General features: G+C 35.9%; 2 protein-coding genes and 1 long non-coding RNA gene across 3 annotated transcripts; 1 reads left to right on the top strand and 2 right to left on the bottom strand.

The window, feature by feature from the left end:
* Positions 1-3,049: 3,049 nt before the first annotated feature.
* Positions 3,050-7,531, bottom strand: LOC113780491. Its single transcript, XM_027326289.1, has 2 exons — positions 6,062-7,531; positions 3,050-5,995 (listed from the first exon to the last, which is right to left on the bottom strand). Exons 1-2 carry the CDS (start codon positions 7,529-7,531, stop codon positions 3,050-3,052), a joined length of 4,416 nt encoding a protein of 1,471 aa, XP_027182090.1.
* A 22,096-nt stretch (positions 7,532-29,627) lies between these two features.
* On the top strand, positions 29,628-31,254 carry LOC113779014 (beta-D-glucosyl crocetin beta-1,6-glucosyltransferase-like). The gene has a single exon (XM_027324413.1). The coding sequence runs from the start codon at positions 29,733-29,735 to the stop codon at positions 31,104-31,106; it is 1,374 nt and encodes a 457-aa protein (XP_027180214.1). The 5' UTR covers positions 29,628-29,732; the 3' UTR covers positions 31,107-31,254.
* Positions 31,255-45,599: 14,345 nt separating this feature from the next.
* LOC113780926 lies at positions 45,600-54,569 on the bottom strand. The gene is made up of 3 exons (XR_003469540.1): positions 54,272-54,569; positions 54,079-54,189; positions 45,600-46,097 (listed from the first exon to the last, which is right to left on the bottom strand). It is a non-coding gene; the product is annotated as an uncharacterized LOC113780926 (long non-coding RNA).
* Between the last annotated feature and the right edge of the window lie 17,520 nt (positions 54,570-72,089).

Genomic DNA, 72,089 nt, shown 5'->3' with positions numbered 1-72,089 from the left:
CCAATACAAACTATCCCATGTATTAGGTAGAATGGGTTGGCTTATATAGCCCTTCCCGAGCGCCTTATAATATTACAAAGGCGCTCGGGGGCGACACATGGACGGTGAATAGGGTGTCCACGTGTCCTCCATCCGAAGGATGGATGGCCCGGATTTTATTTGGGGAGGAGAGAGAAATGGCAACCCAGGACCTGGGTTATATGGCCCGCCACGCGGGCCCCACTTGTGTCCCCCATGTTCTGATAGGAACGTGGGCTGCTGTACCCTTTTGCCACGTGGCCGAAGGCCACTGGCCGCCCGAGAGAGCTCGGGCCCACCAAGATGAACAGTCTATTGGGTCGAGTAGCTAACAGTGCCTCCGGGGCACTGTTGGAATTTGAATTTAAATTGAAATTCGAAAATTCATTTTCGAATTCCCCCCCCCCACGTCGAATTTCGAATTTTGAATATTCCCGCTCGGGTCGGGATGGCTGACACATGTCCCCCGCCCGGTGGTCGCGATGCGCGACACATGGCAGAGGGAGAGGACGATAAATAGGGAGGATTCCTTGCTGGACATGCCATGTTCCAGTATATTACTCGATACGGTGCGTTTTGAAGGGCAGAAGAAATGGCAAACATTAGGGACATGGCAGGATTCTTCAGGGTCGTGAGGGACTGCGGCATGGAGCACGTAGTGCTCCTCGGCATGTACTTCGCACTTCGCATAGGGAGCTTTCGATTCATCCGCGAATTGGATCGGCTGTTCAAGGCGGTTGAGGAGCTGAAGGATACCTTGTCGGATTCAGATGATGGTGCGGATGATTCCAGCTCCACCGGGAGCAATTGAACCCCATACCGTAGAAGAAGTGAACTGAAGAGGAGGAATTGAACCCCCGGACTCGGGAACAAGCTTCCATTGGATGATGAAGTGGACCCCACATGCACAGAGAAATACGTAGAAATGTAACGTAGTAAACGATGTAGTATTTGAGTATTCATACATACGTAATAGGGTGGGGGGTGGGGGGGTCCCTGCCGGGGGCTTTCTCCCTCCAACCTTCCTTAGCCCAATTAGATCCTCTTAGTATAGGCTGAATAGTAAAGATTGGCACAAAAAAAAAGGAAAGAAAAAACTACTTAGCAATTATAGCTAACTGCCAATGAACATAACTCCATCACTTAATTTTCAGGAGGTCCTTTAAAGTGTACTTCTGTCTTGATATTTGAATGTCGGCATTAAGAGTGATTTATAAATTGGTGTGATGCTTGATTTGAATCCCTTGGCGGCCAGAAGCAACCACAAATATCAATTGATCATTACTCGTTTGGCACCCGGTGGTTGACTCTTTCTAGAATTATGAAATGCATGTTCACTTCTTTGGTTCTGAGATCAAACCAATGTATATATCTTTTATTTATTTATTTATTTTCTTTGATTTAGCTCTATATAATAATTGCAAGAAAAATTTAAAAAAAAAAGATTCTTTAGAGTGGAATTAAGACAAAATTTCTACAAAAACAAAGACATTTTTTATTATTAGGAGATAATTTAACATGAAGGGGAGAATTTGTGGACTGTTTACGAATATTTTCAAAATTATCATCTGACCAAAGTTGAATTCATACGTGAACTACTGAGCAAACTTGGAAAAATCTTTTAGGCAGTGCCCTCTAAATTTGAGGGTATAAAATATCATTTTTTTCTCTTTTATTATTTAATCGGTGTCCTTAAAACGCACAATTTTTCCATTTTAAGGCACATACTCAAAACTTATCCTCCTTAATAAATGCACCAAGACAATCCTATGAAAAACAATTACAACTTTGGCTTGGCTTTCAGTTTTTCTAAGCATCAACTTGAAAGCCAAGTCATTTGTTCAAGGCGTTGAGTCAAATTCACTTCGATCTTCGGTATGTAGCAAGTGAATTGTTGACATCTTTTCAGCTTATATTAACCGAATGATCATCCCAAATTTAAAATATCTATGTACAGGACCATACCCAAAACAACTTGCCTCGAACCAATTTGATGAAAAAGAATGGTAAAAAAAATAGAGAGATGGCTGATAAGCCTTTGGATGTTATTGTGACAAAAAGAAGTATGGAGTTAAAGATAGCCAGAATCTTTATTGGAAATATACAAAATAAATTACTAATATTTTGAGTGATCTACTATCACCAATTCCACAAGATGAGAGGCTAGAGCTATAGTCAAAACAGAATTCGCAGAAGAGGACAGTGGCTAGAAAGAGTTATTGTCTTCTGCCTGTAAATAGAAACATCTTAATTGGCCATGCATGCCATTTTTAGGTATAACAACTTCTTCAAAACTTCCAATATTAGAACTAAAATTTGGCAATGCTTTCAGTTTTTGTCATTCTGCTTTCCTTTTATCAGATTTATGCCATTGATCCATACTAAAAATTTAGCCAAACCAAGCATCCTTTTGGAAATGCAAATTCTCCTTAGTTAGGCAGCAGGGAGATAGAATTAGCTTTAAGCTTGCAAAATTTGCAACCAAACTGATACATGATGTTAAGTGGGAAAGAACCTTCCCCCTGTGGTTCAAAGGAGCATCACAGTCCTGATGGAGCAGTTGCACCCTATTGTATACTCGTTGTAATGTTGTCTAGTATGAATATATAAGAAAACGACATTTTGACAAAAAAAAAAAGAAAAGAAAATCTCCCTCCTAGAGGACCTATAGGCCCCGAATCAGTTGCTTTGTGTCAGTGATGGCAGAATTTTGAAATACCAAGGCCCAACTGTTGGTTTCGTTGATTTTGTATTTGTTGCACCAAAAAGGGACCATTATTTTCATAGTACATATTTGTGGTTATGCCTCCCAAATATTTTGAGTATGCATTTTTTTAAAAAAAAAAAAACTTTTTTATTTCAATTGATGGAAATAAGACAGTACATATGTCGATCAGACTCCCTTTCCGTGTCACAGGTAACACGAAGCATATGACCATCATGCAGGCATCCTTTTAATTAGCCGGAAAGACGGGAAACCTGATCTATCCAACCTAAGTGCCCCTCTCGCAAGCTGAGGGAGCATACATGGTTAGTTATAACTCTTCATCCGGACAAGAGGGTGCAGGAGGCCTTCATTGGCGAGGATGTCTGCCACCGTATTTGTCTCGCGAAAGCAATGAGAGAAATGCCCTGAATCCTCCTCTAGCTGCCATATATGGAATACCTCTCTTCGAATCTGCCACGGACACTGTAACCGGCGTTGCAATATACCAACCAATACCAACGAATCGGATTGTACTCGAACCTGTGTGAATCCTCTCTGATGACAAAGACGAAGACCCGCTAACAAGGCCAATACCTCCGCACGTAAACTCGTACTAACCCCCAGGCAAACTGAATAGCCAATCAAAAAGCGACCCTCTGAATCCCGGAGAACACCACCCCCGCCACTTACTCCCGGGTTACCCTTAGACCATCCGTCTGTATTAAGTGTCGCTATCCCCGTGCCTGCTGCCTGCCACCGAACAATTCTGCACTGAAGCGGCACTGGGGGTGTGGATAGCCTATCAAAAAATTGGTCAAAAGGCAGGCAGAGATTCCACCTGTTTACCTCGCTGGAGACTGCCAACACAACATCCTGGATAATACCATGACAGATGTCTCCTGATGACAAGCTAACCCCCTCCCTGACTGCTTTGTTTCTTGCCTTCCAAATATGCCAGCAGATAAAGGATGGGAGAATGGAGACCACCACCCGTCTTTGACCCTTTGACTGGCTGGACAGCCACCACATCACCATTCTATCGCACACCCGACCCTGAGGCGAACCTATTCCACAGACGGCTCCAAAGTAACTCCATTCCTCCCTTGCTAGTTGGTCTGATGAAAAAATATGCTCACTCGACTCCCCTGTCGCCGAGCGGCAACAAAAACACTTTGATGGTAATTGAACCCCAAACCTACCCAAGGCGTCATTGAGCGGCAGCCTCTGTAACAATAATCGGAGCATAAAAAAGGATACCTTCAAGGGGAGCTGCCGATGCCAAATGTGGGAAAAAATCCAGGATGCGCTCCGCACTTGCCTGACCTCTTGGAAAGCGGATGATAACGAAAACTGCCCGGAGGCCGACGGCATCCATACCAACTCATCCGGCCGCTCACCAACTGGGGGAGGCTGCTGTAATATCAAATCCATGATGTCCGTGGGAAAATGGCGAGCAAGGAGCAGTGAGCTCCATCGTCCATCTACCAAAAAATCCTTGAATGTCAGGGTGTCCCGAACTGGGACTCTGTGGAAGAGAGCCCCGCTACCCAACCAGTTGTCATACCAAAAATCACATGTTCCCGAATTCACCAACCACCGCATGGACAGTTCCGCGTGACGGCTCACATTAGTTAGCCGTTTCCAAATAGCCGACGCCCCTGCAGTATACTCCACCTGACACGGATGAGAATGGCGACAATATTTTGCTAGCAAGAACTTAGCCCATAAAGAATCCCCCCTACGGAATTTCCACCATAACTTCAATGAGAATGCCGTATACACGTCTCGGAGTTGTCGGAAACCCACTCCCCCCTCCTCCGTTGGAAAGCACAACTGATCCCATCGAATCCAATGATACCTAGGTCCCCCCTCGCTTGATCCCCACAAGAAGTTAGAACAAACCTTCTCAATCATGCTAAACACTGAAGCCGGTAATACTGCGGCCGATAATAAGTGCAAGGGAATAGAAGAAAGGACATGTTTGATAAGCACGAGCTTGCCCCCCTGGAACAACAGCTTGGACTTCCATGAAAGAATTCTCCCAAGTACAGCGTGACTCACTTCCCCAAAATCCGATGCCTTACTCCTTCCGAGGTATAGCGGGAACCCTAAGTACCGGATAGGAGATTGCAGCTGAGGGAACCCTGTAATACGCTCGATAGTCCTCCACCGTGCTATGGGGGTGGACGGTTGCACCACATAACCACTCTTTTGCCCATTTACCTGTTGACCGGACGAACTTTGATATAATTCCAACACCCGAATAATATTCCGTAAAGCACGAGCAGATCTATTAGTAAAAATCAACACATCATCCGCGAAGGCCAAGTGCGTAACTGGGGAACACCCCAACGGTACTTTGAACCCCATAAAACCAGCCTGTGCTACAACGTTGTTTAATGCCCTAGATAGAACCTCTGCCCCTAGCACAAACAGCGCGGGAGATAAAGGATCCCCCTGTCTTAGCCCCCTCCTCGATTGAAAGAAACCATAGGAGGCCCCATTGATAATAACCGAAAACCGCACATTTGAGATCAGTCTCCACACCATATCAATAAATCTTTCCCCAAACCCGAAACGCCGCAAAACATTGATCAGGAATAGCCAAGATACCCTATCATAAGCTTTGGACATATCCAATTTTAAAGCAGCATTTCCTCCCCTCGAAGCCTTGCGTATCCCTGACACTAGCTCTTGTGTGAGCAGATAGTTCTCAGTAATGTTCCGTCTCTTAACAAAGCCAGTTTGCTGATGCGACACCAGGCACGGCAAGAGGGAGGCCAATCTATCCGCCAAGATCTTGGATAGCACTTTATTGAAAAAAGTGCACAGGCTAATCGGTCTAAATTTCGAGAAGTCCTGAAGGTTGGGCCCTTTTGGGATCAATATAATGGAAGTGGAGGTAAAGAACCGAGGAATCACAGCCCCACAAAAAAAACTCAGAATAGCATTAAATACCTCCGGCCCAATCACCTCCCAAGCGAAAGAAAAAAACCTACTCGTGAAACCATCCGGGCCCGCTGCACTCTCCCCATCGATTGCGAAAATGACCCTCTTCACCTCCTCCATAGTCGGGTCGGCCTCCAAGCGAGCACTCTCCTCAGCTGTAACACATGTTGGGATCACCTGCAGCAAGTCCTCCGCATTACCCGCTGGCTCAGAGAAAAGATCCGAAAAATAGCTCACCGCTTCATTTGCTATCTCCTCGTCAGATTCCAACCACACTCCGTTTGCGTCTTTAATCCGGTGAATAATCCCTTGCGTTCTCCTCTGCCTCAAGCTAGCATGAAAATATTTGGAATTGCAATCACCGTGGTGCAGCTATTTCACCCTTGCCTTCTGCTTCCAGTAGTGTTCTTCCACAGACAACGCATTATTGAGCCATGCTTGAGCCCGATGAAGCTCCACCTGAGCGTCATCAGAGCCCTCAGTCTCCAGTCTTGCCTCTGTCCGGCGCACAGCAGCCTCTGCCTCCCGGGACGCGTCAAAAATGTTCCCGAAAGTATGCTTGTTCCACTCCTGGATGGCCCTTCTAGTACTCAGCAATTTCGTCCATAGGATCTTCATGGGTGAACCCTGGCACTCCCACTGCCAGGCAGTACGAATGACATCAAGTAACGAACCATTGGAAGTCCAGACATTAAGGAATCGGAATGGGTGTGGCTTGCTATCCAAACGGGACGCAAAAGATATTTTTAACGGAGCGTGATCAGAAGGATGCCTAGCTAAATGAGAAACTGCAACAGATGCAGGGAGGTCAGAGCATTCCTCATTAATCAGCAATCTATCCAATCTCTTCCAAATTCTCGCCCTGCCCTGACGGTTGTTACACCAGGTGAATGACGACCCCGAAAAACCTACATCAAACACCTCCGCCTCCTCCATGAACGACATTAGCTCCAAACCCTCCGAACTACCAAAGGGACGTCCCCCTTTCTTTTCCTCAGGAGCAATAATAGCATTAAAATCCCCACAAATACACCACGGTTGGGAACTTGGTTTCTCAAGGACCAAGGCTTGCCATAGCTCCTTACGCTCCTCTAATGTACATTTGGCGTGAACAAAAGAGAAGTGCAGTGCACATGGTAGCCACGAATGTGACAATAAAAGGGAAATGTGCTGATCCGAATTACCAATGACAGAGCAAGTAAAAGGCAAATTATAAAACACCCAAATATCCGTCGATAAGTTAACCACTACAGCATCAAAAGATAGCCTTAATCGGATTGACTCCACATTCTTAACATTGAGTTTAGGCTCGCAAATAGCTACCAATTGGAAGTTATTCAAACGAATTAATTTTTTAAGTCGTCTCAAATTAGGAGGCTTAGCAACCCCCCTGATGTTCCAGAAAAGAGCATTAATCATGGAAAAGAACCTGGAAGGAGTTGCTGGAAGCGGTCGACGTGGACCGTAGCTGCCTATCTGAAGGAAGAATCCCCCGTCGACCCTTAGTTTGACTTGTTTAGGGTCCCTCTCCAAAGCTGCCGACTGATCTATATTGAGCTGCATCACAGCGGGTGCTGTCAAATCCCCATGGCTTATAATGGGTCTTGGAGACAAATTTTCTTCTGCCACCAACCGATCTCCCTCTCCACAGCCAAGCTCCACGACCAGCCTTCCTTCACATGGGATTTCAACTGGTCCATGAGCAGCTAACACCCCAACCTGCATATCCTCCTCCACCCGCACCAGACTGTCTTCTGCTACCATCGCACCCAGATTCACTTCCCCGTCCTCTGTGCAAACGATGTCTGCCAGATGCTCGATATGACGCTCCACCGCCCACTGGATTGCCTCCTCCATCAACTGGCCATGCTCCCCACAGCCGTCCTGTACTACCTCATTCCCCCGACATTGCACTGGTGAAGGTTCACTCCCCCCCACTGCCTTAGTGATCTTGTGCCTACAGTTTGGTTCTCCATGGTAATTTCCATGGCTTGCGACACCTGCCCTTCTGCCCCTGATGTGTCTACTCCCTCCACTCTGCCCAAATCATCAGCCCTGCCCTGTGGAATACGGTTGGTTTTCTCGCCAACCATACCCATCGCTTCCCCCTCCGCCACCAAGCCATCCTTCAGCTTGTCCACCTTCGTCTGCGTGGTTGCTGCTGTTACTGCCCCAGGCGGAGCATTACTCGTTCCAGCATTTGCATGCGATGGCTGCGATACCCCATCTCCCCTTGATGGCTTAATCTTCAGGCCCGGGTTCTTAATCCTGCACTCAGCCACAACGTGCCCCTGGTGGAAGCAATGTTCACAGTATTTCGGTAAATTTTCTGGGATGAGCGGCTGCAAAAAACCCATCCTCTCCCCAAACGCAATCCACACCCTACTTGGCAGTGTCTTCACTAAATCTACTTCTACACAAACTCTAGCCACATTTGGTCTTGATCCCTTCGCCGTCGCCGCATCCACACAGAGGGGACGCCCCAAGCAGCCAACAATAGAAAATAAACATTCCTTATGGAAGAGATGTACTGGCAACTTGGGAAGAGCAAACTAGACTGGAACAACCGAATCTTCCCTATCCACATGGAAATCAATTGACCATTTGAATACTCTCATGGGAGCCTTGTTAATACTCCAGACTCCCCTCGACCACACCCGGTAGTAATCTGCCTCGTTTGACAAGCGAATCAGTATGTGTCTTCGATCCAACAGCCCAAGAGAAAACTCGGCTTTCAAGTCAAGAGCATGAAAAAATTTTCGCAAATCATCCATAATCGGGCGGTCCCTAGAAAACTTACCCACCAAAGCATATTGAAACGGAGCGGCAATGCGCTCAATATCTTCCATAGAGAAACTGACGGCTGGTTCTCCACGATGGGAAGAAAGAACCCCCTGCACCCTTGGGCCTGAGGATGAGGAAGACAAAGACGCAAAAGATTTCGACTGGAATTCCACGGCTGCTCTAGACGAAACAACGTCTGCAAAGGACGGTACTCCAATCTTCTGGGCGGCAATAGGAGGGATCCCCTCCCCCGTGGAGGAAGGACCGGTGGCCATGATGGCCAGTGACAACCTACCTTGCCAAAAAAGGAAATGAGCCTAGGGTTTTTTCTATAAAAGAAATGTTATTTGCCTCCTCGAACAATATTTCTTTCCAGTATGCATTAATCGATGTATAAACATATTTTAAGTCTATATTTAACTCTTTACTTTTTCCACTAGTGTTCATAAAATGGATAAATGAGGTTACTCTGGTTAGTTCTACACATGAAATGGCAGGCGTGTTTGTAATTAAACCACATTGAACCAAAGTTGTTTTTGGCAACTTCTCCTCCTAGTGATCTTATACCAAATTGCTTGATTTGAAAATAAAATCTATAAGAATAATTAGTAATTGGATCACAACCAGCAAAAGCTTGTTCAAACACTTAATTCTTCGTTGGAATGATGAAAAACCAAAATAGACACAGATTAAACTATATAAACGTTAAATTTAAAAGTAAATCTTGTATATATTGATCATGTATATACTATCATTGCATGTGTAGTCCATTAACATCCCTGATTAGTCATTTGTAGCTTTATCAAATGCTTTCCTCTGGAAAATAATAAAGTTGTCAATTTCTTTCATTTTTTGTAATCATCAATTTGTTTCTAGCTAAGTATGCCTATTGAAGCCTATGTAGTACATGTTCGATATGATAACATATATGAGGAATTTAATTCGTCATGTTTCTCTAATGTAGGAACAAGCAGTTTTGTGATGGTGTAACAGATCCAAATTTTGGGCCAACATGTGGAAGGATTCTAGGAATTAGTTTCGACCCTATTAGTGGATCTTTGAATCTGGCGGACACATTCTTTGGTTTTGCAGTCGTAAGTCCAAATTGGGGGGGGGGGGAGCTACAATAATTGCTACCAGTGCAAAATGGTGTTCGATTCAATTTTCTCACTGGCAGTGGTGTTAAAATTATATAGTTTAGGAATTAAAACGTCCATTTTATAGTTTAGAGACCAAAATAAATATTTGGATATAATTGAAAGATGCAAAATAGAATTAATCTGAAGAGAAAAGATACAACTATTTAATAAGATTTGAATACACAACAGAAGATTAATAAGAATTCGAAAATGATATTCGCACACCTTGACATCCACATTGTCTCATTACTGTAAATTAGCTTAATATGCAATAAAAAAAAATAAGGTACCAAAGTTCTGCAGATATTAATAAGAGGTGTTTGTGTACCACTAGAAATGAAAGTAAAGTTAAAAAGAATAGAACAGTGCAAAAGGAACGGTTAGATTGACCTCCAAATTCATCAAATATGTCCTAGCCAGCAGCCCAAATGAGCTTTTGGCAAGTTTTAGGCCCAAGAAGTGTCACGATTAGTGGCCCGAAGGATTTACTTAGTCATGGGAGTAATAAACAATTCTCGTGAGTTGTGAGGATAGATTAAAACATCAAAAGAGAAGAAAATGAAACCCAAATCCCTCAATCCAAACGTATCTTTAAAGATTCCTAATTTAGCTCCAATATGCCAAAACGGGTTCACACGAGTAGGGCTGCAAGCGAGCCGAGCCGAGTCGAACTTTGAGCTAATCGAGCCGAGCCTCGACTAAATTTTACCAAGTTCGAGTTCGAGCTCGAGCTCGACGAGCCGGCAATTTTCAAGCTCGAGCTCGACTCGAATCAAGTCGAGCCGAGCTCGAGTCGAGCTCGAAAAAAATAAAAAATAATTATTTTATTTTTTAAAAATAAATAAAATAATATTTTTTTCTTAATAAATAATAAAATATTAAGGATATATACGTAATTTTACTATGAAAATAAAAAATAAAAAAATAAATATATAATATACGTAATTTTATTATTAAATAAAAATAATAAATAAATATATATATATACGCTTAATATTCTGAACTCGAGTTCGAGCTCGAGCTCGATTAATATCGAGCTCGACTCGAGCCGCTCGCGAGTGGTTCGATTCGTTTGCAGCCCTACACACGAGATACTTTGCCCCCACCTTACGACTTCCTAATTTGGCAGTAGGACAATTTCCTAATTTAGTTTTACTTTTCTTAAAAAACTAACTCTCCTCGCCGCTTTAGATAGACTTCCCTATTGATGAAAATATCATTAATGCAGATGTGTATATAATATAACTAATTAGAGGTAATATAACTAATTAGAGGTTTTTAATTCAAACAATGACTTCTAAACAATTGCGTGAGATGTTTAGTTATGGACCCAAATTGATAATCAATCATAAACCCACAGAAAATATTCAAGAAAAACAATCAAAGAGGCAAAGGAATTTTTCTATTGATGAAAATCAAGACAAGAAAACCCAATGGACAGAGGCTTCGCTCTGTATTGTGTCTTATGCGGCTCTTTTGTCTACATACGAAGAAAAGAAACAAAACAACTCGAGGCTACGGCACACTAAGGCCCTATTGCCCCTATTGGCTTTTTCTAGTACGCTATGACTCCTGTTACTAATAGTAAAGGGAATAATCCCATACAACTCCAGCTCCACTAACCAAATTACATAATATCAACTAGCCAATTAATTAATGACACATGGCTATACTAATAAAATAATACTTGATTTAATTTTTTTTCTACATTCAGGATAGTACATATAAAATGCAAATAAAAAAATCTTAAAAGAGTCAGACCTAAAAGTCAAGGCAAAAGCTAAGTAAGGGGGTAACTGAACTTTATCAAAGTTTTAGGGGAGGCATGAAGACTGCTTTTTACAAAAAATTTCAAAAAAGAAAAGTCATCGGCCCTAGTTGAATTGAAATTGGAACTAATGGAAAAAAATTAAATGTTGGATTTTTTGTAAACCAATAGCCCTCTAAATTTTGGGGGATAAAAAGATTTGTTTTTTTTTTTTCAATTAAGTGTCCTAATTCCAAGTACACATACGCCGAAGACTCAAATTCACTTGTAGAACTTTGGTTCCTTCGCAAAGCCCACGACGCAGTCTTTACCTTTTTCATATGTTCAAATCCTTGAGCCAATTTAACTTGGAGCTTCGGTACGCAATGAATAATTTTTTTGACCTTTTGCAACTACATTAAATGGATGTTTAAAAGAAAATTAACATACCTATAAAGAGGGCCACAATAGAAGCGACTTGCTGGGATCCAATTTGAAATAAAAAGGAATTAAAAAAAAAAAAAAAAAAAGAGCTGAAGCAAAAGGAGGCGAGGTCCATGTTTATAACTAGATAGGAGTGTGAGAAAAAATGTACAAATTAAAATAAGAATATTTTGAGTATTGATTGGTGGCTGCAAAATACAAGAGGCTAGAACTACAGCCACCCAACCCAATTTTTCTAGGAGTTTGGCGGAAGAGGACAGGTTTCTTGTTACCGTTATGGGCTTCTGTCTATATATAGCAACACAACAATTAGATTGGCAATGACACTTCAGGTATAACAATTTTTTTTTAGTAATAGAACTATAACATTGGCATTGCCCCTTTGAGCAGCAGTAGTTTCCAATAGTAGAACATTGGAAATGCTTTCCATTATTATCATTTTGCTTTTCATTCGTCATATACATGCCATCGATCCATACCAAAAATTTACCCAAATCAACCTCCCTCCTGGAGGACCCATAGGCCCTGAATCAGTTGCTTTGAATCGATTCAATCAAGGACCCTATGTCGGAGTTAGTGATGGCAGAATTCTGAAATACCAAGGCCGAACTACTGGTTTTGTCGATTTTGCTTTTGTTGCACCAAATAGGTACGAACTTTTTCATTGTACATCTTCATGTATATGCCTCGAAAACATTGCACGTCTAAGTGCTGATGACAAAAAATGTATTCATGAATAATTAAATCTTCTTCAGTTAAAGGCTAATTCGATTTGTTCCTCTTAGCTCTGCATTTGATAATTTGGCGGAATACTGAATTTTGGTTGTTTGGATAAATGTTCTCACAGCAGCTGTCTGTCAAAAATGCTCCCGTGAACTTCTTGAACCCCAACTCACAAAATTTATCAGGTTTATCAAATCAGACTTTGCACTTGGTTGATGAGCAAGCTGTTACGCGACGGGTGAAGCATGATACTCCATTTGCTCCTAAATTAAGAGGAACTTTGTCCCTAAAAATGATACTCCTCTTCGACAGTCAAATTGGACAAAAAGCCAGAAAGGCTAATTTGTTTCACTGAAGGGAATGGCAGTACAAATACATTCCAGTCACTGAAGTGCATAATATCTGCTTAATGTTTCCAACTATTTGACAAGTTAATAGGCCAGAAAATAACCATTTTTGTGCCTTTAATTATTCTTAGCCAACACATATAGTTGTCAACTTCTGTTTAATTTGCTTCCATTGATAACTAATGATGTCTGCGTAGTTCGAGTTCGCTGTGACAACTTACATGCGGGATTCTAATTCTCCAGTTCTCTTTTCTTCAGGAACAAGCAGCTTTGTGATGGTGCAACGGACCCAGATTTGGGGCCAACTTGTGGACGAATTTTGGGAACTAGTTTCGATCCTTTCTCTGGACAACTCTACATGGTGGACACATTCTTTGGTCTTGCTGTGATTGGTCCAAATGGTGGGAAAGCTGCAATAATTGCTAACAGTGCAAATGGTGTCAAATTCAATTTCCTCACTGGCTGTGATGTTAATCCAATTTACAAGGGAACTCATCATTACAAATGGAAGTCAAACATTTGACATAAGGTACGTCTTTTAAACAATAATGGTAAACTGCAGTAGAAGTTCCTAAATTGCAGAGTACGACATTTTGGTCACAATTCTGGCTTTGTTTTCCCAAATTTTTAATTATTCGATTAATTTTAGTTTTGCTATATAGGACTTGGACAAGGTTGAGTAGTCTTTGGTCAAAAGAAAAGATTAGGAACCACTCGGGGGGTGCAATCACCACTTCTAAAAGATTAGGTTCTCCCTTAGCATATTGAAAGTTTTAATATTGTCCTTAAATGCATAAAATTTGCCCTGTCAAAGGACATTTTCTGATTCTATCCATGTTGCTGGACGATTTTTTTTTTTTTTTTAGCTTAAACTCAGATAAAATTTATTCAAGGTCAAGGACCAGGTATGTTATATGGGTTCTCTTGCTGTCTTCCCTCTTGTGGTTTTAATCAGCAAGTTGACTCATGAGGTGGAAAAACTCTAAAATCATTGGTAATACGAATTAAAACTGTGACATATATTCCTAAGAATATCGTAAATTTTTGTCGCCATTTTTGCGATATTATGTCAAAAGTAAAGCTAATTGATCCTTGAAAGTTCTGCTAGAATGAATTACTTTTTAGATTCCAAAGCATTGCTTATTCAGAATTTTTTCAACTTTGTTCATTACATTGGGAATTCCTTAGTCATGACACAAAGTTCAGTTTGGTAACTCGACTTTCCAAAATCCTGATGCGTGTTTCGTTTACGTTTTCTGTTTTCTACTTGTTTATCTATTTTGATACAGAGTAACATTTTGGCTAATACTTTCTATTATTTACTTATTTCGTTTGTTAATGGAGAGTTCAGGTATTAGCTTTTTTTAAAAAGGTGTAGCTAATTCAAGAAATCATATAAATCAATTGGTGCAATAATTGTGATTGTCATTATTAATATACGAAGTTAAATGCAATTTAGGTGTGCTAACAAATGCTCCTATGATATTGTGAATCGACCACTCATCCTTATTGGCCTTAATTGACTATCACTAACCGAGAATATATAAGCACTCAAGAAATATTAAAACTGACGAGCACGGGATTAGTTTATCTATAGTCAAGTTTTACATTTATAACATCCTAAATATCCCACACGCGATTTTTTACAAGTATACGAGTCGAGAGCGAGTATAGGGTATTAAGGGTCGATCCCACAGAGAAGATTTTCAATTACCAGTGATTTTCGAACTCCTTTATTATTTAGACTACCATAAATATAAAAGTAATGATAATAACACTAAAAAACTTATGGAATCTCTTACTACTCTTGTAAGTGAGATTATCAGTTAAGTGAATACTATTATCTTGACTAATTATGGGGTAATTTCCTAATATATGTGAAAGCTACTCTCGTAGTGAATCAACTATACTTGTAGCTAAACCATACCTACTCTCGTGATTATGAAATTAAATACAAACTCATTTCTTCTATGAAATTACATGAAACAAGTCACTAAAGCCACAAAGATGCTCATCTACTCTCGTGAGTGAACTCCCTAGATTTATCACTTCCTTGAACTAGTGTTAAACTCCAATTCTCATTGCAAACTTAACATCTTTAGATAATCACAACTAATGGCCGGTTAATCATGATTAGAAAAGCAAAAGTGATAAACAACTTGCTCAAAATAATATCATCAAATAACCAAGTAAACATCACTAACAAGATATAGAAAGTTCATCCATAACTCTAGGCATAAACTTTAACTAAACATGAAGAAAAACAAATCCAAACTTGTATTATAATTAAACATGAACTTAAATACAAAAGAGAAAGTGATAGGAGAGATGTAACCCTTATCACATGAGTTTCAAATTCTCCATCTTTGCTCCTCAATCTTCATCCAAATCTAACTACAAATACAAGAAAGAAAAACTACACTAACTATTCTATACTATCCAAACTAATGAACTAAGGAAATTCTAGTAAAAGCTACATTTTTAGTGAGTTTCTCCAGCCTTCCAAAGCTTTTAAAATATCCTCCAAAGATTGCTATTTTTAGAGAACTCAAGAGCCAAATGAGTTGTTTCTAGTTATCATTTTTTACTCTTGAAACTCCCATGAGTTGTCTTTCCAAGTTTCCACATTTTTCTTGATCAGATACAATTGGAATTGATAGCTGGAATTTAGCTAGAAAAGTTGTGTGAAAGTAAGGCAAGTTGATAAGTAAGTTGCAAAAAACAAAAGAGAATACAGGACCTCAGGAATACGCAACTTGAAGTCACGTATTGATAGCTCGCGTTTTCGCTTCTGTGCATTTGGCACCACTTCAACTGCTATTTTCTCAATGATGGAAGCCGAACTAACTCTTGTGCAAAACATGAAAGTTGCAACCCTTTGAACTAGCTTTCCAATGCCTCAAGAATCATCCAATTTGGAGTCTGTGGACCAAGAAATAACCAAAATACCCTCGACTGGTCAGAGCTCTATTTCAGCTTTCGACAACAGAGTTATACTTCTGTATTTTGACTTTTTGAAGAGGAACATGACTGAACTGGACTTCGATATCTTCATACCAAATGTAGATCTATCTCTTAGTTTCAAAATGGTTCAAGAATCATCTCAATATAATGCTTGTAACTTATGATATAGCCGAAATACCGCAAGGTATCAAAGTTAGAAAGCTTCCTTTTATTCTTGATTGCATTTCCTCTTATGCACTTCATATTTTATTTTTAACACTTCAAACTATCATCAATCAGCCAATTATCTTATCAATTCATGCCATTTGATGATTGAATCATTAAACTGACAAAAACATGAAGTTTTCACCATTAAAATCCATAAAAATGTAATTTTTATCACTTTAAACCACAAAATGCATATTTTCACTGGAATCCTAGTTAATTAGCTATAAAAGTACTTATGTGAGGACCCGTACATTTCCCTTATTTTTATATTATTTTATTTTACTTTCCCACATGCATTTTCTTCATTATACCTTCTTATATTGATTTTTTCAGACATTTTATAAGTGAGTAGAGTTTTTACATCATTTTTCTAGTTTAAGTTAGTTCATATTAAGTTTGAAGCGTATTATGGATGTGGAGCCCGCTAGTGTGCTAAGTGCGATAAATTTTTGCCGATTAATTGAAGTTTTGTATAAAGGAATATTACTGTACAAGGTGTTGGGAGACAATTAGAGGTTAGTTAGATAAATTACCATTGGTAGACAAAAGGATAAGATTAAAACCCTAAAAAGGAGCCAAGTGTCACTATGCTATTAGAAGTTGGACTTTTGACCAAGGTTAGTAACTTTACTAAAATCAGATTTTTGACCAAAATTCATTCATTTTCTTGTCTCCTTTGGCCGAAATTAGTGAGAGAGAAACTAAGAGAGTTTCTTCAACTTCAACTTCAATTCTTGCTCCAATCTTGAGTTTCAACCGTTGAATTATCAAATTACTCCATCAAAGTTGCTTACTAAGGAGGATTAAAGCTTCTAGTGGAGGGATTTGTGAAAGAAAAACCCTAAGCTATCATCTTTCTTGAAGTGTCAAGGTACCTTGTTTGGAAACTTCCTCTTTGTTCTTGCTAATGTCAAATTAGTGGGTTTTAGTGGCTAAATATGCTATTGTATGGAAGGTTTTGTGGTTTGAAGTAGAGTTAGCCAAATTTCAGATTTTAGTGGGGATTTTTCTGATTTTATATGATAATTAGTGGTTGACCATGAATGATAGCTTGATATGGTATGAAATGAAGTCTTTGTGCGTTAAATACGATTGTTTGCGGAAAAATTTCGATTTTCTGCGGAAATTCCAGTTGTAGAGTTTCAATCTGCCCTGTCCTGACCAGCTTTATTCGTGCATGTTAGAGGCCGAATCAGACTTAGGTTAAAACATGAAAGTTGTAGCAAATGATGTTACTAGATGCCTGCAAAATTTCAGCTCAATCGGAGCACTGTAGCCCATGAAATGACCGAAATACCCTTGACTGCCCATAAGCTCTGTTTCGCGGATAGTTTTCTATCTTCGTGGAGATTTCAATTTTTGACTCTGAAAATGCATGATTTAACTTTGGAGGCCTTCATAAGAAATGTAGGTATAGGTCTTGGCTTCGAAACGCCATAAGATACACCTCAATCGGACTTCGGTATCATGAGTTATTGTCGTTTAATCATAGTGCGGTTAACTAGTCTGATTGTGAGATGCTGGTTCTGTAATTTGAAATTTTGACCTAGATAAACTATGAATTGGACTAAGTGGTCTTCATCAAAGTTGTAGGCCTTTATCTTAGCTTCGAAACGGTATACATTTCACCCCAATCCGATAAGCGTAGCTTCAGTTGTGTCTGTTCCGCTAAGCGACGTCAAATCTGTCTTTTATTTTCTGACTTAAACTTCATTTCCGAACATTTTCCTAACTTGAATTTGTACTTGTACGACTTTGAGCCTATTGAATGCCTATTGAAATGAGATTATTTTGTGTGTGACTTTGGGATTGATTGAGGAAAACAGTGAAGCCATAAATGGCTGGAAAATAGGTAAATACAGAGGGCATGCTGCCCAAAATTTTAGGACTACGCGATTCCTTCAAGTTGAGTTGATCTTGGTAAAAATGAAGGGTTTTGGGAGTTGTTTGTAACCCTAGGACCAACTGTTATCTTTTTGTTCAAAAGTCATAATTTATTCTTTTATTCTAGTACTTAACCTAGGAAGGCATACGACTTGTAGTCGAGTCTCATTGATGAATTCCATTTACTGGGTTTGTGGATATACGAACTATAATTATTTTATCTTGGTTATTTTAGGGTTTCTTGGTGATTAAAGCCACTTTGGGTAAAACCTTTTGAAGTATCTGTACTGGAACCGGTGAGTGTACCACTCCCCTCATTTGTTGCTTAACTTGGTTTCTGCACCTGCAATCTGTGATTTGAATGACTGTACCATCTGTTTATTCTGTTTGAGACGAGAGTGTACTTTATCACACTCGTTCTCTTGTCTGTCTGTATGCCTATTTACTATGTGTAATCTGTTATCTGTATTTGAGTCTGTTCGGACGTCGTTTGGAGGCTGGTATCCAACGACCTTTCTGTGACCTCTGAGCTCAACACCTGTGGCTAGTTACTCGAGTCGGGTCGGCAAGGGTCTGGTCGATTAGATAACGAACCACGGTAGTCTGTTTCTGGGAATCTTTGGGTATTGAGATTCTTGATTCCGGTATACTCGAGTATTACCATTTCTGTTTCTGTTGAGGTGTTCGGGTCCGGTAAGGGGTGTGTTCGGTGGACGGAAGTTGGTGTAAAGTGGGGTCTACGGACATGGTTGTTCTTTATAGGTTGACGGAGAGTCAACGAGTTTGGTTCAAGTACGGCAATGGGAATTTTGGCTCTTGAGAGCCACCTGTATCCTTTCTATCTAAGGTGTCTGTTCATTTCTCTATGTGATATGCACATGTGACTAATTGAACTTGAAATTCCATGATTCTTGACTGCTATTATTTTGGTACCTCATTGAGCGTAAGCCCATCATCTTCCCGTTATTTTTGTTTTCCTTTCAATGACAAACTTTGAATCCTTGATTTTGGAAGAAAGGGTCAAGCTAGTGTAAATATTATTTTGTTAAACTCTTCTGTAACCGAAACCCGAATTGTATTTTTAATTGTATGAATACTTTGGTTTGTACTTTAATTTAGTTAATTTGTTAAAGACTCCGATGTAAATATATTTATAAGTGTTTAACCTATTAAGTGTATTCAGTTGAGATTATGATTTTATAGTTTGGTAAGCATGTTCTCACCTTAGTAGTCTCCAATTGTTCATTTTTTTTGGGTCCTATCGCACGTGCTATATTGGGTTTGTATGATTTGACTCCGTAGTCCTGGCGAGAGTTGGGCAGGCGGTCCGCCGAACCCTTTGGTTCACCTTAGGGTGAGATAGGGCCGTCACAACTTAAAACACACCAAAACTAATTAATAAAACACATTAAAAACATGTAAAATATACTCTTATCAAAAACCTAAATAAGGACATTTTGATAGTTTTTAGGTTTCAAGTTTCCTAAAAATTTTAAAGCACTACAAGAATATTTCAAACCATTCAGCAATCTTACAAACAATTGCCTGCCAACATCTTTGAACATTCTTCTAAACAATTTCATGCAGAGATGTTATACAAAGAAACTTTACCTCCAATTCAAGTGAAAGACTGATGAAATATAATCCCAAAACAAATGAGGTGAAGGTATTGTTGGATGGGTTCACCACACCATCTGGACCTGTATTTAGCCATGATGGCTCCTTTGTCCTGTTTTCAGAGTCTGCCAACAAAAGAATCATCAAGTATCGACTAAAGAAAAATTGATAGGGAGAAACATCTCGAGAGAGTCTACCAAAAAGTCCAATATGTAAGTCAGGGACCTAATTTTGATCAAAAAACTTAAACCATTAGGTGTCGGACCTTTACTTACATATTAACCTCTCTATCTCTATCTCTATCTCTCGGACCAATGTGGGATATAATCCTTTACTCATAAACCTAACAAATCTCCCCCTTTATGAGTAACCCCTCATATTAATCCCAAATTTGCAAGCTCTTCTTCGAACCCACTTTAATATTCAACGCAATCCCACCTTATTACCTAAAATCACCTCTTCTCCCAAATATGGACATACTTTTCTTCAACATTTAAACTACATTCTGGACCCCTACCAACTTTTACCTCCTTAACACTAGCCAAATTCCTTAGCACTTTGGAATTTCGGTCCACAATCAAGAAAAGAATTTTTACCGATTCAACTCCTAGAAGAATCCATTTACCCATGAATAGCTCAGTCTCGTAACCTGAAACTCTGATACCAATTTGATAGATCCCTGCTAACCTTTGACTCCTTAACACTAGCCAAACTCCGTAGCACCTTGGCATTTCGATCCACCATCAAGAAGAAAATTTTTGCCGGCCCAACTCCTAGAAGAATCCACATGTCCATGAGTAACCCAGTCACGCAATCTGAAACTTTGATACCAATTTGATAGAGATAAACAAAAGAGTCTACTAAAAAGTCCAATATATAAGTCAGGAACCCAACTCTGACCCAAAAATTTAAACCATTAAGTTTTGAGCCTTTACTTACATATTAACCGCTCTATCTCTATCTTTTGGACCAATGTGGGATATAATCCTTTACTCATGAATTTAACAAAAAATACGACTGAAGTTTTTCTAAACTAACAGTAGATCCAATCAAAATCAAGAGGGCACCAACATATGGAGAATATTGGGTGGCAGCAAATAACATTGTTTTCCAGCCACGATCGGTTACGCCTTTTGGTTACAAGTTTAATTTATTTAAACAAATTCTAATGACAGAATTTGCAAGCGGGATATAACAACACTCAGGTTAACATGCTGCAAGAATATGATATCAACGGAAGAACATTATACATCGGTTCACGGGATGCATCATATGTTGGCATATTTAATAAATGGTAAGCCACCATTTGATTGGCATTTGAAGCTTGAATTGGAGAATAACATGCGACATAGGAAGAAAAAATGTTATGGACAAATAGGAGAGCAAAACAAATGTATTTTGTACTTGAACACTACTTGAGACAAATTTTATAATGAATAAAGTGCGTTATTTTGTTGTATTTTCGATCTTAATATGTTGCTGTTTAGAAATAGGGTCTGATTTTCATTTGATTTTTCACTTGATTTTAGGTTCTATTTTTCCTGATATTCTAGTTTGTTTCGCTGATTTAATTTAGTACTCTTAATAAATAGCTTTCACTAGATAAAATTTCCTTCCAAACTTGTTCAAGTTATAAATTTTCCAAGAGGTCACTAAATCAGCACCCTCAATAGGGGGTGGAAAAGACTGATTCAAGAGATAGGCAAAGAGGAAGCCATTAAGAGAGAAAAATGATGGAATGGAACCTAAAAAGGGGACTGGTAAGAGGAAGTAGGGAAGTAAGGAAGGAAAGGAGAATGAAAGGGGATTATCAAGGCAATCAAAAAAAGGGCAGAATAGTGTCTACGGAGTTTGAGGAGATAACAATGCTGAAGGTGTAGAGTCTGACCTAAATGGGACTCCAAAGTCTTTATGAAAACCTTGGTGTGGAATTGTCGAGGTGCTGGGAGGCCCTTGATAGTTCCCCAACTCAAGGAGATTGTTAATCTCCATTCCCCAATGGTAGTTTTTCTATTAGAAACAAAAAATAGAAAATTCTTTATGAATAGAATTATGATGAAACTGAGGTTTGACAAGCTTTTTGTGGTAGATCCTGTTGATAGATTAGGGGGATTGACTAATCTCATCTATGTGAAACGTCAGGGAAACATGGGGGAAAAGCAATCTGACTAGAATAGAGAGATAAAAGCACTTCAACTCGTGTAGTCTCTTTCCATGTCCCCAAATTCCTTGTCCATTAACACCTCTTTTCCATCATCAATCTTGGTAATCATTCTTCCTCCACACCTTTTGCCGCTTTTCCTACAAATTTAACCATCCAAACGAGTAAAAGAGGGACAAAAGCATGATCGTTGATCAATATTTTTAAACATCAACTTTAACACTAATCTCATATATAACACTAACTTTTGATCACAAAATGGTTGAAAATTCCTTAAGATACCTAGAAAATATGGTGCATTTAATACACTTATCAACTCCCCCCTACTTGTACCATTGTTTGCCCTCAAGCAATACAAATAAATACCACAAACAAAGATTCAAGATATAGAAATATACACATTTGATCATTCAAATTGACTCTTTTAAATACAAGGAATACCTTTACAAACTTTTCCAATTTTTCACAAGCACTTATATATCAAGTTAAGCAAAAGTTACCTGTACGGCAAACATAACACATTTGACTCGTCTATTCACTTTCACTCAACTACAGAAGTGAGTATCCCGCATAATTATGTGTGATGCAATCTCCCTAAAATTATTCTCCAAATTCCTAGTCTTCCATTGTTGCTTTCTTACACTGTCCTCCGTACTTGCATAAATTCCTATCAACCACCAGTGTTCATTAGTATCCTTGTCTACCACACTTGCTTCAATGTACCAATCAGTACCTTGTACATCCAGCAATATCACTTCCTCCTTCCAAAACAATGCTAAACGCCCTGCTCTACCCTTAGAGCTCACTATAAAACTATTCTCAAACTTAACCCTTTTTTGTACTTGTTTCATAAATTTTTCCTGGTTTTTTGTCTCACTCAAGAAAACTATGCTAGAAGAGTGGAGGTGAAGTACCTCCTTCAGTTGGGGAATTGTCAAGGGGCCTCCTGCACCTCGACAATTCCACGCCGCCAAGTGGAGGCATTGCGGGGCTAGCCTCCAATTCCCCTCCATGCTAAGCAGCAGTTATGTCCTCTTTTAACAGCTTGTGTTTTGGACCTTTTACTATGTCCTCTTCCATGATGTCCATATCTTGTCTAGCTTCCTGCATTTTCCTTTTCTCTCCAAAAATGATCACATTTCCTCTATCAGTTATTTCTCTTAATGGTACCCTTTTAGTTCGCAAGCTCCTCCTCCATTTTTTCTTTTCACCTTGTTTGTCTCCACTAACTGGAGACTGGCACAATTCATTCCCAGCATCACGCTCAGGGACCATCATGCTTCTCTTTTCAGATGTGTCTATCAACTCTCTTTCAGTTATTTCTTCTATAACCATGCCCTCTGCTTGATGACCTTCATTCCTGATCATACTTTTTCCCAGATCCACAGTTACCTTGCTAATTTCTAAATTTTCCTTTTCTTCAATCCCACTTCCCTCTGTGTTTTTTCCCCCATTCGTTTCCCCTTTCTCCACTCTTTTTTCCAGCTCTTTACTTTCTCTCAGAATCTCTCTCCACTTTTCCTCAATTACTGCTTTCTTCTGATCGCTATCCTTTCCCTGCTTGTCGCCCCTTCTACTGCTCGTTTCAACCATAACCCCAGGCCCTTTTTCAGCAGTTGTCCCAGCGCTTGTTCCAAACACTTTGCTTACCGATGATATCACCATATCTCTCTGATTTGCTTCTGTGCCAGTCGTTTTCCAAGCTCTCAAAGGGGATACCATTATGTTCCCCACTCTCATCCATGCCCCATACTGACCTTCCCTACTAGACTGCCCTGCACTCCTTTCTCTAGTGCACAACTTGTCCCCATGACCTATTATCCCACAATTGTAACAAAAATCCGGGCATCGCTCGTATTTAAATTCCACCCAAGTATTCACTCCCTCCAACTTCACCAGAGTTCCTCTCGGAAGAGGTTGTAGAACATCAATCTCAGCCATTATCTTCATATGCCTTCCTTCTTCCCCCCCCCCCTGGTGGGACGATTACCTCCCTTGTAGATCTAAACAGTTTCCCTAACTTGAATCCCACTGTTCTACAGATCCAGTAAACTGGAAGATTCCAGATTTGTACCCATAAGTGCGCAAATCTAAAGTGGTTGAGATTTCATTCACACCCAACTTCCCATTCTTTGATAACTAGAATCTGATTATCCATTATCCACGGCCCTCCCATCAGAATTTTTCCACGGTCATCCTCCTTTTGGTCCTAACATTATCCATTGAAAAGGTTTGGTCCTAACTCAGTTACAACCATAATTCTCGAATACCCCCAAACATGACTGGTAAAGTTTTTTACCCCATTGAAATTTGCCACTTTTTCTCCTATCAACCTTCCAACTAAGCTTTTGCTACAATCCTGGACCCCATCTCTTATATCATTAGAGCAGAGGTCCATACCCTCCAGCTCCGACTTAGAGAGCTCAAACTTGCTAAAAGCTCGAGTTAATTCTTCCTCCATCCTCTAGAATCCCAGCTACATCGGTTCTACCTTTGCACTATTTCCCTTCTTAGAAGCTCCAATCGATTAAACCTGCAAGACAGAGTAGAAGAACACTAGGTAAGGAAAAGTTCAGAAAACCTAACAAACTGTGCTACCAAACCTTAGAAACCCTCTAGCTAGCACACACAATCTCAGCTATCCACAGAAACACCCTTTGTGGGTATCAGCCTTCCACAATTCTCAGAATCATGGCTTCTTTCACACTTGGGAACAGAGGATTTAGCTCGAAGATTGAATTACTGTTGCTATTTTTGGGTGTTTCAATTGTAGGGAAGTTGAAAGGTCACTATTGTTGGGTTTGAAAGTTCAAATGTTCTTTCTATTTTGGGTTGCCGCTAACATTCAAATTTTGGAATCTCCTATCCGCAGGAGAGGGGCTCTCAAAATAGAGAGAGAGAGAGGCTCTCAAACTAGAGAGAAGTTTGTGACTCAGATTTTTTTAAAATTGTGCATTTTTTAGTATTTTCTAATTTTAGTAATTTTTTCAAAATTTTTGGAAACTTTCATATGTTATAATGTGTGTATCACCCGATATTCAACCGATATGCCGCGACGAATGTGGAACAACCGAGACCGCGACGCGACCGCGACCCACGATGGCAAACCATGCTATAAATTGCTTGGTTTTGATCAGCTTCGAGACAAGTATCTCATTTTCGGAGGTTTTCTTCTTCTAGGTTTCTGGACTATTTCCTACTTCCACATATATGTGTATATATATATATATGCTTGAACACATTTTTTCTTAGACAATTAGAATTGTGTTTACTACTTACGTTACTAATCGTTTTGTTTTGTTCATTTAGATGCCCGTGGAAAATTGAGCCGATTTCATGAACTGAAGAAAGAATGGGGCTTTGTCCGATTTCTTTCATGCAGTGATTTCGAAGACACTACTCAAGGATACCTTTTCAATGCTAAATCTGTATTTGGAGTTGAGATTTTGGTTAATAAATATGCCAAAGGAGAGCGCGCAGTTTTGCCACAGAAACTTAGCGATACCACTTACACTTTGCGTGTAAGTAATTATTCTACTTTACGCAGTAAAATCTCTTCTATTGTTTTCATCATAGGAGATTGCAGATGGTATGGATTCTACTAAAAACATCAATTACAAATATCATGTTATGGATGAAAACTAGTTTCTGACAACATACAGCACGGCGTTTCTATTGGCAATAGTTAGTGATGAATCCCACATTGAAAGTGTATGAAGAATGGAAGAGGTTATGAATTCGTTTTAATATTTCTTTTCAAATAAACGGTTTCCTTTTATGGGTTGTACATAATGATACAACTCATACAACCGTTAATTGTACATTCATATTAAAAAAGTGCATATTTATGAAGAAATATGTTTCCAAAAGACATGACATTTCTTTTGGGATATCTGAATGTTATAAATAAGAGTGATCAGATATCCAAAAACTCACTTTTACTTTGGTTTTACTATTTTTCTACTTCATTCAAAACAATATTCTCTAAACCGTTTTTGTGAGAATTTCTGCATACTATTGTGTGGAAATTCTAGTTGGCTTTGTTATTCGTAGAGGGAATTGCCACAAACCCGGTAGTAGAATAGTGGGGGCAAATTTCTTTAAGGAAAGTGAATCTTCACGCCAAAACCATTTTCTGTAGTTGTAGTTATAGCTATTTCCTAATAGTATCATGTGATCTAGGAAGTTAAAACTTTATCTAGAGGGTTATGGTGACCGGGAAGGCAAAAGTGTTTCCCTCTATCTGGAATTCCATGACCGGGAAGCTGCAGCTAGAATATATGCCGAATACATGATATGCTTAAAATCCGAAAAGAATGGAAAGGACTGTAAAAGAACAGGTGAATATAGCTCATATACATAATGTTATCTAGAGATTTAGTTGCTTAGGACACATACATGCATGTTGTTTGATTATTCCAAGGACTATTTTACTTTTGTTTTGGGCAGCCAATCATATGTTATCTGCTTCAAGCACAAACTGGGCTTGGCCTTTGTTTATGTCTCTAAATGATATTGAAGATGCTTCCAAAGGCTTCCTTGTAGAAGACACTTTGATTATCCAAGTTGAAATCACCCGAATTGCTTTTGTTGAAAGTTTTTCCTAATATTTTGATGATTTGTAAGCCTCATTTTATAGTTTTTGGCTGCAAAGAAAAGGGAAGTAACATATTACTTCATTAGCTCTAGAAATCCATTCTTTTTTCTTGTTGCAAAAAATAGGAGTTTTTGCCATGTGCTTGAATTAGCCTAACATGACCAGACTTTATCTTGCATTCTAGATCCTGGATCTTTTGCACTGGAAACTTGTTTTAGGTAGTTCCGACATTTTGCCGAAAAATATTGTTTTTGATGATTTGTTATCTTAACCGTGCTAATCATAATAATCAAATTATACTAAAAAATAATCATAATTATTTTTTAAAAAAATAAAAAACAACATCAGTCGCACTCATCAAGCATCCCAAAGCTTTTTTATTGTTGGACTTTTGAATTAAAGTGTTTGAAGTTTATGATTTGCTTTCCCAACATCATTATTGGTAATTAGTGTATATAGAATGTCCTTTTAAAATTTATGGTTGTGCTGTCGTTTTCTTTTTAGTGGAATAATTTTCATAGGGTCACTCTATCAAGCAAGTTTTTGGCTAAGTTTGTTTGCTACAAGTTTTTTAACAACTTGAACTACAGTAACTTCAAAAAACTTCTCAAAATTTTTAAACTATACACTTCAAAATATTCAAAAATTTACACACTTCAAAAATTTTTTATACAACTTCTACAGTAAACTATAGTAAAGTTTTAGACAAATAACCAAAAAACTTGCTTGCCAAACGGGGCCTTAGTCTTTCGTGGTCTGAAGAGGCCTCAATATGGGATTTATACGTCGATACTATATAGGGCAAATTACACTTTACCTTAGTGTGGTTTAGTGCTTTTTGATATAATCCCCTATGATTTTAAAAGTTATATGTAACTTCCTCATAATTTGGATTAAAGTGTCAAAGTGATGAAATTTACATTTCATAATGGAGTCAACTAAAATATCAAAAATACTCCTATGTAAAGATGAAAACTATTTATTAACCACAAGATGGTTATGTATATATTTTGAAAACCATAAGGGGGTTATATGATAAAATATAAAATCATACGGGGTTAGAGTGTCATGCATATTATATTTATATATTTTAATTTAGTCACTTCAACAATTTTTATTTTTAAACAAGGATAATTTCGACATTTTCATAGGTTCTGTTACAAATGATCATTTCCGTCACTTTGACACTTTAATCCAAAGTATGAGGGAGCTATATATAACTTTTAAAACTATAAGGGGTTATATGAAAAATTGCTAAATCACAGGTGGTAAAGTGTATTTTATCCATACTATATATCTATGGTAGTTTAAGTTTGATAAGTATCTTAACTAATTGCTAAACCACCAATTAGCTTCTTAACTGAATGTACAGTTTTTTAAAAGCCTAGGAAACTAGTAAGCAAATGAGCATAACACCTATGATAATTCAGCCGGCTACACTGTGAAACCATAATGTCTTGACTAAGTGAGAATCTATTTTGATCATTTAAGAACGTCGTAGTTTAGATGCATATTTGGTGATTTAAGATTTTCAAAATTCTCCTAATATTTATATGCATGATATTCTCTATTACGGACCAGATTAAATGAGGTATTTTAGGTTTTACACCCAAAAAATTATAAATAATATATATATTCATATATATATATATATACGTACATACATATATACATACGTACAACTTAATTTTTAAGAGTAAAAAACAAAAATCCCCTGTGGTAAATTTAATATATAGAAAAGGCCCCGTAGTTTCAAAACGTACAACACAACACCTTATATTTTGAACTAAATTATAAAGGTGATGGAATCCGTTAAAATTAACGGGGACGAACGAAATGACAAAATGCCCTGATATAACTAAGCAAAAGGCAACTCAACAAAATTATTTGTTTCATTCTCTAGAAAGAGAGAATTGGGAGCTAAGGGGTAAAACAGGTATATTTATTAAAAATTAGGTATAAAAATTTTGTTTTTAGATTCCAATAAGTCATTTCTGTTAATTGTAATGGATTCCGTCACCTTTACAATTTAATTCAAAACATGAAATATCATTTTATACGTTTTGAAATCACGGAGACTTTTTTGTATATTAAGTTTATCACAGGAGACTTTTTTATGCAGAGACTTCGATCATGTATATGTTTCTGAGCGTTTGTCCACCATGCTTTGGTACTTTGGTTTAATCCTTTCTCCTACTAAAGCATCATCTCGCATAAGATATCAGTTGCATATTTAATTTGAAATGTTTTCCTGCCAGCATCGAACCACCTTCAGAAGTAAATAGTTGCTTTCACGTAAATGTAACCAACTAAAATGGTGCTAGTATATTCCTGATGTATATGATATCTTACTGGTAGTCCGTAGATTTCTTACACTTGACACGAAAACGAATTCATTGTCTACAAGTTTTTGGATTTAAAATTCCGGTACCTCCACCAGCTAATGACCTTGTGAAACATGTGATTAGGTGCAAACAACAAGAGTCAAGGGTGCAAATTTCTTGAGTTAGAGCAATCATAGTTGTCAATTCAGTCCTAACTTGAGTAAATTCAGTCCAACAAAAATAATAAATTTGAGGGATAATTTCATAAAATTCTTATCTTTTTCTTAGTGCCTCTGAACTTTAAAAAATTATCATTGACTTCCCTACGTGTAGCATTTTATAACAATGTCAATCCCTATCCTCGGGGAAGAGAATATAATTTTATTCAAAAAATTGACAATTTCTTATATTCTCTTAATTGTCACAGCAAAGTTTATTAGTCTTTTTAATTTATAAAACTGATAAAGAATCACCCAAAATGACCTTTTCCACATTGAAACGCACTTCAAATAAGCTTTGAAGCATTTATCTTTTTCTAACTTTCAGGCAATCAATTTGGAAAATAATTAAAAAATTCAAAAAAATTTAAATGATTTATAAAACTCAATAATTCCCCCAAAACATTTTATAATAAAAAGAGTAATTTATATTGTTGTTCGAAGACACCTCAAATTAATTTTCAAATACAAACTGTTTGAACCTAAAAACACTAGCTGCTTAGTGTTGTTGTCGATGTATATTTCATCCTTCCAGCCTTACACCTTCACAATTATGTCTTCGTTTTCAACTTTTGGTTGATATATTTACAGTTTTGCACCAAAAAGTAATATAACAAAAGGACAATTTTGGTATTAAATTATCTTCTTCCTTCTAAAATGATATTTTTAATGTTTTATTTTGAAATGAATTGACAATACAATAAATTAAAAGTAAGGGAGGTTAATGATACTTTTCAAACTTTAGAGATACTAAGCGGGACTATTAGAAACTTGAGCGAGGTTTATAAAATTATGCCTAAATCTTACCCTAACAAAATTTGTACACAATAGTATAAGTTGCACTTTGTCAATCCATATGGCCATAGGCCAATTCCAAATAGGATTGAGCAACAAGAGATATCATGGGTACACAACGAGCCACTTCTCAACTCAAGATCCTCATGTTTCCATGGTTGGCATATGGCCATATATCTCCCCACCTAGAACTAGCCAAGAAACTGACGGGTAGAGGATTTTCTGTATACATTTGCTCAACCCCGATCAATCTTGGATTCATCAAGAAAAAGATTACCCCAAATTACTCTGCCTCAATTCAACTTGTGGAACTTCATCTTCCAGACACCCCTGAACTTCCTTCTCACTATCACACCACCAATGGTCTTCCACCCCATCTCAATTCCACCCTGCAAAGAGCCCTGAACAGGGCTAAACCTGATCTATCCAATGTCTTAGAAACTATCAAGCCTGATTTAGTAATCTACGATGTTTTCCAGTCATGGACTGCCGCATTGACAGCAACCCATAACATTCCAGCAGTAATATTTACAATTGCAAGTGTGACAAATATTGCATACTTCTGCCACTCGTTTGTGAAGCCAGGTATTGAATTCCCTTTTCCAGCCATCTATCTTTCAGATTTTGAGCAAGCCAAGGCTCAAATCGCTGCTGAAGATGCAAGAGCTAATGTCAATGAAACTGATCCTGCATCTGAAAGGCCAAACAGGTTTTGTGACAGCATCATGCTCGTAAGGAGCTCGAGAGAAATTGATGGAAAATATATGGATTATCTCTCTGATATTAGGAATCTGAAGATTATGCCTGTAGGTACATTGTTTCCAGAACCTGCAGATGATGATCAGGATGATAAGAAAACAGAGCTAATCCAATGGCTTGGGACAAAAAGCAAGCATTCAACTGTTTTCATCGCATTCGGGAGTGAGTATTTCTTGACTAAAGAAGAGATGGAAGAGATGGCATTTGCATTGGAGCTTAGCGGTGTCAATTTCATATGGGCTGTAAGGTTTCCTCAGGGCCAGAGAATTAAGCCTGAGAAGGCTCTTCCTGAGGAGTTCTTGGAGAGAACGGGAGATAGGGGAAGAATTGTGGAAGGATGGGCACCACAGGCAAAAATATTGGGGCATCCAAGCATTGGAGGTTTTATTACCCATTCTGGTTGGAGTTCAATTCTGGAAAGCATGGTGCTTGGTGTTCCAATTATAAATATGCCAATGCATTTTGACCAGCCATTCAATGCTAGGATGGTGGTGGAAATTGGTGCAGGAGTGGAGGTTGTGAGAGATAAAAATGGGAAATTTGATAGAAAAGTGATAGCAGAAGTAATAAAAAATGTGGTGGTGGAGAAAATGGGGGGAAATCTGAGAGGGAAAATAAGGGGAGTGAGTGAAAAAATAAAATTGAAGGAAAATCAAGAGTTTGATGAGGCTGTGGATATGCTCACTGAGCTTGTGATGAAAAATAATCATCCTTCGAACTAATTCAACAGCCTTTGTGAAATTATGCAAACTGCTTAATAAAAATGTTAGAGTTTGTTCATTTTTCTTGGGGATGTGGAAAAAGCATTCCTAGCTTTGTGAATTGTTACTTTTTTTTTGGCGAATTATTACTACATTTGTATTTTGTGTATTTTTATCTTCTTTTTTTTTTTTTTTGAATAATGCACGTAATTCAGGTTACAATTCTTGTACTAATTTGCAGCAACCTCGCCAACTTCGCTTACTTATTTTAGTGATTTCAAGATTATAGTTGTATGACAGAGCATTCAGAGTGGAGCACATCAACTCTCTCGGCAACTCCAAGCAAAAGAAAAAAGACAGAGTTTTAGCAATTTTTATGAGCAATTACGATTGGGTGAATGATACATGAACAAATTTTGGATTTCAAATTTAAAATTTGTACATGTGTCATAATAATTAGCGATAATAATGTATACACTATCAATATATATAAAAATTAATTCAATTTTTATTATTGTCTTGTCTTAGAAATGTTTGTGAGCAACATAATTTGTTCATGGCCAGCAAGAGCAGACTAATATTATATGGTATTTGGCCTTTAATTGATAGTTGCCATATAAGTTTTTGGTACAGGGGAGTAATAGATTTCGCCCAAGTAACGGGGACACTATTACTTGGAGAAGAAGAGAGCTCATAATTCTATCATTCTTTCTCTGGCGAAAAGATTTTTTTTTTCCTTGCAAGATATATGTCATATACTGTGTCACAAAGATGGAACAAGAAAAAATAACTTGGGTATAGTTACAAATGATACATATGAAAAAAAAAAAAAGAAGAAGGTATGACGTATAGATTACACGGAGGAAGTAGTAATTCGGAGAAATCAATATAAAATGTGCAACTCCAATTTTCCCTATTTCTTTTTTTTTTTTTTTAGCAGTTTAGCAACAGAAAATTTTCTGCTACACATTCATCCAGTTGCTGAACACATGTACTCGTTCAGTACACACTAAAAAGTTCATTTGAAGAATCGAAGGGAGAAGGTTGGAATTATTTTCCAATTTAGGCTACTATTGATTAATATTTGTCTTATGAAAAAATGAGTCAAATAAACGAACTGCAGCGTGCTGATTAAAAATTTCGGAGATGAGCCACGATGTATTGATTAAGAATTTCACCCTTCTTCCGATCGCTCAGACATAAATGAATGGTTATATCAATAATCACATTCAATTATCTGATATTAGATCCTGAAAATCCTGCAAGTGATAATAGAGTGTAAGTATTGGATTTTGAATTCTTATAGTTTGAAGTGAGTAATTTGCAGTCGTTGAAATTTTAAAGGATTAAAATTAGTTTTAGTTTACTGGCATGCCATTTATTGGATCTACTATGTCTATTGTCTTCTGCATTGATTCTTTGCTGCATGAAGCAATTGATTTCCGATGTTGTCAAAGAAAAGGGACTGATGCGATTCACTTGTTTGTGTGGATCACATGATCATCCAACACAATTTTTCTTTTTCTTCCATTTTAATGGTCAGTAGCAGTTTTCTGTTGGCACAATTAAGAAATAAGTTTCATTGCTTGAATACATTGTTCATTTCTTTCTTTCTTTTTTTTTTTTGGGGTAATAGTTTAATACATAGTCTATTACTCTAAGGGAAAATCGCCAATTTAGTCCCTAAACTTTTTTTTTCTGTCGATTTAGTTCCTATACATTATTTATAGCCAATTTAATCCCTAAACTTATATTTCGGTTCCAATCAAGGAGTTTTGCGGCGGCGCCACCGCATAATTTCTGTCAGCTTCCCAATCGAGCAACAAGAAGGGGTATTTTAGGAACTTCCATTCTAAAGCCTTAACCAAAATTAAAAAAAGGTGCAATCTTGCCGTTTCTCATAACTCAAGATTCAATTCTTGACTTCACTTGGATGTTGTGAATTGGAGTTTCGAATCTAGTCAGCTCAATTCAATCCAATTGAGTTTCCATCAGATTCTGAATTGAGTTCAAACCAAATTTAATTGAGTTCCAATTGAGTTTCCATCAAAATCCAATGAGTCTGAATTTGGTCCTTGCTTTTCAAATGCAGCATAATCTCCCAAAAGAATTGGCGAAGGAAATTATGCCGCAGAACCAAATGCAAATCTCCCAAAAGACCCAAAACCCAATTCAATGGAGAAATACCCACCCAAAATCCAAATCTCCTGCAAAACCCAATGCGGGTGAATTATGCAGTGGATTTTCAAAGCAAGGACCAATGCAGCAGAACCAAATGCAAAACCCTCAAGCCGATGATGGCCTCAGCTCATCCTTTGGAGTCACCTCTCGTCCTCGTGAGGAGTCCATCGCCGCCGCCAATCCTTCCTTCACCGACGGAGTTGCCACCCAGGAATTCTTGACTCCTGCCATGATTCCGCTTTCATGTCCCAATCCATCAAATCAAGGGCTAAGGATATTCAACCATTCGATTATTTTGATCCCAGGTCCGATCCAAACCAACTTCTTCTCCGGCGGAACAGCTATGGCTCTGCCAATGGAGTCACTACCACGACGCCGACCGTGACCATCCGGAATCAGAATCATTGGAGAAATAGCTATGGTTGTAGCAATGACGATGTCAATTTGAAATTGGATAGTGGGGGTTTACAGAGGATATTATCCTAGAAACAAAAATTGTCGAAAATTGCCCGTCATGTTGCAGTTTCACGGTGGAGTGGGAGCAATGCTTTAGTGGCAAATGATTTGTTTTGCAGGCAGATTGCTTCAGTGGAGATTGCACCTTTTTTTAATTTTGTAGGCGGAATGCTTCAGTGGAGTTTGCACCTTTTTTTAATTTTGGTTAAGGCTTTAGAATGGAAGTTCCTAAAATACCCCTTCTTGTTGCTGGATTGGGAAGCTGACGGAAATTATGCGGTGGCGCCACCGCGAAACTCCTTGATTGGAACCGAAATATAAGTTTAGGGATTAAATTGGCTATAAATAATGTATAGGGACTAAATCGACAGAAAAAAAAAGTTTAGGGACTAAATTGGCGATTTTCCCTTACTCTAATACATTGTTTATTTCTTTGTTTGATGGGCAAAATGCAAAAGTAGTCCCTAAATTATTCATCAAAAGCCACGATAGCCCCTAGACTTTAATTGGAGCCAATCTAGTCCCTCAACTACATGTATCTAGAATCTAGTCCTTTTTGAGTTGAGCCACAAATAATACAAAATTCTCCTAATAGACAGCGGGGCAAAAAATGAAGCATACATTCCAGCCCTCATTAAAATTATTAAAAAAAATTTTGGCAGGATAGTACAGTATCGACTGGGGAGGAATTGAAGACAAAGACGCCTTTTGGAACCTTACTCCCCAAGTTCCTTATCCAAATTTCATCCAAAAAGACACCAATTAATCTAAGGCTGGATCTTCATCTATTATCTGGAGAGGAGATTGGATGACAGAATGCATATATATATAGGAGGTAGCATTGGTGAGCTTTTGAACAGCAAGTTTCCTCGCTTTCATACCTCTAAAAAAGCCGTCTGAGTTCTGATAATGGATATTTGTTAGGTTCGGTGCAACCTCTAAATAGCCTTCAATGGGTATTTGCTAGGTTTGGTGCAATGTTTATGATTATTGGTCCGAGTGTAAACAATTATATGATGTTTAGTGCATATTCATTAATGGGTTTTGGTTGATGTGGGTCAAAGTTGAATTAAATATGAATTATTATTTGCGGTCCAAGGCATGTGGCTATTCGTTTAATTGTTTAGCCTTGTTGCTTTCATGGTCCTTTTTTTTTTTTTTTTTTTTTGTATGGTCCTTTTTTTTTAAGACAAAGTGGTCCTCGGTTCTAATAAAGTATATGTCTAACGTTCGTAACAGGTGAAAGTGATGTTTTACTTAAAGTCCATGATGGTGGGGTAATTGTGGGGGAAAATATCAAAAAATATGTCGGTGGATGTGTTGAGAGTTTGGGTGCATGTAGTGCTGAAATAATGATCTTGGGTATCCAGAAATTACAAATTTGCAGTATACAGTTCCTGAGAAAGATGTAAATATGATTCTTAGAGCTCTCGAGAATGAAAGGGATGTTAATAACAGTATATGGTTGTTCAGAAGGCAAAGGAAAAAGGACCAAGGAAACTATAAGTGTTTAATGCTAAATAATGTTTTACTTCATTTCTTATTTACTGGTGGCCATTTATATGCATCTTTTGCAGGCTCATGAACCTAAAAATGCCACCAGAGAGTGACCGTAAGGACTCTAATGCAGCTAGCTTCTCCAGATGTTGCTGAAGAAGTTGAAGTCTAAAGGGAATTTAGTTTTGGTTAGAAACTTCTATTGTAATTATTAACCTCTAACATATGTTTATGGCCTTATAACTCGCCATAGTTATGTATATTTTTCGCGGGTTTTAACTAATATTTTGGTGGCATATTGATAGAGTGCATTTTGTAAGTAATTTTGTGAATATTTTCAAGTTTATTTCTGAAATAACCTTCTTTGGAAAAAATTTTCCTAGTATGATGCTCTTTTATAAATTAGGGTTAAAAACAAAAAAGCCTCCTGTGGTATACTTAATACACAGAAAAACCCCTCGTGATTTCAAAACATATAAAATGACATCTCATATTTTGAACTAAATTGTAAACTAATAGAATTCGTTAAATTTAACGAAAATGACGGTTTCGGCTGTTAAACTTACCAGATTAAGTTTACCATTAAATTTACTGGTTCCGTTAAATTTTCCGTTAACTTTACCAGATTCCGTTAAATTTAACGAATTCTGTTAGTTTACAATTTAATTCAAAACACGAGGCGTTACTTTGTATATTTTGAAATCACGAGGGGTTTTTCTGTGTATTAGGCATATCACAGGGGATTTTTTTATTTTTAACCCTATAAATTATTACCAATTTAATTTTTTTTTTATGCCATGTAAGCTCCCATTTTAAATGGAGGAAGACCTCACTTAAATGAATCCCCTCATTGAAGTAATCGTACTCAGTTTATACGCAAAGTTCAAACACCAACAAACCAAATCCAAAGCAAAAATAGGTTACAAACATAAGATTCCACATTTGATTAATGATAAGGCTTTATAGTTAAGAGGTATTTTATATTTTAAACTCTTCAATCATCCAAGTTCCTTTATATCAAAATCAATAGGATTCGATATTGGGTTTTTAGGAATAATATTATCATCTTACTCCCAAGAATTAGAGATCCTGAATTTTGATCTCCTTGTCCCCTCTTCGTCTCTTAAATCCTATCATTTCCCCCACTAATTTTTTTAAAAAAAGTGTTACCAATAAAAATGAAAAAAATACTATAATCATTTTACAATATTTTAGCATTAATCAAATATAGAGTCTTTTCCTATGTTTATTGTCTTGGTTTTTTTTTATTTTTCATCCTTAAATTTTTCCTTTTGCGTTTGCATTTCGAGTGCAAACGTGGAAACCAATAATCACGAGGTAGAAAAAAGTGAATAGTATTACAACAAAGGACAATTACGAAAACATCTTCCAAGATTTCTGATAATTTCATCTTGCACACGTCCACATTCAAATATTGTACTTACCACACTTTTTTAAGATATAATAATCTTCCCAAACTTTACAAAAATTCTAGTGACAATTTTTTGAAAAAGGGCAAAAAGTAATAAAATGCCTGTCAAACTTGAAAAATGTATCACCAAGAATCTGCCCATCATTAACTACTATATCACTCCCATGCTACTTCTTTCCTACAGCTTCAATCCACCTTGTACCTCTATTCAAGTTTTCTTATCCTTTCCATAGTCCAAATCTCCATGTCTCAAAAATTCCAGTGTTAATCATTATTTTTAATTGACTCATCTCTCATTCTTTCCATTTGTCCTCATTTTTTCTCTGACCAAAGTTTAATAAATAGTTGCAAACAAAAATATACAATTGTAAATTTGGCCAAAGGAATATGGAGAAAATGATTTAGGCCTGAGGTAAGACTATTTAAGGCTAGGAGAAAAATACGAATGTATTCATTGGATAATTTGATTTAAATACTATAAAAACTCCTTAAGGAAAATTTGAGTTATTTGTATGATTTTTTCCCTTACATCAGCCAAATAAAACCCACAACTACTATTCAGGAAAGGTATGCATAATTTGTTAGAGGTGAAGGGAGCCAAATGTAATCGCCATAAATCTTAGAAGAGGTTTGTGAAATTATCCCTTAAAACAAGGAGGAGGTTTGTCGAGATCTCACAACATTTGAGATAGAAGTTTACGTGGCATAAAGATATTAAAAAGGTAATAATTTATGAAAGAGCATCACACTGGGAATATTTTTTCTAAAGAAGGTTACTTTGGAAATAAACTCATATTTTCTCCTTGAATTGTAACCAAATATTGTATTAATTAGTAGATTCTACTCATATTTGGTTAATGATGCTAATTGTAGGAATATGGAGTAAAAAGTGATAAAATGAGTGATTTTCCAGAAGATCTGCGCACAGTTTGGCGAGGGTGCGTCCAAGTCCTGCTGTCAAGTCTGGAAAACTTGAGATTTTCCTGGGCATGGAGGTTTTCTAGTTTGAGTCAAATTCTGAGCGGACTTTGGCTGAAGATTGGGAAGATTTCTTTCTTTATTAGTTAGGGTATTAAATTAGGAAACAACTTATATTATCTTTTGTAGTTTTCTTTTCCAATTAGGAAAGATACTTTATTTTTAATAAGCTACAATTTAGGAGATTAACTAGGAACCCGGGACGGCTGTCTATATTTTGGTTAGTACTTCCAAGCGAGAGATTGTATTGCATCATATCTTTCTTTGCTTGGAAGAATAGGAGCTCGTATCTTTTGCTTGGAAACAGGAGTACGACTTTTGTTACTTCTTCTTGGCCGCGTGCCCATTGAAATTTATCATAGTTTTTGCGTTGGAATTTTTCTTCGTGATGAACAACTAAATTTTCTTTTCTAGTCAAAAGTCAATTTGAAGATGCGGTTCCAAACATCCATGAGATCAAATTAATTTTTAATTGTTTCTTTTAATTTATTGGTATTCATACGTTTTCTAATTTAGTTTCTTATGATTATTTTGTTATTTGAATGTCAAAAGCCCAATATTTGAATTAACCTAATAATCTACTACCATATTAACCAATTAAATCCTTAATTGCTTAATTGATTAATACTAGTGATAACTAGCGCGATTGGTTTCATGTTAGGGAAACGTATAATCTAAGTTAAAGAAATTGTCGTAGCGTGTTTGTTGGTTAGGGTTGGACTTTTTTAGTTTTTAATGCAATCGGGAAATTAAATCCTATAATCGTACCTAAGGTTATTTCTAAGTTGGAATAATAGTTAATGGTCATACTTTGATTATCGATAAAGTAAGGAAAAGTTTGCTGTCAAAACTTGTTGATGGGTATAACCAATCTATTAATGAATAATTGAACTATTTTTGCATCGACGATGAGTTATCGATGATCAGTTGTATGAACTGTATTTGAAAAGTTGCACCTTTGATTAGAATCGTGTCTATTATTGATTTAATTCCTATTTATTTCCGTGAATTATTTATTTATTAATTAGTTATTTAGTTATTTTCTAATTTTTCAAAAATCCTCCTATAATTCTCACTCTAAGAAGAAACAAATTCCCTCAATCCCTATAAAGATGATCTTGCTTATCGCTACAAATTTTTATTTTTCTTGAGTAGGTTTTATTATTGTATAGGCTCAACACCTATCACATATAAACTTGTATTCTGATAACCAGAATCATATGGGGAAAGGAATGGATTAGGTGATATGGAGGAGAGAGTATAAGTGAGAGGTTCCAGATTCGAGACCTCCTAATTACACTAAAAATAGAATATTATGCATTGCAAAATTATATACTACTTTAGTGATGAATAAATTATATACTAAATTTGGAGGTCGATGAAGTATTCTTTATAATTGTTGTTGAATGCTTTAATTTGGTGTGTGTTTGGCTGTTGTTTGGGAATGCTTGTATGGCTGGCCAAATTTCTCAAAAAAAAAAATGTTGTCCCATCAAAACTTTTTTTAATGATTCTAACAAGGGGTGGAATGTAACCTTCCTTTTTTTACCTCTCTATCCACGAGAAAATTTTGTATCGTTGGTGACTCAACCCAAAAGAGATATATTGGCTAGAATATTATAGTTAAGGGACTAAATTAGTCCCAATTAAACTCTAGGGACTATTGTAGTTTTTGATAAATAGTTTACGGACCATTCTGGTCTTTTGCTCTTCTTTCAAATCCGGAATTGTGTTCTCGTTAGTCGTGGCTCACATGATCCAACACAAATTGGTTGTCTTTTTACGTATGCTTAGTAGTAGTAGTAATCTGCTGGCACAATTAAGAATTAATTTGCATTATTTTAACACATTATTTACATATTACTTTCTTTGATTGATCAAAATCCAAGCCAAGAATTATGAACCGACACACAAGTATTTCCTTCGGGTGTTTCTGTGCTTTTTCTTTTTCAGTCATGACCTTAATTTATCATCTTTTGATTGCTAGGGCTCTAGCAAGTTATATAGGTGATACATGACTTAATTGTATTATTTATTTTCTCAATTGTGGTGCCATGCCTGTGGATGCTTGGTCTTAAGGCCATGAATGAGGAAGAACATATTAAGTGATTTGGTTTATTGTGCCATCTCAGAAGCATGTTTAATTCTTGGTCTTTTGTCGAATGTAATATAGGAGCATATGATTTTGCTAAAGTACTCCAAACCCATGGTTGTAACTTCGTGGTGCGTGGCTCAATGTTGACTTCTACAATTGTTGAGGTTTACTACAAGTTTTAATTTGAAGTCGTTTAGAACTGGTTCGGATGAAATTTTCAAGTTATTAAGCAAACGAAAGAAAACTAAGTCATAATTTGCTTTGCAGTTTAATCAAATTTTTTCTGCATTTTAAATAATTGACATGTTGACAATGAAGTAGTGCAGCCTAACTAGTAAGACGCTTCACCAGTAACTAACATGTCACAGATTTGAGTCATCAGGGGTCATGAGTGAGATGCCACAATTGATCCTCTTGAATACAAAAAAAAAAATTAAAAAATAAAAAGATAATTGGCATGTCTTGATGTGGGAGAATTACAATTTTAGTTCCTAATGTTTGGCCTGTGTGCCAAATTGATTCTTAATGTTTCGGCCAAACAAATCTAGTCTCCAAAATTTGTAATTTTAGGCAAATTTAACACACTTTGAAAAAATGGAACAATGAATAATGGTCAATATCAAATTATCATTAGTCAACAACTTCGATGTTGTACTTTTGGTCCATAATATTTTGATTTTAAATCATTATATTTTTTTATTTTCAAATAGTGTTATTAAGGGTTTTAGCATAAATTGAGATGCAAATTACAATGAAATAGCATTAAATGGGTAATAATAATTCTAATTAAACTTCTTTTTCTTCTTTTTATTTTTATTTCGTTATTCATGCTAATAATATATCATTTTTTTCTTTTGCATAATTAGTCTCAAATAATTAATTGATGATGAGTTTTATTATTTTATTCTAATAATAATTTAAAAAATTAATTAAATATGCCTTTAAAATATGAGGAATATATTTTTTTTTTGTAAACTAATTTGATCTTTTTTGGCATTTTAATAGGTTATTAGTTGAATTTGAAATGAAATTGGTATTTCATACATATTATATGAATCTCTAAATGATATAAATGCACTAAGACTACAATATTAGAACGTTAGTTTTCAATTGGTAGGAAAGATAACAAAAATAAAAGAATTTTTTAAAGAATTCCTAAAATTACTTCACATTGATACTTACCTTCACTAGTTTTATAAGTACAATTGCTAACTACCAGAATTTGAAGCCCACATACACAAGATCTACAACAGTTTTTGTAGTAGTAATTATAATAAACTTGGATTATAAAATTAGCGTTCTCCTTTTCTTTTACTACTTTATGTTTTATTTATTATTGGTATATTATCTTCCATTTATAACTTATTTAATAAAGATATGCTTTTTAAGTTATGATTATGTCGTGCCAATATAAAGTGTTTTAATTAATAGTACGAAACAGTGATATACATATATCATATCAAATTTGAGAAAAGAAACATATGCTATATTATTAGCGTGAGTAAATGAAATAAATATTAAAAAAGAGAAAAAGAAGTTTAATTAGAATTCTTATTGCTCATTTAATACTATTTCATTCTAATTTTCATCTCAATTCATGTTAAAAATTAAAAAAATATAATGATTCAAAATCAAAACATTGAGGACCAAAAGTGTAAAGTCAAAGTTGTTGATTAACGGTAATTTGATATTTACCATTAGTCATTGTTCTATTTTCATTAATTGTCCTAAATCTTCATAAAATCATAAATTTTGGGGCACTAGATTTGTTTTGGCCAGAATATTGGAAACCAATTTGGCACACAAACCAAACATTAGAGACCAAAACTGCAATTCTTCCCTATGTATATGCACATGGTAATAAGACATAAAGTTTGTGGAAGTCAACTTAAGAATACTTATGAAGAATTCAAGTGCTCAACTAGATCGGATATTTAATGATATTTTAGTTTGACAAGAAAAATGCCTAGATTCCATGTCATCCATGTCCAGGATAAAATAAATAAATAAATAAAATGCCTTTAATGTCATCCAGGAAGGGTTCTTATAGGTTTTTCTATTAGGTCCAAAGTTCGAATATTGTGCTTTAGGGTTGAGGATGGGAATGATATAGAGGGGGATAAAAGGGTGGAAGAAACAAAAACTTAAGTCCATTTACGTTACTTTAAAGTGCCTAGATTCCTCGAGTCTTAAATCATTAATAAATACTGTCATATCTTTATTTTTTTTTAATAAAGTGAGAATAGTTCATAAATGTTTAGTATTGCATTTAATTTTCAAATAATTGGAAGAGGCCAGAGTTAGTAAACTTTTATTTCTTCCCTCTATATATGGCAAGATTCAGTCGTACATCTTAGCTGATTGACAAATAGAGCGTTTAATCTCATCATTTGTATGTTGTTATCGTACTGTATATCAGGCTAACATATCTATTTTATTGTGTAAAAATTTATTTTCATCTTTTTTTATGGTGATGAGAATAATATGAAACTTGGCTTTCAAAATCAAAAGAATAATACGAAACTTGGTATTCATTAATTTGGATAGAGAAAATTCCTAATACCTTCATAGTTTTTTTTGGATAAATAAGAAAGATTTACTAATGAGACTATTAAAAATTGCCCAACACAATTTTTTTAACAAAATCAGGAGGAGAGATCGATAAACTAACAAGAATTGGCAGATTTTACATAAGAAGCCTAACATGATGTTGTGTCAGTTGGAGACACACCCTTTGTGGGTACAAGTACAATAACAGAAACGAAATCCTCTATGCCTCAAAAGTCACAGATTAAAGATGTGCCACAATTTAAAGATGTGTTCGAAGAGCTTAAATGGAAGAAAATACATGGTAAGATCCCCTTTATGTATCAAAAGCCCTTTCGTCATTTAAGACCAATATGCAAGGATGACAAAAATGAAAAAAAAGAAGATGATTCACAACGCGATAAAGACAGAGATCAAGACCAGAACCTAGTTCAAGAGCATTTTATCCAAGTTATTTCAAAGAAAGCGAGAAAGCATCTCTCAAAAATAGGTAAAACGATGCAAACACGTCAAGATGTTAAACCAAATTCCCATGCTCACTCAAAATCCCACAATTGTGGGGCACCCTCATGTGGATGATTTCTTTTAATTCATCTGTTATGTGTTTAGAATAGCAGTTTTTTTCCATATATGTGTATTACCTTAGCTGTCTCTTTTATTTTAACAGAGGTCAGGTTTGGCCCCCCTCCAATTCGTTGTACTCTTTCTCGATATAAATAAATTAAAGGATGGCATCCCGACCCCAATTTGGGGCTTTGCCCAAAAAAACAAAAAAAATAGTTCATTTGGTGAAATTGAAATATTAGAGAGGCAATTGCAAGATTACAACGGCATAGTTCACGAAGAGAAAAGTAAGAACAATCATAGTTTCCTTCTCTCTTTCAGGTGAACATGGCCCGTGAACTGGAATTCAAGAACTGCTTTAACCCAGCACTCATTTAAAAAGCCGGGCAATAGCCAAGCAGTCCTATACTGCTTGAAACATTTGCAGTCCAGTTTTGAGTTCAAGAGGCCCATCTACATATACTGCAGAGGGAGGAAGCCCCTAGGGACACGTGTCAGGGCCATGGTGCCCTGTTCAGACTCCATTCCCGAATTGAACTGAGGTAGCAACTATCTTGATTTGGGATAACAATTTTCGGGATAAGATCAAAACTTGAGTTCAAGGAGAACTTTACCTCTAGTGAGCTAGTAAGACCTACACTCTCGAATGGGATAACTATTAGGAGTAAGAGGATAGTTCTAAACACCTTCATATCTTATTATAAAAAGTTTTGTAAATAGTGATTGGTTGATTCAAGAAAAGGTATACCATAAATTATACTTATTGTACTCTATATTCTCACTAACTGACTTGAGCGTCGGAGTCGCAACGGAAAAATAGTCACATTGTTTGACTCACTGTAAGTTAAATCAGTTATGCTTGTCCGGCATTCTGCTAGGATCGTGCTCCTTGGCAGACTCTTTATACACATTACTTTGAACTTTCGATGGTTTTGACCTACTAGAAAAACGAGAAAAAAAAAAAAACAACAACAACAACACAACAAAAAAGAAACTAAAAACGTCCTAGCAATCTAGCAAGTTAACAAAGCAAATAATCATTGGAGTTGGCACAATAGTCAGAGACCGGTTTTTAAAATCTTCTTTTCACTATCAAGTTTAAGTTTCGAATTCCGTATTTGACAGTTGAGGTAATAGTTGGAGGAGAGAAGAAGTAAAAAGGTTAAAAAAAAAGAATGGAAAATGTTAACGGAGCAAATTATAAAGATGAAACTCGTAAAAAAGTGTGAAATTTTGTAAATTTCAACTGAGATCTTTAATACAGTTAGTACTCGGGCTGTCCCATCTTCTCAATCTGGTCCCGGGACGGAGACACATCACACATGTTATGTAGGGGTGGCAATTCGGGTCCAAATCAGGTTGGCGGGTCGGGTTCGGGTCAACCCGCCAGAAAATCTGTTGACCCGAACCCGACCCGCCAACCCGTGACGGGTCAGGTATGCTGACCCGAACCCGAAAATTTCAGGTTGACGGGTTGGCGGGTCGACCCGAAATGACCCGAAACTTAATTTTAATTTATTAATTTATCACTGTAATTTCTAATAAAATCAATTTCTCACAAAACTAATTACATAATCAAGTAATAAAAATTTAAATAAGTAATTCCAAACCAAATCTAAAATAAATTAAACACCGTAAAAGTGTTTTATCCCAAACAAAATATAAAATAAATTAAAACAGTATAAAAGTAAAAAATAATATAATATATTATTTGTCCAAATATAATAATTTCAACTTCACACAAATTAAATAAATTCATTTATGATTAAGTAATTAATGCCTTTGAAAAAAAGAATAACTTAGGTTAGTTAGATAAAATTATTTTTATATTTATTAAATTATTTTTAATTCGTAAACGGGTCATATCGGGTCATATCAGGTCACCACGGGTTGACCCGAAATCGACATGTTTTCTTTTCGGGTTCCTCGGGTCCAACCCGATTCTGACCCGAATTCCCAAAACCTCAACCCAAACCCATTAATTTCGTGTTAGGTTCGTGTCGTGTTTTCAAGTCGTGTCGAAAATTGCCACCCCTAATGTTATGGCATCTAGTAATTGATCTGATATTTAAAATGTGACAACTTTTTCATCTAATCAATGAAAGATAATCTTTGTCATTCTTTGCTTAATGTTGCCGATAGAAAATGTACGAGTTCTCGTTATGAAGATTTTTGTTAAAAAATAAAGACACATGTTTACATCTTGGGAAAAATTCTGCAAAAAACAACATTTTCCTTTATTTAGAATATCACAAAGAGCTTGCACTAAGTACTTTAAATGGAACACGCTTATAAATTTTATTGTTTCATATATAGTAAATCTACTAAGAAAAGAAATGCAGTGCTTAAGTGATAATCCATCGTGGCATTGGGGCAAACAAGACTTTAACCAGTTCAATCAAATTGACACTCCCAAAACATGCAAATGTCATTGAGTTTGTTTGGATAGAGAGAATTTGGTTTGCTTAATTTATTCTCACAAATCCCAATCACCTTTTTATCTTCCCAATCACCTTTTTATCTCACATACATCACATCATAAAAAGTGCTACAGTAAATATCTCAAATAAATCATCCAAATAAACTCTTATCCAAACAAACTCATTATTATTTGCTGTGTATGAAAGCGATTCCACCCAAACGTGTTTCAATTTACAAACATGGCATGTAGGATTAAGAGCATATTGACTAATTAACCCTAAAACAGGACAAATTTTGATCGCAAAAGAAACACCTAATTTCGTTGTGGCTAAACCAAAACGCATCAAGTAACAATAACTTTATTAACTTCAATCAGGCCGACAAATTATAAAAATGTCATTATACAGCCAATTTTCTGATGCAACTTTACAAAGATTATGTAAACAACCTCTTGCCATCTATAAACAGGAGTCGTGGGCAAGAATCAATAACAAATTATTGCAATTCAAATGCAAACTAGATTGAAGGCTATCAAAACATGGCAGCTAAAAGATATCCAAGTTGTAACTTCAATTGTACATCGAACTTTAAACTTTGTTACAAGTGTAACCCCAATATTAGCAGTGATTTTACACGCATTACATTTATCAGGGGATGACAGGACAAACACTAGCTATCAACACATACCAGATACTCGACAAAGTGTGCTCACTGATTCATCCAGCAGGAATGGAATTTCCAACAAATTAGAATGGCAAACCTAGGTAAACACTTGAAAAAGAAACTAACAGCTGCTATAGACTACCACATCTGATGAACTCATTAGCAATTGAAAGAACCCCTGAAAAATCAACAAAAACCTGTTATTTCGGTTCCAGCTGAACAAGCAAAGAAACAGTTAATTGACACAAAAAGAAAAGGAAAAGGAAACAAGAGAGAGCAAGACATTCAAGAAAAAGACAATGGCAGTTAACAATAATGCATGACATGAATAAAGATTTAAAAGAAAAACTGAAAAATGACGAGCATCGTAATATGCTGTATGTATTCACTCTCTTCATGTCCCCACTCTTCTACAGTATTTGCATTAACGTCAATAGGAGAGTAAAACAGGCATCTAAGCTCCTTCGCTACCCAAAATGAAGGAAAACCCTAACGGTGCGTGCTCCCTACATTCTATGACAAATGGTGCGCCCAGAATTCTTGAAGAACTCACAGTAAATAGTCATTCTACTTGTGACAAAAAACAGGAAACCAACAGAAAGAAGCCACCCTGAGTTGCTATATCATTTAGAATAGACAAGAACCCACTCCAGTCATGCAACAGTCTTGCGATGCAATTAGTGATAGTTAACAATATTTGATTAGAAAAAGGAACTGCTTCAAGTTAGCTACTAATCATAATTTAAGACAAATATTCGGCTATGTTCTTGCAGTGCCATACCGAGCTTTACCTAAATAGACTAAATGGCTTCATGCCAAAACTAAAAACAAGAATGCAAAGCGACGATGAGGAATGGCAGGTCTCATCATATTCTCTGCTCTTTGTACATTTTCATCTATTTATGGAAAACAACTTGCTCTAGATTGTAGTTTATTGAAAAGATACAACAAAAGGTTGTTAAAAGGACAAAACCCTAAAAACTTGGATGACAAATAGCATAACTACATCCTGACTCTGTTGTCATATAATTGAGTCTACTTGGGGTTTTGGCCACCCCCACGCCCCCCCGGGGGGGGGGGGGTTTGTTGGGGTGTTAGGGAAGAAAACGAAACGAAAAGAATCACCTTGCGTAGAAGAAGAATACAAAGCAAATGAAAGTGTGTAAAGACCAAGAAACTATCACAGAAAAGAGGAAATTATTGGAAAGATCTCAAACGTCATGTTCACTAGGGTCCTGAAACTTAGATATTTGTAACTATATGTCTTACTCCAAGGGTATCGTTCACAATGTCTACGCTAGTGCACTATTACCACCCATGTACATGGAAAACATTGGTTACGAACTAGGTAAATCAACAAGCTTTACCCCAAGAAGCATGCCACAGAAGCAAGCCAACTGCAATTGGCATGCGTAACACACCAACGTAATCATCAATATTCAATCATTAGTAAACCCATGATCTAAAATCTTGACAACTGATCATAATCACTTCAAAATTCAAATTTCTGTACTCTTTTACTAATTCCAATCATCTCAACTCTTAACTGTATCTTTTGTCACATTCATAAAAGTTTTCCTTGATTGTGAATGGTTATTACTTGTGGAAGGTGGCACAAATATTGCACAATAGTCCTGCTGTAAACAGCCTGTCTTTAAATTTTTCCAGTAGCCAACTAAAAGGTTGGAATACAAACCTGAAAGTACTTGATCACAAACAATCATAATGAACCTAATTTTATAAACCTGGGTCAGAAAAGGGCCCAGTGGCCATATTTGCTTTCAAAAACAAGTTCTTCAGCAATTTCACTAAGCCGTCTTCAGCAGCAAGTTTAAGTAGAATATCAAGTGTGACGCCCCCACTTCTCCCAAGGACGAACCCAAGGGTATTCGCGGGACGCCTGCCCAACTCTCGCCAGGACTCGATACAAGTTCCCTTCAAACTTAAGAATAACCAATCGATACTAAAAGTCGAAAATATAAAGGAAAGTCAATTCTTTAATAATCGTTCAAGTCTTATATCATAAGTTATCAAAATATTTTACATTATCAAAATATACAGCTTCCAAAAGTTGTTTAAACGAATACATTCAAAATTCTAATCAAAAGGGCCATCAAATCGACCTCTCTATAATTCCTTCTATTTCAACTCCTGTTAAGGAAAACAAATCTAACGGGGTGAGCGAATGCTCATGACGCCAAGAAAACATGTAACACGCGTAGTCCAAATAACAATAGCACTTACGCAAGAATGACAGCTATAATATTTAGGTGATTCACAATTTATACTAAGATACCCTTGAGTAAGATACAGGAGCTCTCATGAGCTAATTTCTATTTGCTTTGTTAAAGTTCAATCCAATACTTCCTTGTGATGACATTCCATCACCCGATTAGGTAATCAAATCCGTAGAATTTCACTTTTTCAAATATGGTTCTGAGTCGACATGAGGAGTACCTCACACCCGAATCGGTGTGGTACATGCTATCGCTCAGGGAATTGATTACACGTTTATGGTTCTGAGTCGACATGAGAGGTACCTCCCACCCGAATCAGTGTGGTGGTACATGGTTCTGATCGCTCAGGGAATTGATTACACGTTTATGGTTCTGAGTCGACATGAGAGGTACCTCCCACCCGAACATGCTATCGTTCATTGGTCGACGAGACATCGTTCCAATCGACTTATACTTTATTTATAGTTTTGAGTCGACATGAGAGGTACCTCCCACCTGAATCGGTGTGGTACATGCTATCGCTCCGAGAACCAATTATAGCACTGAGACGGTATGAGAGGTACCTCCCACCTAGATTGGTGTGGTACATGCTATCCGTTCAGAGCTCACGAGTTAATCATATTCATGTACAATTATCAATTATTGTTTATGGTTCTGAGTCGACATGAGCCATAATCATAGAGCTCACGAGTTAATCATATTCATGTACAATTATCAATTATTGTTTATGGTTCTGAGTCGACATGCTATCGACCACTGAGCGATAGCATGTACCACACCGATTCGGATGGGAGGTACCTCTCATGTCGACTCAGAGCCATAAACGTGTAATCGATTCCCTAAGCGATAACATGTACCACACCGATTCGGGTGGAAAGTACCCCTCATGTCGACTCAGAACCATACTTGAAAAAGTGAAATTCTACAAACTTGATTACCTAATCGGGTGATGGAATGTCATCACAAGGAAGTATTAGATTGAACTTTGACAAAGCAAATAGAAATTAGCTCATGAGAGCTCCTGTATCCTACTCAAGGGTATCTTAGTATAAATTGTGAATCACCTGAATATTATAACTGTCATTCTTGCGTAAGTGCTATTGTTATTTGAACTACGCGTGTTGCATGTTTTCTTGGCGTCACGAGCATTCGCTCACCCCGTTAGATTTGTTTTCCTTAACAGGAGCTGAAATGGAAAGAATTATGGAGAGGTCGATTTGAAGGCCCTTTTGATTAGAATTTTGAATGTATTCGTTTAAATAACTTTTGGAAGCTGTATATTTTGGTAATGTAAGATATTTTGGTAACTTATAATGTAAGACTTGAACGATTATTAAGGAATTGACTTTCCTTTATATTTTCGACTTTTAGTATCGATTGGTTATTCTTAAGTTTGAAGGGAACTTGTACCGAGTCCTGACGAGAACTGGACAGGCGTCCCGCGGATACCCTTGAATTCGCCCTTGGGAGAAGTGGGGGCGTCACATCAAGTGCTTCTGGTCTCTAAGTCAGATGTCTAACTTAAAAATGCCAAATAGGGCTGACAGCCATATATTGTTTTGGATTTCAGGTCCCCTTTTATCTTATATGATTTTTCCAAGTCCTCTTCAGCAGCAAGTCTAAGTAAGAGTGCTTCTGGTCTCCTAGTCAGATTTCTCAGAGAAAACAGCTATACGGTAGCTCTGTTAGTGAGGCTCATGTATTTAAACATATTTATTAGCAATGATCTCAGTCCACTCATAAGGGTGACACCTAAGATCTCTTATTTTCTCGTCTCTAGCTTCTTACAGCATTTATGCCCACAAATGCCCTATACACATATAAATTAAGCAAACAACCATCAAGTTTCTCAAACCACCAAATATATCACAACCATGTTGAAGTATTCAAACCTAGCACCTTTGCCTGCTAAAAATAACATTTCCCTTCCCTCAAGCTTCAAAGTCATAGAAAACACTAGAGGCTGCTGCAGTAACAATTTATACCATGAGCAAAGCTGCAATGGTGCATTAACAGAACTAAAGCTGAGCAACATTTGGCCTCCAAGTGTCCTGTGCATTAAGTTATAGTACATGTCTCGCATTTATACATGGCTATTTGGCAAGAAACCAAAGAAACCAACCATTAATTGGGAACCATTTTACAGGCAAAGGGTGTTTTGCAAATTTCAGAGCCTTGTAATACAGCTGTGTTCATACAAGGTTGATGTCAGACGTAACGACTTATACTAGACTCAAGCTTCCTCAAAACCATTCCACTAATCCATTAAAGTATACACCTATCCATAAGGAATGAGCTAGTCTTGGAAGCCAATATTACTTATGAACTAATGAAAGACTGAATTCGGCTTTACTTTAGAGGCAGCAGCCATATTTGACTTGAAGACCAAAAGCTTGACTTCGGTAAAATCCAATGACATCACCCTAGCTCAACAAAAGAATTGCTCCACAAGCATAGTTTGTGACAAATTACCAAAACAACATTTACCTATAAAATAGGTCGAAATCCACTCAAGGTTAGAGTCTTGCCAAATAACCACATTAGCATAATAATCCAACTTTCCCTTCCAGTTCTGATATTTCCCATATCTTTCAAGTATAGTCATTTACATGATTTCTCCCCAACTTGGTAATACTTATAAAGATAAAATGTTGCTAGAAATCATCAGTCATCCAGGTAACGATTTGATAATGGCCAGCTTTCATGTTTTAACAAATATTTCTAGGTGGCTGATTAATAGCTCTCTTTGGTGAACAAATGCCTCCTTTTTAAAACCCCACCTTTTGTTGCTTCATTCTTTTCTAGTTTCATGTACCGTTTATGACAATAAAGTTGTGTTCTACAGATGTTCAGCAATGTGGCATCCCACCAGTTGGCAAACAGCAATATTGGATAACTGCCTTCAAGCCTAACATTGTTTCTGCTGACATGGAATATTCCTTGAGCTTTTGAAGCCCTAAAGAGTCTCTAAGTAGTTGCAGAGTTAGCCTTGTTTTGATTTTTATGTTGAAAGATCCCGCTTCCTCAAAATATGTAGCATAATGTCAGAAAGGCCATCCTTGCTCAAACTCCTCAAAGTCAGTTTTGAGACAAAAACTAGCCTGTGTTATTGACTTACTAAGAATAATCAATAAGCCATCAAATTAGCACCATAACTACAAAAGCACAGTTTACATTAGAGTCATAGCATTCATTCAATTATTGGAGGCACATTAAGGTGCAGACTTCGGCTAAAAGCACAACAGGGTGCACGTCAAGCACTCTGTCATGAATGAGTGCAAATACAGTGGTCCAAATGCTTCTGCAGTGCAAGATCAGGTGCACATTAGTATCATTCTTTTTTCCCCTTGACTATGTGATCTCTCTCTCTGTGTCTACTATTTCTATGTTCGCCTCATAACCCTTCACTACAGTTTACTTAAATGATAAGACATTGTTTGCCCCACCTCTCTTCCATTCCTGGTTTTTAATAAGACATTCTCCCTCTCAACCTTGCAAATGGACACTTAGCTCACTCTGGGGAGCATAAATCAATATGGCCTTTTCTCTACATATAATTGCAATTCTGCTGACCCAAATCTGTCAGATCTGCCCAGTTCATTTATACTTGTGCAAGATCAAGAAGAAAGTGTTTAAGAGAGAGAGAGAAGAGTGGAATCATAATCAGAGTAAGACAAAACTCCTTAGAAGTTATGTACCAAAAAACAAAATTCTTGATAAGTGCTTGATGAAGAGGAATGGTGAGAAACCATTTCCCTGACACTTTATTGGTTTTTCTTGTACCACAACAATTCAATATTGATGCCAACCAACAAATGGAAAGAGAATGAGATGGAATGTTGGACTCTTCCATCCATCAAAAAATAAACTTATAGTTATAAACAGAATTCTAATAACCCAACACCTCATTAGATAATCGTCTAATGCACTTCATGGATAATAGCATATACCTTATAGAAGGGCTAGTACTTCTCACGAATTTTATAGACTCTGCACATTGCTTACATGGAGGATTCAACGGTTAATTAGAGTAAAGAAATTGAAAAAAAATCTCATTTTCCAAACTTTCTTCTGCACCTTTACATGCTTAAGTTTAAAGAGATGAAACTCAAATTAGGTAAACAAAACTATACCCCTTAAGAAAGTTTGAATCACAAGTAGACCACTTTGACTTTGACTATCAGATAAGGGAAACACCACCACCCCCATGGTTGCCGAGAATGATCAGAATTTCCCAAAAACGGGAACCACATTTAGTTCTATCAATGTGTTTTTCTTAAAGACAGGGATATACCCTTAAACACCACCTTCCTCCTCCCTCTACTTCCCAAACCAACTCTGCCACCAGAATATACCCAAAGATCCACTACCACACACAACCCCATAACGCACAGGGCAACCACATGTAGACACTTATACCTCTCATCACAGACATACATCTAAAACCACTTGCAAGGAGAGACAATTGCATGCACAAATATATATTTTGAGAACTAATAATGGATAAGGCCATGAACAAGTGGCATAGCTTGACGCTTAAAAAGATCCAAAATCACCAGATTCATGTTCGCTTCAAGGTATCAATTATTAATTTCAGCCTATTCCCAAGATCAAAACAATAGCTCGCAGTTAATGAACCTAGTCCAGTAGATACACCTCGTATACTAATTTGATAGTTCCCATGTCAATGTATATGTAAACATTACAAACCTCCCTAATCTTATAGGAAAAGGAAACTATTTCTCTCTTTTGAGTCCTCTCTCTAGATCAATGCAGAACATCTCCAGCAAAGCCATCTTTATCTCTATGTCCATTTCTTTCCTTCCCAGTGTCCATGGTAGCACCGAGCTAATGATCCAGCTCACTTTCTAGATTCCCTTTGCTATGTCATATTGCCTTCTCTACCATTGGCAAAAACAAAATAATAGCTTTCTTCTCCAATGTCCTTCAAATTTGCTAATCGTACCATTATTAAGTGGGAAATTTTCGCAGAAATTTTCAAAATTGAAGCCTACTGATGAACATTCACCAACTAACATAGATTGCTTTAGTCTTATATCACGTGCTTTCTCAACTTAGACATGCTTGTCATGTAGCCACAGATGTACTCAATTAGTTTTTAGCAGCTCAATTAAAGCTAGAACTCAAAACACAACCATGATATCAACTATGAAAGTGAGCATTTGCGCCCAGATTTCAATTATCATGTGATATACATTCTTTTCTCAAGCACTTTTGTACGCCAATAGTCATTCAAAACCAACACACAAACATTACAAAAGAATTCAAGCAAATTAAACTATAAAGGAACAAAAAAGACAAATCACTTTGCCTAAATACCAAGACAAGCTTAATAAAGTTGATTTTTTGGAAGTTAGAACAGGAAGCGCCTTTCCAGTGGAAACGAGTCAACAAATTCAGTAACGAAAAACTTAAAAATTTGTTTCATATGTTTAAAGCTAATGTGCAAAGTCCATATATTATGAGTTAAAAGATCTCCGAAGTAGTCATTATTTAAGTAATACAACACCCCAAAACAGTGCAAATTTTATTAAAAGCTACATAAACATCAACAGTCAATAAAGCAAAAATATAATTTGAATCACCGAAATTAAAATTAATTGTTCTACAATTTAATTAATTTTCTCAACTACAAATACAACCCTAAAGATTGCGAACTTCACCTACGCACTAGAAAATATCCACTACATTTTCCTCAAATTTTCCATATTTTTTTCTTTCTCCTTCACAAATTTAGATCCAAATGAAGCCTCACTAGTAAAAATAAAGAACCAAATTTGCTGAAATTAATGGAGCATAAATCGAAGTAACTGTACTCCAATTCAAACCAAAAATATGCAAAGATGGAGCAGATAATCAAAGTAAACTACAGTCCAAAAGTTACAGAGTGCTCTTTTTTACCTCTAGTTGATGAACTTTTATGAAGTAACTCATTTTGTATTTTTCGTATCCCTAATGTTTTTTTGTCCTCTGCGGCAGTTTCTCTGTTGCCAGCCTATAAATCCAATAAACCTAGAACACCCAAAAAAAAATTCTTGGGTTTTAAACAAATTTTGGAGAATGAAATATAATTGAAAAGAACTGAAATTATTACCAAAGCGAGGACATGGGCTGCTATGAGAATGACAACCAAAAGGGGTACGGCTTCGAGTATCCATGGTCGAGAAGAAATTTGTTCCTGTTTCGCCATTTTTTCTTTTTTTTCTTTTTTTTGTTCTACATACAGAAACTTTTGTATTAAATGTTCTTCTTCCTTTTTCTCCCCTTCTGTGATGGGGGTTTTAATAGCGAACCGGTGCGAATGACTTTAGTTGGTAAATAGATTAGAGAAAAACTAAAACCTCATTTTGGGATTTTAAGCCGCATTTTTCTTTCTTCAAAATTTAGGCAGTGTTTGGAATGAAGTAACATATAGGAAAGGAAAGTAGAGAAAATTATTTCCATCTATCTTGGTTGGAATATAAAAGGGGGGAAAAAATGAAATAGTGAGTATGTTGTTTTGAATGGGGAAGGAAAAGAATGAAAAAGAAAATGTTAGATGTTAGATGTTAGTTACATTTATGCCCGTAACCATGGGCGTTTGGTTCAAGTTTAGGAGTCGAAATTAGGGGTGAGCAAATTCGGTTCATACCGAATTCATAACTGAATTCAAATTCAATTTGGTAATTTGAAATCAGGTATTTGGTAATTTGGTACAAATTCGGTACATACCAAATTCACCGAATTCTAATATGGTATGAAATAGGTAATGAGATTATGAATTTAATAATAATTGATTTCGCATTCAAATTCGGTAATTGAAATAGGGTACCGCATTACCGCATTCGAATACCAAATTGGTATATAAAATTGTATAATATATAGATAAATGCTATTTAGTATTAGTATATACTACTAATATATTATTATATTATATAGGTAAATGCTATTAATAATAATTAGTATATGGTATTATCATTATATCATGTACTTATAATAATAATAATATATAATAATGTACAATATATTATTTTAGTATTTGTTAATTGTTATATGACTATAATAATACAAATATATAGTAATACATAACAATATAAGATAACTACTTATTACTTTATACATGAGTAACATGACTAGAATTAGATAATAATTAATATATATATATGTATAATACTAAATATTAAACAATAAACATAATTAGTAATTAGAATTTAGATATTGGTAATTTGATACATCATTGATCATTCATGTTTGAATTATTGAATATTTGAATGTGTAATCTGTAACTTGCAAGTATTAGTGTGCTCTGAATTTATATTACATATTTTACATAAAAATTCATATTATCTATTCACTAATCTTAAGGTTTTAAGTATAGACAAGACAACTAAACAGTGTAAGTGAATGCATGTGAATTGCAAATCAATGTATAAGTGTATTGACTTTCACAATAACATATGTAAGTAAATAAGTTTTATTTTGATTTGAAATAAATTATAAGTTTGTAACTAATATAACTTATCACTAATCATTGTAATTTGTAAATTTGTAACTAATGTTACTTATTATTAATCATTGTAAATTATAAATTCATAAATTATCACTAATCATTGTACAGTCTAAGGTTTATTCTAGTTTAAATTAATCACTTTTTATGTGTTCCTTAAATCATAGACTAAGGATTCAAGGTATAAGTGATCAAATAAATGCCAATTAAATTAAACCACAAAATGATTAGAATATAAGTAATGTGTTAAATTATGAATAAATTTGGGGATCAAATAAGTAATAATTTTTAAAAAATCAGTTTTTTTTTAATAACCGAATTCATTACCGTTTTCGAATTTGAAATCGGTTGCGGAATGAATTCGGTTATGACCAATTCAAAATTGAAAACGGTTTAGATTTCTATAGGTCGAATAACCGAATTCACCGAATTCATTGCACCGAATTACCGCTTTTGCACTGAATGCACACCCCTAGTCGAAATTGTATTTTGAATTATATAAAAAAAATTAATATGGGTTTTAACCAAAAATATCATCACAATAGGGAAAATTGTTTAAAACGTCACTCACATTTTGTAAAATGACTTTTTTCGTCCCTCACTTTTAAAAGTATACTTTTACATCCCTTACAAATTTACATTAGTCAAATTTGATCCCTACCTAGATTTCTGACTAGTTTTTGGTCGGAATCCACCACGTGCCTTAAACATGATTATTTTTTAAGGGTAAAATTATCAAATCAAAATTTACATAATCTGATCCATAGTCCCTCACATTTTACAAAATAAATTTTTTCGTCCCTCACATTTCACAAAATGAATTTTTCATCCCTCTCACATTTCACAAAATGAATTTTTCATCCCTCATATTTTACAAAATGATTTTTTCATCCCTCATTGATCATGTGTACGAATAACTTTTTTTTAAACTCATGTATATATCTATGTAATTTCACCTGAACAATACAAATAACATGTAATATATCTCTATTTGATTTCGCCTAGATGTACTGTTCAAGTGAAATTAAATAAATATATACAGGGATTTAAAAAATTTGTTAGTTTTTCACTCATGTTCATTTTCTTTTAATTGAAAATTGGAAACAAAGAAGACATTTAATACTAAACATTATCAAATGTTTATATTGAATTAAATTTGGATAGAAAAAATAAATAAAAGAAAAGTATGACAAAAAGAAGTAAGTGATTGACACTTTTAAATTTTAAAACAATCACAAGACAAGAAATTCAACTAATAGTCTCAAAGGTGGCGAGTAAAACTTTTATATTTAAACTACAATTTGTTAGCATGACTATAGAATTCAAATTAGGACCGATTAATTAGACCTTATTACACAACTCAATAAATGAATTATTACCAAAAGAGAAAATGTCACAAATATTGAATATATTCACATGGTGAAATCAAATAGATATATATATATGGGTTTAAAACAAATTTGTTAGATTTAAACTCATATATATATATATATATATATATATATATATCTATTGAACAGCATGTGTACAATTACAATTAGTCTATTTAGATAAAATCAAATAGAGATATATTATATGCTATTTGTACTGTTCAAGTGAAATTAGATAGATATATACGTGAACTTTTTTATTTTAAAAAACTATTCGCACATATGGTCAATGAAGGATGAAAAAATTCATTCTATGAAATGTAAGGGACTATAGATTGGATTATGTAAAATTTGATTTGACAATTTTGCCCTAAAAATGATCACATACATGACACGTGATGAAATCAAGTCAAAAACTAGTCAAAAACTTAGGTAGGGATCAAATTTGATCAATATGAATTTATTAGGGACGTAAAATTACACTTTTAAAAGTAAGGGACGAAAAAAATCATTTTACAAAATGTGAGGGACGTTTTGTACGATTTTTCCATCACAATAATAAGTGTTTGATAAATATGAATATGTATCAATTTTTTAACTTTTTGTTTGTAAGTGGAAGGTCTCGAATTCAAGATCTTTTACTTACAATTGATCTTATCTTACCATCCAACCCAACTTCCCCCCGAATATATATCATGTTAAAATATCAATATTTATCGTTTCTATTTCTTTTTTTTCTTCTTTTTTTCTTCCTCTCTGACATCTCATGTGACAATACTCACATGAGAAAACTCTTTTCTTCTCTGTTCAATCAAAGTGATACGACTTAACCACCAAGCCCTTGGGCTGGTGGCCACCACCAAGCCTTAAGGGCTTGGTGGGGTGGGAGGCAAGGGTTCAAACCTTGCCTCCCACCAATATGCCATTCTTGTGGCTTGCTTCAAATCCAGACGGGTGCGTCGTGCACCCGTTTGGTCCGGTGGTGGTTCTGTCCCCATCGGTCCCCATAGGCTCCCCGTAGATAGAGTAGGAGTATGAGTAGGGTTGACAATTGACAAAAAAAAAAAATAAAATAAAAAAAAATCAAAGTGATACGACAGGCAATCCATCCAATAGCAACCCAAATACAAAATTTTCAATTGTTAATTTAATTTCAATTGTAGTTCTTCGTGGTTTCAAGATCTAGAATTACCAACAATCAATTGAGTTGTCTTTGAAATTTAAGATCGACAATGATCTAATCTACAAGGACCAGAAGATAGGGCAAATGTTTGCTTGTGGGCAAAGAAAGAGGAGAAGTTGAGTTTGATGGTGGCAGATAAAGGCAAACAGGTGGACTTTGTTAGTGGTGGAGAAATGGGTAGAGGTGGGTTTTAGTGTGGTACATCAAGGATCAGAGGTGCATCTACTATTGAGGAGCTACGACATTGGAAAAGAAAGGAATTATCGGTGAAGAAAAATAGAGAAGAGGGAGAGATGGTCTCTTATAGGGAGGAAATCGGGAAAGGTAGTGATGACAAAGAAATGGTGATGCAAGGATGAGATGAGGTAAATAAAATCCATTTTGGAATTAAATATGAGAATTGACAAAACCTCCCAGGATTGGAGAGTTATCAAATTTTTTAAAATTATCCCTAAATCTCAAATCCCATATATTTTATGCAAACATTAAGAATGGATTTCATTCCGAGTCTTGATTCTTATACCATCAAACCAAATGCCCCCTTACGACATTTATGCAAACATTAAAAATGGATACACCCGCTTAATAACATTTAGAAACCATTTTGTTCAAATTCAACAATCACTATGCATGTGATATACTAGTAATTAAAATGGATTTTTGATAAAAACCCATAAAGCATTGGCATACCGATATGTGATGTAGGAATGGGATTTTGATAATTAGGAATGAATTTCTGATAAAATCCGTAGAGCATTTGGCATATCAAAGTAGCACAAGAGGGATGAGATATAAGAAAAGGGTGAGGGTAAGGAGATTAGATTTCAAGACCTCTAATTTATAGGGTGTCAATCTTAGCTACTACATTGACCAAGGCCTCCCCAACTTTTAGATCAATTTTACTCTTTTTAAATATTTTGCTGATTTTGTCTTTTTTCTGTCTCTTCTTTTCTTCACTTTTCTCCAATAAACCCTAGGAAACAAGTCGTTTCCACTTCCACCTTTGAAACCATATTATCCACTTTCACCATCAATATCCGCACTCCAAAACAATGACACTATCTTGCTCTCTTTAACATTTACAACATTTTTCGGACCTGGAATTTGGTCAAGGTCACAATAAAACCATGAATCTAATAACCTTAATTTCAACATACCAAATTGGATCCATCAAAAATTTCAAGGATTATTACCACTTTATTCCCTTGAACTATAGTATTACTATCAATTTACTCGTAATGTTATGTTTTAGTTACTTTACTTCCATACATAATTTAACTTAATATGTTAACAAATTTTAGACAAAAATACCATTTTATTTTATAGCACTAATACATTGTTATTATGATTTTTCCCTTTAGACAATAGTGATACAATCGGTTTACCTCCTAATATTATTTTCAAGGCATTTTACCACATTGTTAATCTAACCACTATGTTCAAAATTTTGTAATGGATTTAGCCTTTTTTATATATAATTAAAAAATAAAAAGTTGGAATGGTTAATGTTTCTCTTTTTTCATACTAAGAATTTCGAAAATATAAAAATAAAAAAATTTTTCTCAAATTTCTTTTTCACACTTATAAATACTAGGAAAAAGAAAAAGAGATGGGAGAGAAGGAGATAGAAAATTAGATTTTGCAAAGAAAGAAAATAAGGAAGAATATAATATTATCAAATTACATTAACGTTGTCAGGATTGGAATTGGAATTGGGTGGTAAGCAAAAAATTAAAGTAATTTTAAAATAATAAAAAAATTGAATTCTTTCTTATTTATATTTTTTTTTTTGAGAAAAAAAGAATTGAGAGCTCTCTCTCTCTCTCTCCCCCTATCTTTCTATTTTTTTTCAATATTAATAAGACTGCCAAGAAAAAAGATTAATGCTTTGACATTTTCTCTTGGTACTGAAAAGGATAATAGCCACTCTAAATATTTTTTTTTTGTTATACAAGAGAGAAGAGTACTTTCTTCTAAAAATTTTTAACTTGCTAAGTTGGTTTAATGGTAAGATAACATGTTTAAAAATAACGGTAGGAAATAAATTGATAATAATTTTATGAGGGAAAGTGATAGTCCTTTGAAGGACTAAACACGTGTTTTCACTTGATTTAACAAACTCTGTTAAATTTAACCGTTAGTATTAGAGATAGAACGACTAAAAATAATATTAAGAAAAAAATTAATAGTAGCACCAAATATTAAAGGTGTAAAGTGATAATAATAAAAGGGTTTTCTCAAATTTATTTTTTTACACTTATAAATACTAGGAAAAGAAAAAGAGATAGGAGAGGAGACAAAAAATTAGATTTTGCAAAAAAAGAAAATAATGGAGAATCTAATATTATCATATTAGTTTAATGTCATTGGGATTAGGATTGAAATTGAGTGGTAAACAGAAAAATAAAGTAAGTTCAAAATAATAAAAAAATTGAATTCTTTCTTATTTATATTTTTTAAAAAAAAAGAATTGAGCTCTCTCTCTCTCTCTCTCTCTCCCCCCTCCCTCCCTTCCCCTATCTTTCTATTTTTTAAAATATTAATAAGACTGTCAAGAAGAAAGAGATTAATGCTTTTAATTTTTTTCTTGGTACGAAAAAGGAGAAGAGCCATTCAAAATATTTTATGTTTTTTATACAAGAGAGAATGGTACTTTCTTGTAAAATTTTTTAATTTACTAAATTGGTTTAATGGTGCGGCAAAGTGTCTAAAAAATAACTCTAGAGGTAAACTGATAATAACGCTATAGTTTATAAGGGAAAGTGATAGTCTTATTTAAGGGTTAAACATGCATTTTCACTCAAGTAAACAAACTCCATTAAATTTGACCACTAATCTTGAGGGTAGAGTGATTCAAAAATAATGTCAAGAGGAAAATTAATAGCAACACCAAACATTAAAGGTGTAAAGTGATAATAACCCATTTTTCAAGGGCTAAATATAGTAAATTCCTTGTGCATTTATTTAAGGTCAAGAAACCTCCTTATTATTTCGAAACACCTAAAAAACTCCCTGTGTTATAAAACTAATAAAATAAGGTACTATAATATCAAGTGAAATATTGGAGAAAGAAGTAGAGAAATGGAGAGTGATATTCTTATATTCCAACCAATATCAAAGTCTTCCCAAAGGATGTCAATGTACCTCTATATATAGGAACTACAAGATTAAATGTGAATCAATTCTATTAAACACCCACTACTACAAGAATGTGAAAAAACCTATGAAACGGTTTCTCCACTACATGAATGGATTTATGGATTGTAACTTCTATACATAATGTAACCATAAATCATGAATTAATTCTATTAGGAATACAAAGAGACATCCATACTTTTAGTTGTTTGTGCTGTAAAGCTAATAAAATGAACTACTATAATAGGAATTGAAATATTAGAGAAATGAGTAGAGGAATGAAGAATGATCTTCTTATTATTCCAACTAATCAAAAGTCCTACCAAAGGGTGTCAATGTACCTCTATATATAGGTACTACAAGATTAAAGGAACATCAATCCTATTAAACACCCACTATTACAAGAATATGAAGAAACTTATGAAATGGCTTCTCCACTACATGAGTAGATTTATGGATTGTAACTTCTATACATAATATAGCCATAAATCATGAATTAATCCTCTTGGGAATACAAAGGGACATCCACACTTTAAATTGTTGCATAACACTCCCCCTTGGATGTCCATTACACAAAAAATATGTCTCGTTAAAACCTTACTAGAGAAAAATCCATCGGGACAAAAACCCTAGTGAAAGAAAAAGAGTACACTATTCCTGTGTATTCATTTCTCCCCTTGATGCAAATATCATTTGAGATCTTTTAATCGTCGCATTCCAATATTCTTCAATTACACTGAGATATGGTACTTCAGGACCAAGTGTCTCTTCATCTTCCTTTTGCGGTCTAAAAGGATCCTTATTAGGATCTAATGATCTGACGACCATTGAAGTACTTAATGTATATGTTTTATCCATATAAAATCGCTTTAATACCTTCTGGGTATATGCAGTTTGGTGGACAAAAATTCCACTCTTCAAATGTTCAATTTGTAAACCAAGGAATTTTATTTTTCCAAAATCTTTGATATTAAATTCCTTCTTCAAATATTCAACATTATTTTGAATCCTTTCAGGAGTTCCAATCAAATTTAGATCATCAACATATACAGCAATTATCACAAAATTTGATCCATTTTTCTTGATAAAAACACATGGACATATTGGATCATTGGTATAACCTTCTTTAGTTAGACATTCATTGAAACGGTTATACCACATACGTCCAGATTGTTTGAGACTATACAAAGACCTTTGTAATTTAATAGAATAAATATCTTTAGGATTTGATTTGTATGCTTCAGGCATGTTGAATCCTTAGGAGATTCTCATATAAATATCATTTTCAAGATTTCCATATAAATATGCAGTAACGATGTCTATTAGCATATCTAATTTTTCATGTACTGCAAAACTCATAAGATATCTAAATGTGATAGCATCCACTACAGGTGAATACGTTTCATCATAATCAAATCCAGACCTTTGTGAAAATTCTTGGGCTACAAGTCTTGCTTTATACCTCACAATTTCATTTTTCTTATTTCTTTTTATCACAAATACTCATTTATATCCTACTGGCTTTACACCTTCAGGTGTTTGGACTACAAGCCCAAAACTTTTCTTTTGGCTAGTGAGTCCAATTCAGATTGGATCGCATCTTTCCATTTTGGTCGATCATTTCTATACTGACATTCATCAATCGATCTAGGCTCATGATCCTCGTCCTCTGCCATAATATCAAGTGCTACATTATATGCGAAAATACTATCAATAATTATTTCTTTTCGGTTCCAACTTTTTCTTGAAGTGACAAAATTTATTGAATTTTCTATAAGTTCATCCTCTTCAAGAATTGGCTCTTTAGGAACGACCTCTTCAGGAGGTTGAATTTTGTCACTAATTGTTGATTCATCTACTCCTCTTTTCTTTCGAGAATTTTTATCTTTGGAACCAAGAGATCTCCCATGCTTCAAGCGTGTTTTAGACTCATTAGCACTTGTAATTTGTCCTTCAGGGACATCAATTTTAATCGGAGCATTTTCAGAAGGAATATGTGAGTTAGTAACTCTTCTGGAGTCATTAAATGGATCCGGTAATTGATTTGTAATTTTTTGCAAATGTATAATCCTTTGAATTTCTAGTTCACATTCTTTAGTACGAGAATCAAGGAAATTCAATGATATTTTCCAAGTGATTTTCTTTTTCGGTTGATTTTTATCTCCCCCTAATGTCGGAAAATATGATTCATCAAAATGGCAATCTGCAAATTTCGCAGTAAATAAATCACCTGTCAATGGTTCCATATACTTAATAATTGAAGGTGATTCATACCCGACATATATCCCCAATCTTCTTTGGGGGCCCAATTTACTACGCTGGAGCGATGCAATTGGGACATATACCGCACAACCAAATATTCGTAAATGAGAAATATTGGGCTCATAATCAAAAGTTAATTGTAGGGGAGAATAAGTATGATAACTTGTCGGCCTAATTCTCACAAGTGTTGCTGCATGTAAAATGACATGTCCCCAAGCAGATGAAGGAAGTTTAGACCTCATCAACAATGGTCTAGCAATTAATTGTAGCCGTTTAATAAGTGATTCGGTTAGACCATTTTGTGTGTGAACATAAGCTACAGTGTGAGAGCCCTAAAATTTTCACATTTTCTCAGCATTTTGATTATTTTCATTTTCCTTTTAAAAAAAATGAAACACTTTTGCTATCCAATTTTAAGGAGGGTTTTCTTTTCATATATATGAACGTGTGATTGTATGTATTAAGTGTAATTGTGTGAGATATGTATATATATGTCTTTGTTGGAAGTACGGATGAGTGCAACGTTTGAGTTTGAAAAGAAAAATTTTGATGAAAAGTGAGCAGTGAGAATCCGGCCGGAAATCCGGCCAGTTCTTGGCCGGATTCTTGGCCGGATTGGTTGGGGATTTTGAAAAAAAATTGGTTTCGCCTCTGCCTCGAATCCGGCCAGAAATCCGGCCGGCAATCCGACTGGATTGTGATGGGACAGCAGGTTTGACTGGCTGTTTTTCTTCCTTCTTATCCTACTTTTGGCCCAAAATATCTTCATTTCTTCTTCCTCTTGGCCGGTTGTCTTAGAGAGAAAAGAGAGAAAAGCTCTTCATTTTCTATCTTCAATTTTGGTTCAAATCTTGAGTTTTAACCGGTGAAATCGCAAACTACTCCGTACAAGTGTTTACTAAGGAGGTGTAAAGCTTTTAGTGGAGTGATTTTTGAAGGGGAGGTTCTAAACTCTTATCTTTCTTGAGTTAAAAGGTAACTTACTTGGAAAAACTTCCTTTTGTTCTAATAATTGTAGACTAGAGTCTTATAATAGCTAAATATGTGATTTTGTGGAAGATTTATGGTGGAAAGTAGAGTTTTGCTAAATTTCTGATTTATTGGTAATTTTCCTGATTTTATATGATAACTATTGTTTAGTCTTGGAATGGTGACTTAATATGGTGTTAGTTGAAGCTTTCATGCGTTAATTGTGATTGATTGCAGAAAATTTCCGCTTATGGGCGTAAATTTCAGAATTAGGGTTTTAATTTGGGGGATTTCTTATGGTTGGTTATTGAGGCCTCAATTGGTTGAATATTAAGGGGGTTTAATGGTCTATGATGTTAAAATGCCATTGTGGTTGTTTATTGTGAAATTGGGTAATGGATTGTTTGGTGAAAATGAAGAATTTAGGGGAAACGCCGTCCGTTTATTTTCTTATAATGTGAGTGAGTTAAAGTGGATTTGGAATACGAGTTTTATGTCCAGTAGAACGTACTTCCTTGAACTACGTCGGTTCTCTCGAAGGGTGTTTGAGGGGCTACATCTTTATTTGGCTTATATATTTTCCGCTTGGCAAATATTATGATTAAATTACCATTTTACAACATGCTACCTCTTCAATTTGAAACGCTAAATGTTTACTCACTCCTTATAGAGATAGGAGTTAGGGTTTTTCCGGCCCCAAGGGAACTACTTTCAAGTAAGGTATTAATTGTCCTCCTTTTCCACATGATTTTTATCAAGACCTTTGTTATATAACATCTACTTGTATATATATTGACTTTTAGCCACATAAACGATTCAGAAAGAATATTTCCTTAACCGATCGATTTGGATTTTGATTTGTCTTTGGTCAAGTGTTTTCCGTTGGAAATTTTATAACCCTTTTGAGTTTGGTTTTGCGTTTGGTCTATGAAACCCTAGTTATTTCCGTCCACAGGTCCAAATGCCCTCGTTTCACCTTAAAGTCATTTTATACGTTTTACTCATCATTTGTCGGGTTTCTTCGATTTTACCTAAGTGTTTTGCTAGATGAACTGTAATATTTTCTCTTGTTCAATCTTAGGTTTCATTGGTGACTGAGAGTATTATCCGGAAGGATAGTTTGGACGTTATTTTGCTTGTATAGGTGAGTGTTCCTTGTTGGTTACGTTTCTTGATTATATGGCTTGTATGAATGACTGATAACATGTTAAATGTTTTCAATGATTGCCAAAATGAGTTTTCTAGGCGAGTGTGTACTTTATCGCACTCGACCTAAATGATTGTGACATTTTCAATGATTGAACGATTGAAACGTTACTTGTGCATGAATGTAAGCCTTTTGGCTGAACTGGACCCTGCCCATTGTTACCGATCGACTCGAGCCAGAAACGGACTCGGTCGGACGATTTGGTAACATGGGTGAATGTTTGGTATACTCGAGTATTACTTTGAATTTTGGTGGAACCTGACCAACGTCCAGGAAGGGGGTGAATGAAATGAATGAACGAACGAGGGTTTTACTTATAAAAATACATTTTCAAATGATTGGAGGAATAAGGGGAAATGACAGGAGAACGAATGAACGAACGAATGAATGGCTCCCTGTGAGCCCGTATCTTTTTAATGAATGTGTTTATCGCTTTATATTGTAAATGTATCTTGAATTATTGGTGATATGTAGTGAATACATTGGATTCATTGTTTGCCTATGTGTTCGGAACCTCACTGAACTTTTAACTCACCCCTTTAGTTTTGTTTTCCTTAACAGGGGGATGCGAGCAAGGACGAGAGCCCAGTGTAGATTGGCGTAGTCTAGTTTTTTGTTTTGTAATGGTTCTCGCCCTAGTGCTTGGCACGGGTTGGTTGTATGAAGAACTGAGAACCTTTGTATTTGAGTTGTTTTTCTTTTGAGATAGAAAGGTATATGAGTTTATGTTTAAGTTTGGAATTGTTTTTCCGTTTGTTTTGTGGATTTTATCGTCTTTCCTTGTAGTGACCGATTGAGTTCCGGCGAGAGTTGGGCAGGCGGTCCGCCGAATCTTTTGGTTCGCCTTAGGGAGTGGTGGGGCTGTCACATACAGGATGTTCAACAGTTATTCCAATGGACATACAATAATCGTCAAAAGCATGTGACGAATATTCACCAGTATTATCTAGACGAATTTTTTTTATTGGATAATTTGGAAATTGTGCTCGCAATTTAATTATTTGAGCAAGCAATCTCGCAAACGCCAAGTTACGAGTAGATAATAAACATACATGTGACCATCTAGTTGATGCATCAATTAGCACCATAAAATATCGAAATGGTCCACATGGTAGATCTACAGGCCCACATATATCACCCTGAATTCGTTCTAGAAATGTTGGGGATTCAGTCCCAATTTTAACTTATGATGGCCTAATAATTAATTTCTCTTGAGAACAAGCAACACAAGAGAATTCATTGGTTTTTAATACTTTTTTATTTTTCAATGAGTGGCCATGTGAATTCTCAATTGTTCGTCTCATTATTATAGATCCGAGATGTCCGAAACGATCATGTCAAACCATAAAATCATTGGGATAAGGAGACTTCTGGTCTACTAGGTGATGAATTTCAATTGCACTAATTTGTGCATAATATAAGCCAGAAGAAAAAGAAGATAATTTTTCTACTACGCATTTTTGTCAAGAAATGATACTTGTGATTAATAAAAATTCACCATTTGCCTTAGTCATTGTCTCGATATGATATCCATTTTCGCGGATATCTTTAAAACTCAATAAGTTTCTCCGAGACTTGGGAGAGAATAGTGCATTATTTACGATAATTTTAGTCCCTTTAGGGAGAAATATAGTAGCTCTTCCGGAGCTTTCAATCAATTTTGCACTATCGCTGATGGTATTAACATTTGTTTCTCCCATTTTCAAACAAGAAAAATATTTTTTATTTTTCAATATGGTGTGCGTAGTAGCACTATCGATGAGACAAATGGCATCATCACCATTACTTAATCCCAAACATTTGACATCTATTTCTTCTTCAGGAAGAAAATTTCAAACAAAAATAAATATTAATAAAGATGCGAAAATAAATATTGAATGAAAAGAAAATTACATGGAAGATATAAAGCATAATAAAAATATCTAAATAATCATGGGATATTTATTGACATCTTCAGGATGCTCAAAAAAATCAGCTACAACGAGGTGTGTCATATCAGCATCAACACCATCATCATAGTCATTCTTTTGATCAATGAAATTTGTCTCAACGCCTTTGTCTTTCTTTTTCAATGATGCTTGATAGAGGTCAACAAGATGTTCAGCCGTACGAAAAGTACGGGACCAATGACCTTACATACCACATTGGTAGCATTTTTCTTCATAAATTTTTTTTCCCATTTTTCTGATCGTAGTTATTTTCTCTCTTTTGGGAAACATTTTGTTGTTTGCCACAGTTAGAATTTTCATGGGGTACAAATTTACTACGATCACGTCCATGGCCACAGCCTCCTCTACGGCCACCTCTACGGCCACGTCCACGATCTCGATCAGAATTTTGGAATTGGGTCGCATTCGTTTCAGGGAATGGACTTGCACCAGTTGGTCGGGACTCATGATTTTTCAGCAATAATTCATTATTTTGTTCAGCCAAGAGAAGACATGCGATAAGTTCAAAATATTTTTTAAATCCCTTCTCTCGATATTGCTGCTGCAGGAGCATGTTAGAGACATGAAAAGTAGAAAATATTTTCTCTAACATATATTCATCAGTGACTTTTTTGCCACATAATGATAATTAAGAAGTGATTCTGAACATGACTGAATTATATTCGTTGACAGATTTAAAATCTTGCAGCCGTAAGTGAAGCCAATCATATCGGGCTTTTGGAAGAACGACCAACTTCAGGTGGTCGAATCTTTCTTTCAAATCTCGCCAAAGAACAAGAGGATCTTTAACAGTAAGATACTCTATTTTTAATCCTTCATCTAAATGATGACTAAGAAAAATCATAACTTTGGCACGGTCATGGTTTGAGAATTCATTTTTTTCCACAATAGTATTACCAAGATCCATTGCCTCAAGATGAATTTCAACATCTAATACCCATGATAAATAATTTTTTTCAGAAATATCAAGAAGTACGAACTCTTGTTTTGTAAAATTAGTCATAAGAAATTGAAATAAGTTTTGAGTTAGAAATTTACCTCAGAATTTTCTTGAAGAAATATGGGCAGAATTTCGACAAAATCTTGTGCTTCACCTTTGTTCAATGTAGAGTCTCCGTTTTCACTTTTTGCTCAAAAGTAGAGATTTCGTGCTGATAACATGTTATAAAACTAATAAAATAAGCTACTATAATATCAAGTGAAATATTGGAGAAAGAAGTAGAGAAATGGAGAGTGATATTCTTATATTCCAACCAATATCAAAGTCTTCCTAAAGGATTAATTTATGATTTATGGCTATATTATGTATAGAAGTTACAATCCATAAATCTACTCATGTAGTGGAGAAACCGTTTCATAAGTTTCTTCATATTCTTATAATAGTGGGTGTTTAATAGGATTGATGTTCTTTTAATCTTGTAGTACCTATATATAGAGGTACATTAACACCCTTTGGTAGGACCTTTGATTAGTTGCAAATTTGTGCCCCGTGAAAATTTTAACCGTGGCAAACAACAAAATGTTTCCCAAAAGAGGAAAAATAACTACGATCAGAAAAATGGAGAAAAAAAAGTTTATGAAGAAAAATGCTATCGATGTGGTATGGAAGGTCATTGGTCCCGTACTTGTCGTACGGCTGAACATCTTGTTGACATCTATCAAGCATCATTGAAAAAGGAAGACAAAGGCGTTGAGACAAATTTCATTGATCAAAAGAATGACTATGATGATGGTGATGATGCTGATATGACACATCTCGATGTAGCTGATTTTTTGAGCATCCTGAAGATGTCAACAAATATCCCATGATTATTTGTATATTTTTATTATGCTTTATATCTTCCAAATAATTTTCTTTTCATTCAATATTCATTTTCGCATCTTTATTAATATTTATTTTTGTTTAAAATTTTCTTCCTGAAGAAAAAATGGATGTCAAATGTTTGGGATTAAGTAATGGTGATGATGCCATTTGTCACATCGATAGTGCTACTACGCACACCATATTGAAAAATAAAAAATATTTTTCTTGTTGAAAAATGGGAGAAACAAATGTTAATACCATCAGTGATAGTGCAAAATTGATTGAAAGCTCCGGAAGAGCTACTATATTTCTCCCTAAAGGGACTAAAATTGTCGTAAATAATGCACTATTCTCTTCCAAGTCTCGGAGAAACTGATACGAACGATACCAACCTTGTGATGCAACCCGTACAGAAAGGCTTGGATCTAGAAGGTAGAAACTCACGTTGAAGACGACGAACGCAGCGGATCACCTAAATCCGTTGATCACGTGGTCAACGAACCTTGGTATTTGTAGAAGACACCACAATCTAGCGCAGTCCTAGATTGATAAGTCAATTGAATACCTAAGATATAAATCTAAGATATTCAAGGTGCTTCAATGAAGCTTTGAGAGAACTCTCAATGTAATTTTATTAATCATCAAAAACTGAATGTAACATCCGATTTGAGGCTATTTATAGCTGTGACTAAGACCTAATAAAACTGGGAAAATAACAAGACTAACTACGTGGACTAACTACGTAGTCCACATGGCCTAACCCATTGACTCAAGTACTAACAACGACAAAGGCCCAAACCACAAGCTGGTTGGACCTCTTTATTACACCTTACTACACTGATAATGGGCCATGGGCCCTTAGCCAAGTCATGGTCAGCTAATCCTCATAGATGGCCGAAAGTAGAATAACATCTCTCACTTCGTTGAGGCCCTCAATGTCCTTTGGCTCTCCACTGGACTCTCGGACTGCACGAACTAATGTTTGTAGTGCGGCATCTAACCTCTTCGCGCGAGCTCGTGTTATAGGTCCCAATGGAACCTTCACTTGTTCCACTTGGATAGCTCCCTCGACCTCCTCATCATTCCCCTCTTCTTGCGAAAGATTTGTTCACAAATCGACCTCATCGTCTACAAATAGGGACTTAGGTCAGCAACATTAAAGGTGGCCTTTGCCTTGGATTGGGCGCAAGTATAACCAGACCCAATCGCCTGGTTCAAACACCACGCGACGCCGACCCTTGTTGGCATGCCTGAGATACTGCTGGGTCCGAACTTCAATATTGGCCCTCACTTGCTAGTGTAAAACCAGGATAAACTCAGCCTTTTTCTTGCCATCAAGGTTAGTATGTTCAGACAAAGGCAAAGGCATCAAATCCAAGGGAGTCAAAGGGTTAAAACCGTAAACAATTTCAAATGGTGAAAATTGTGTAGCACTATGAACTGTATGGTTATAAGCAAACTCAATATGTGGTAGACACTCCTCCCAAGTTTTGAGGTTCTTTTTAATGATGGTCCTAAGTAATGTAGACAATGTGCGATTAACGACCTCTGTTTGGCCATCGATTTGGGGGTGACTGGATGTAGGAAATAGCAACTTAGTCCCCAACTTCCCCCACAAAGTCTTTCAGAAGTAAGAGAGAAACTTCACATCTTTATCAGACATAATGGTCCTAGGTACACCATGCAAACAGACAACTTTCTTAAAGAAGAGATCAGTTATGTGAGTAGCATCGTCCGTCTTATGACATGGGATAAAATGGGCTATTTTAGAAAATCGGTCAACAATGATAAAAATACTATCATGACCTCTTTTACTCTTAGGTAGACCGAGCACAAAATCCATCGAAATGTCAACCCAAGGTTCTGAAGGAATAGGGAGAGGTGTATACAAATCGAAGGGTTGGAACTTGGACTTAGCATGGTGACAGGTGATGCAGCGTGACACCACTCGCTCCACATCCCGCCTCATACGTGGCCAATAGAAATGCTTCTGTAAAGCATTCAAAGTCTTGGTGACACCAAAGTGTCCCATCAAACCACCTCCGTGAGTTTCACGGGTTAGTAACTCACGAATAGAACATGATGGAATGCATAATTTATCATGACAATACAGAAATTCATCATGGATGAAGAACTTACCCTGACCCGACTTAACACAAGATGCATAGATAGCAGAAAAATCCGAGTCGGTATCATAAAGTTCCTTGATAAGATCAAATCCAAGGAGTTTAGCATCAAGTAAAGCAGTCAAGGCATACCTCCTGGACAGTACATCAGCAACGACATTGGTCTTGCCAGTTTTGTATTTGATTACATAGGGGAAGGACTCCACAAAATGGACCCACCGGACGTGTCTCTTGTTCAACTTTTATTGAGACTTGAGGTGCTTTAATGCCTCGTGGTCAGTGTGGATGACAAATTCCTTAGGCCTCAGGTAGTGCTGCCATGTCTCCAATGCACGAATCAAAGCATAGAGCTCCTTGTCGTAGGTGGAGTAGTTCAAGGCGGCACCATTTAACTTCTCGCTAAAGTACGCGATCGGCCTTC

This window comes from Coffea eugenioides, chromosome 8 (genome assembly GCF_003713205.1).
Source record: "Coffea eugenioides isolate CCC68of chromosome 8, Ceug_1.0, whole genome shotgun sequence".
Classification (NCBI taxonomy): domain Eukaryota; kingdom Viridiplantae; phylum Streptophyta; class Magnoliopsida; order Gentianales; family Rubiaceae; genus Coffea; species Coffea eugenioides.
The sequence above is the reverse complement of the archived record's forward strand: the minus strand, read 5'-3'. Positions and strand labels throughout refer to the sequence as shown.

Excerpts from the sequence above, each read along its gene's own strand:
- LOC113780491 (XM_027326289.1), bottom strand. The coding sequence starts at position 7,531 with ATGGAGGAGGCAATCCAGTGGGCGGTGGAGCGTCATATCGAGCATCTG. Across the intron at positions 5,996-6,061 it reads AACACTACTGGAAGCAGAAG|AGGAGAACGCAAGGGATTAT; the intron begins GCAAGGGTGAAA and ends AGCTTGAGGCAG.
- LOC113779014 (XM_027324413.1), top strand. The coding sequence starts at position 29,733 with ATGGGTACACAACGAGCCACTTCTCAACTCAAGATCCTCATGTTTCCA.